The sequence below is a fragment of the Cryptomeria japonica genome, chromosome 1, assembly GCF_030272615.1.
Source record: "Cryptomeria japonica chromosome 1, Sugi_1.0, whole genome shotgun sequence".
Classification (NCBI taxonomy): domain Eukaryota; kingdom Viridiplantae; phylum Streptophyta; class Pinopsida; order Cupressales; family Cupressaceae; genus Cryptomeria; species Cryptomeria japonica.
In genome coordinates, this window is record NC_081405.1 from 112,673,945 (window position 1) to 112,746,033 (window position 72,089).

At 36.6% G+C, this 72,089-nt stretch overlaps 1 protein-coding gene and 1 long non-coding RNA gene across 3 annotated transcripts in view; one reads left to right on the forward strand and one right to left on the reverse strand.

Annotated features, from left to right (window-relative positions):
• The window catches only part of LOC131044757 (uncharacterized), a 2,512-nt gene extending 1,258 nt beyond the window's left edge, over positions 1–1,254 (reverse strand). Inside the window, exon 1 of the long non-coding RNA XR_009372813.1 lies at positions 673–1,254. This is a non-coding gene — a long non-coding RNA (uncharacterized LOC131044757). The remainder of the gene's footprint in view (positions 1–672) is intronic.
• Positions 1,255–21,839: 20,585 nt separating this feature from the next.
• LOC131026841 (RNA pseudouridine synthase 1) lies at positions 21,840–51,066 on the forward strand. 2 transcript variants are annotated; one of them, XM_057956833.2, is made up of 2 exons: positions 21,840–22,563; positions 49,778–51,066. In XM_057956833.2, exons 1-2 carry the CDS (start codon positions 22,008–22,010, stop codon positions 50,584–50,586), a joined length of 1,365 nt encoding a protein of 454 aa, XP_057812816.2. In that variant the 5' UTR covers positions 21,840–22,007; the 3' UTR covers positions 50,587–51,066. The 2 variants fall into 2 exon arrangements, with proteins under 2 accessions (XP_057812816.2, XP_057812817.2); XM_057956834.2 differs by having other exon boundaries at positions 49,787–51,066.
• Positions 51,067–72,089: the final 21,023 nt, after the last annotated feature.

Consider the following 72,089-nt stretch of genomic DNA (forward strand, 5'->3'; position numbering starts at 1 on the left):
TTGAATACCTATAATTTTCCTCCTTAAAAATCTAGACCGTAAAACATGTTTACATTATTTGCTTTCAAAAAGGTTTACATGCATGACACCACTTTGCATGCCTTTCCAAAGGCATTATGCTTGATAACTACCGCAATAGTTTTCTGATTTCTGCCACACCTCAGGAATTGTGCGTTCTCTCTTATTGAAATAAGACATCAAGCCCTGATAACTATTGAAAATGGAGCGAGCCTCTACAAGCCGCTAGAAACTCCAATATGGACATGCCAAAAAATTATCATAAATATTCATAGTAAAAAATATGCAACTTGACAAAAGTGAACACAAGACAATGGAAAAATATTTGAAGAAAGACAATATGAATTGAGCTCATATTTAACAACTCCAAATATTATATTTTTAGAGCATAGCATTATTCCAACCTATTTGCAGCACTATAACAGTAAATTGAAACGAATTGAAATGGGTACTTGCTGAGAATGAGGATACACATTCTAGCCAATCCTGAGGAATTTTCTCGATTGCTCTTCCCCCATCTTGAGGCAAGCTCTTTATACAATCCAAGCACAACTTGACCAATTGTTGTTATGAAATGCAGGACAACTTTCTTTTCATAACATTAAAATTTATAAATCTCAATACTCGAGCCATGTCTTGGGTGGAAAAATTTACCTTTGAAAGAGAAGGATGGGCATTCGCTAAGTGAATTTGATCATTGTTGTTCTTCCACAAAAGATAGCTCTCCAAGATCGATGGGGATTCAAATCTTGGTTTCGGAACAGCTAATTCCAAATGTGTAGTGTGTCTATGAGCAAGGCTCGGAACACCCATACCAAAATCACCACAATGAAGAATCAATGCTTTGCTTCTCAAAGCCTATCTAAAACCTCTGCACAAACCAGCCATGAAAATTCTTTGTATTTGCACTTAAATTTATTTTTTGCCAAATATACCCTAACAAACTAATAGCTCACTTTTGGAAAATACGTGCTCCCTGGTAAAGCATATGAAAGAAATTAAACCCCAACCGCCAAGTGTTTGTCCTAATTATTATTTGTCACTGCACGTACGGTGATCTCCAGAAGTTTTGGAGATTCGAAGGATTTGCAGGCCCAAGCATCCCAAGATCTTTTTGCAGGCCTTGTCCTAGGAAGGAGTGTGTTCTCTCTTCTTGATATATGAGAAAGCAACTGCCAGCCATCTACATTGCGAATTAGAGGCAGCCAAAATACCTTCCATAAAAATTTAGCTTAAAAAAAATGCAACTTCTTATATCATATAGCAGAAAATAAATCTATGCATAAATTTCTCGCAATTTGATTGGCTACGGAAAGAAAGATTAATCACTGTTTAAAAAGCTATGCCTCTGCTATAGTTTCCTGTAGGCAAGAACTAATAAAAGTCATACATTAGTATGAAATAAGGTAATTTAAAATTTTGTTTTATTTAGACTCAACATGCCTTTTAAGAAAAACAAACCATTTTTTTAACTTTTAGAATAAAAGATTTTCTTTTATTTGATTGATTTATTTTAAGTTTTCAGTTTATTTAAAATGAATAAACATGTTCTTTAACTATAAATTCATTCTTTTTATTAAAAAATATATTACAAATATTTTTTTTTAAATATTGTTAATAATTTTAAATATTAATATATTTTTTTAATTTATTATATTTAGGATAAAATCAATACATATATTTATTTAAATATTAAAATTCATGCAATAATAAATCATATTTTACAATTAACTAAACCATAATTAATTTAATTATGAATTAATAATTTTATGAGAATAATGAGGATTGTGACAAAGGGTATTCTTGCAGGAGACTATGGAGATATATGAAGATACCCACCTCCTTGAAAAGGGCCTCATCTACCACTCCACACGATGGGAAACTCAGTAAAAAAGGTTCTCAAAAGAAGCCAAACTACTCAAGAAAATCAAAGGAATGGGTGAAGATGTGATAAGGAAGGAGAACTTGTTAGGCGGAGAAGATCTCAACACTTTGCAGTCATGTGTTGATATTTTGGAGTTAAAAGTGGATGTGTTGGATCAATATAGGGCCAAGGTACTCAAGAGACATCCATCCCTCTTTGGTCTATTGGAGCAATATGAATAATATCTAACAACGTTATTGGACACATATGGCATAAATCTAACATAGTATGGTACACTTCACCGAGAGATAGTCCTTGGGTGATGGGATGCATACATAGCTGAGTACTTCCCACCAACTACCAAGTTTGATGTCTTAACTATGGATAGCTATATGTATCTAGTTCTCTAGTGTCACCAAGCCACACAAATGATGGATGAAACAGTTGATAAAATGGAGGAGATCGGGGAAATCCTAATGGATTCAAAGTTTCAAGTTGAATATGTGTCGGACCCACCATCTTCCTTGATAAATTGCTACATGCATAACTACTGCAGTTATAGGAAGTGAAGACAACAAACAAAAGGTTAACTCCTAGTGCAACCTTTGATAGCTGTAGTTTTTTGAACTATACCTTGATTGCACCTGTTAGGCATGAGCACCACTCCCAGCCAAACACACCCACGTGGAGGTTGCAGACACAACCACACCTGAAGAAGACTCAATGTTTGTATGCATGAGCTATTGGCTGAGTGGAGTTCAAAAGCAGCAACTTGCATGTTGACTGCAACTCCCACCATTTTGTAACTAGGTTATAGGGCATGTTTTATGCCTAGGAAATAGGGGGCATGGTACTATAAATGTAATAAATCAGACCATTTCAAGGGTCCGAAAATTGAAGATTGGAGGTCCTAGTTAGGATTTTATTACCAGTATTTTCATTTTCAACATTTTAATTCTAAACTTTGTTAAACTTACTAAGTATCTACCATTATTCTTTCATAAGTGATCAATGCAAGTTGCTTTGTGGATGACCTGTTCCATGGTCTGTGTTGAATGAAGTTAGTTTTTGTGTGATCTGATATCTTCTCTCATCTTAGATAGCATGAATGTTCTAGATTTTATGGATTTCATTGTTACGGTATGTGAGGTTATTTAATCAACTCCATCTTCATGTAAGATCGTAGACCTCACATGTGGATGGAAATTTAACCTGCTACTATCTATTTTATTATCGATAATATATGATTGTGTGAAAGTACTTATCTTTGATTAATGAACTTGCGTGGCTATTTTTGTCTTTCCTTTATCCCTTCACATATTTTGCATTTTATTTCTAAGCAATTCGTGTAAGTGTCTTATGTGACCAACAATACCACCTTGATTGAACAAGTCATTTGAGCCCTGAGTTACCCAAGCACCATTGTGACTCGACAAACAAAACCTTGGAGAGCAAGGATTTCGTAATCTTAGCTCTTTTAAGGAGAGGTTGTGCTTCTCAAAGCTTGCATGTTAGGTGAGTATAAAAGGGCCATCAACATAACCTTTATGCAAAAGAATTTAATGTAACATGCAACTAAATGAAAATGGATGACATGATGCAAAGGTGTATGTGAATATGGCATGTAACACTAATATGAGTGGGCATGAAAATGCAATGGAATAGGGATGAACATTTTTTTGTAATGAGCCAACCATAATACAATGAATAGGACTAGATAGATGGGAGAAAGGAAAAGAAATGAATAAATTGGAGTCTCCATAATGGATGAATGATGAATGAATGGGGAGAGGGGGGGTTGTTGGATTTATTTTTGTGTAGATGTGGAGAGCATATCTAGTTTTATATTTCTAAGGATCATATACACCACTGATTATAGGAATCGGGATGTTGTGAATGTCCAAGGCATGGACTAGACTCTTAGACAATAGGTATCTCAATGCACACAGGCTCACAAACACCATTAATATGTAAATGGGAGACTACATGTTCATACAAGAGAAACCATCAAACATAACATACCACAAAAGATGCCCCAAGATACACCAACCCAAGACATACCAAGATATAGGGTGATCGTGGTAGCCCTAGATAAGAGTAGTCATATGACACAAAATGAAAACCAAGTGACAAGACCAAACATGCAAATGACATACAAATGGTCAATTGACATCTCTTGCCAAGAGTAGGAATAGGATTGTGATAACATGCCAGTCATGGGAAGGATGCATCCCAATGGGAAAAAAGGTGGCTAATAGGATTGGTGTAGGCAATAGAGCAAATGGAGGTACAAGCGGATGTAGATATGGAATCTCATTGCTGAGATTTGGTTTGCACAGTGTGGATGGGTGCTTGAGTGACACAAAAGTCAAGAAGAATATTAGTTTGACAGAATAAGCTCAGAAAGCGGGTGAAGCTCAATGTGATGGGACAAAAGCTTAGTTATACTAGGACAATTTTTATTCACAACTTGGACAAAAGCTCATCATCTCATGGGGGAGAATCAAATGCAAGGAGTCAAGGAAAATGATGTAGATGATCAAGACAAAAGTACCTACACAAATAAGGGGAGCATATGATGGACTAAGTGGCGAATTAATGGCTTACATTACTAAAAAATTATGGATGTTGGACGGGGGGTAATGCAAGCGGGGGGATAGGTGTCCAAACAGACTGTGGATCTGACCTATTTAACTTGATGCCTGGAATAATATTTTCACCAAGTTACTTGCCCATAGCGCCACAAAGTGGTTTTCACTGATGGACGAAATCTTTTCTTTACTTTTTTTGCTTGTTTCATTTTTTTAATGATTTTTTAAATTTTTTTGATCTTTTTTTTTATGTTTAAAAACTGGAATCTCTGAAGATTAGCCATAAAAATTCTTTAGATGCATGATGTCCATGGGCTCATTCAAAGGACCTCCTCCAGGTGTAGCCAACTAATAGGCTCCTGATCCATATTTTGTGGTGATAACATAAGGTCCAAGCCAATTAGGCTCAAACTTGCCTTTCTTCTCACGATATTGGAGATTTTTCTGATTTTCCATAAGGACAAGATCACCAATGTCAAATTCTTGGGTTATGAATTTCTTGTTGTAGCTGAGTTGTAGGAGATTCTAATATACCCAGAGGTGATTTAAGGCCTTGAGACACCTTTCATCTAGCATTTCCATCTCTTGTAGTCTGGCCACTCTGTATTCTTCATTAAGAAGGATGTTCTGTAGTGATACTCAGAGTGAGGGGATCTTGATCTTGATCTCAAGGGGTAGTATGAATTCAAAACCAAAGGATAAGGATTATGGTGTATCTCCTATGGGGTTGTGAATTCTTGTGCAGTAGGCCCAAAGGGCAGGATGGAGTTGCAAGTGCCAATCATGATCAACTTCATTAACTATTTTCTTAAGGATTTTGATGAGGGTTTTATTTGAAGCCCCGACTTGAACATTACCTTGCGAGTAGTACGGGGTGGAGAAGCAATGTTGGATGACGAACTTCTGGCATAATTCTTTAACATCCTGATTTTTGAAGGTTCTATCGTTATCTGTAATGATAACCTTAGGGATTCCATAGTGACAAATTAAATAATTGAGGATAAACTTGGAAATTTGTTTGCCAGTGGTGAAGGTGAGTGGTATGGCTTCCACCCACTTGGTGAAGTATTTAGTGGCGATTATTATGAACTTATGGCCATCGAATGAGGTGGGATGGATTTTTCTGATGAGATCGAGCCCCCACTATGAAAAGAGCCACAGTGTGATAAAAGGCTACAGATCCTGAGAAGGGACATGAATCTTGTCACCATGCTACTGACAAGGGATACATTTTTTCACATAGTGATAGGCATCCTGCTCCATTATAGGCAAGTAGTATTTTGTGTGTAAGAGCTTCTTAGCCAAAGTGAGGCTTCTTGAGTGTGCTCCATAGATACCTTTGTGTACTTCATGTAGATCTCATTCACCCTCTTCTTTTTCTAAACACCTTAGGAGGGTTCCATCAAAGTGCCTTCAAAATAGAGTATCACCCAAGATAGTGTAGCGAGCAGATCGACGGATGAACGTCTATTGTTGGGTTTTGGTAAGATGGGGAGGAATGGTGTTATCGTGAAGGTAAGCAAAGGTATCTTGGTACCATGGAGAATCAAGACCAACAAGGACACATACCATGTCTGATTCAAGGACATCATATGCCAGTTTTAAAAGATGCTCGACCAAGAACTCACATTTCTGACTATTTTTGGGCATCTGCAAGAGGGAACCAATTGTAGCCATTGCATCGACAACTCTATTGTTTGTCCTAGGAACTTTCTCAAACTGGATGAAGGTGAGGTGTTGTTTGAAGTCTTCAACCATGCGGCGATAAGGGAGCAACTTGTCATCTTTTGTTTGATACTTGTCATTAACTTATTTAATGATGAGTTGGGAGTCTCCATAGACTTGTAGCTCTATGATCTTCCATTGAATAGCTAAACAAAGTCCAGTAATAAGAGCTTCATACTCTATTATGTTATTTGTACATGCAAAGGCTATCTTGTAAGACTTAGGAATGCAATCATCAAAATTCCTGCCCCTGATCCATGTTGCATGTAGGAACTATCAAAGTATAACTACCATTGAGTGGAGTGTGTGACAGTCATGATGATATCATTAGAGAATTATGCTATGAGGGGGTGATCTCCTTGAATGGGCGTGTTAGCCACCTGATTAGCCATGATTTGTCCTTTTATTGATTTTTGTCCACATACTATATGTCAAACTCACTTAGTAACATAACCCACTTAGCTATATGCCCAGTGAGAGTGGCCTTAAACAACAAGTACTTGAGGGGATCAATTTTTGCTATGAGTTTGGTCTTTTTGTTAAGCATGTAGTGGTGAAGCTTCTAAGTACTAAAGACCACCGCAAGGCATGCTTTTTCTATGGGAGTATAATTGAGTTCATATGCCACAAGAGTGCGAGTGATGTAATATATTGTATGTTCATTTCCTTTGTCATCATTTTGTGCAAGTAATGCCCCCATAGCCATCGTAGTTGTTGAAATGTATAGGAGAAGGGGTTGTCCTGATATAGGTGGCATCAATACTAGAGGGGAGGCCAAATATTATTTTAGTTTATCAAAGGTCTTCTAACATAAGAAGAACCACTTAAACTTGGTTTCCTTACATAGGAGATGTGCAAAAGGATGGCACTTGTCTATGAGTTGTGCAATGAACCAGTGGATGGATTGAATCTTACCTTGTAGACTACGAAGTTGCCTAAGTGTCTCAGGTGGAGGCATTTCCATGATTGATTTTACTTTGGTCAAATATACTTCAATTCCTCCACAAGAGACTATTAATCCCAATAGATTTCTAGATGTGACCTTGAATACACACTTCTTAGGCTTAAGGCATAGCTTGTATTTCTCTAGCCTTTTGAAGATTCCTCTCAAGACAAGGATACAGTCTTCATGTGTCTTAGACTTGACAAGGAGGTCATCCACATAGTCTTCCATAATATCATGTAAGAGGTCATCAAAGATGGTTGTCATTGCTCTCTGATAAGTTGCACCTGTGTTCTTTAACCCAAAGGGCATGACTTGATAGCAAAATGTTTCCCAAGGAGTGGTGAAGGTCATCTTGTGTTGGTCTTCCTTACCAATCTTCATTTGATTGTACCGAGAGAAACCATCCATCAAGGAAAGCATCTCATGTCCAGTTGTTAGGTCTATAATCATGTTTGTGTTTGGCAAGGGGAAATCATCTTTTGGGCATGCTTTGTTGAGGTCCCTAAAATTTGTGCAATTCCTTATGCCCCCAGTGGGCTTGCCAACAGGTACAATGTTGAAGACCCACTCAAGATAATCAATGGGCCTAATGAATCCAACATCCAACATCTTCTATAGATCTACTTTGACCAACAAGGAAATATGTGGATGAATCTTGCAGAGCTTCTATTTCACCAATTTAGCATCTGATCTAACAACGAGATTGTGGACTACCTATTCTGGATCAAGGCCTTTCATGTCTGCATAAGACTAGGCAAAGTTGATTTGTGTCTCATTGAGGAAGCTTATGAAATTTTGTTTCTCCTGATCTATGAGGGACTTTGCAATAAGCACATTCTTCGTATTATCATTGGTACCCATGTTGATGGTGTTGGTTTCTTTGACCAACAATGATGATTTCTCCTGATACGGGGGAACCATGGTAGGTCGATCAAGGCCCTCATCTTCTAGCACCTGATCTAGGTTTTCTCTAGAAGATACTTCCTCTATTTTCACTTAGTATGAATCCAAAGGTGTCTCAGAGAGGTTTTCAGTATGAGACTTTTGCTTTTAATTTTTATTTTTGTGACTAAGGGATTTGACTTGACTACCAAAGTATGCCTCCTTGTTGAGATGGATTCCATTCATAGATGTGTGAACCCTGAGGTCTTGCATGTTGAGTAGTGCCAAGAGGGCATTATCATCAGCACAGATGTCCAGGGCAGGTGGTCCTCGTTGGTCCTAATCAATGAGTTCGGGGTGAATGAGTTGGAGTTCGAATGAGGTGGGAGGGGTGACAAGGGTGATAACATTAACGTAGAAATCATCAAAGATATTGTCAAGGTATTTGAAAGGTATTTCAGTGGACTCCTCTTCATTAGAGTCTTTGATTTCAGAGGGAGGATCTGTCGGAGCACCAGTGATAGTAACCTTAGGCACTGGTGAGTAACCCAAGCCCCTATTGTGTTTGTATTATATTGGTGATATAGGTGTCTTCCTTGTTCTTGAGGTCCAAGACCATGTCCTTTATAGCCCATCTTGTCTACAATAGTAGATGCCTTAGGATACATTTTCTTGGGTATATCTGCTAATGCTTCGTCTTCTTCTCGATACAACCAAGAAGGGACATTAGTTTCCAAGTTCTCTTCATCAAGTGGGCCCCATTTCTCAAAGGTGGTCTTTTTGCATTTCATCAGTGGTTTCTTTTGGATCTCAATCTCTTTAGGTTTACCATATGACTTAGGAGAGGGTGGGAGTTGACCCACACAGAGTACATTTTGAAGTGTGTATTCTACATAGCCATTGTCAATAATCTCAACCTTGATCTCAGGTTGGGAAGAGGTGGATGCGAAATTTGATGGATCAAATGGAGGTTGAGGAATGGGTGTATTGAGTGGGAAATGAAAGGGATGCTTTCCCTCAAGGAGTTTGCAATACTGAAAGGGTTGCGGATCAGCCGAGATTGTGATCTCTCTGCCATTGTAAGGGAATTTAAGGCATTGATGGTAAGTGGATGGAACAAATTGAATGAAGTGGATCCATGGATGGCCGAGGAGGATATTATAGGGGAGATCAAGGTCTAAGACTTGACATGTAGTTTCCACCATTGTAGGACACACTTGAAGAGGTAGTGTTATGGTGCCTTTTCTACATCATCATAGGCTTTAATTGTGATATTGCCGGATGTGTCAACCAAGTCTTTAGAGATACCGAGTCATTTGATAAATTTATATGTACAAAGATTTAAGCTAGATCCATCGTCTATAAGGACTCTCTTGACTTTATGCTTTTAGATGATGGCCTCAATGTGAAGAGGTTTATTGTGGGATGGGTCTACAAATGGTGCATATTTGGATGTGAAAACAAGATAATATTGTGTAGCAAGGTTGCTAATGAGGGCTTGGAATTGGGCTTGGAATTGGGCTACATTAATGTTATTTGGGACACAAGATTCCAGAAGGGATTGTTCGAGGATCTCTTTATGGATGGGTGAAGTCTTGAGGAGTTCCAAGATGGAGATTTCTATAGGTATCTTACCGAGGTGATCAAGGAATATCGTAACGACGGGTAGATGACATGGGAGCTTGTGGAGGAGGAAGGGGAGCATCTTGAATGATTACTCTCCCTCTTTGGGTGGTGATGTTACATTCATTTTGGGGATGTGATATGGAATGCGAAGCACCTTGAATGACTATTTTAGCTACTTGACGATTGCAGGGGAGGGGCACCTTGAATAGTTACCCTAGGTCCATGAGGAATGGATTGGGAGTCAGCTCATTGGATTGTAATGGTATTGACATGGGTATTAACACGTTTTATGTGGCCTACCAAGGATTCAAAGCTAGTGATGTGGTTAGTGTAATCATAGTGGAATTCATGAGATAATGAAGATTTATCCTTACCATGTTTGGGGAAGGGGTCTTGGTACATTTTGAGTTTATCTTTTGTATCACCAGGTTTGGCAGTTGTGACCTCAACATCACCCTTGTCAATTAGGTCTTGAATATAATTCTTTAGTTTCATACACTTGCGTGTATCATGACCTTGGACACAATGGAGGTCACAATATTCATTATCATTCTACCATCTGGCTTTTTGTAGATTTGCATCAAAAGGATGGGTCATTGGGAAGACAAGGACTCTGGCCTTGACAAGCTTTTGGAAGATGACCTGTACTAGTTCGATGAGTACGGTGTACTCACGCTGGGATTGATTATTGGAATGGGGAGGTAGGCCTTGGATGGAGACATTAGTATGGGTTTGGGATTGGTTGTGGGGATTAGGTTAAGCATTGAATTGATTATTGGTGGTGGTGAGTTTGGTGGGGATGGTCACAGTTTGAACATGCTTGGCATCAGTGACTCCATCATTAATGACATTTTTATTTTTGGACCAATACTTATGCTTATCATTATAGGAGGAAGAACCTTGATTAGATTTTTGATAAGGTTTCAATGTTCCTTCCTCTAAGAGGACACACTCTAAGGCTAGCCCTTTCTTAGTGATTTTCTCAAATGAGTCCAAGCATTGACAGGTCAAGGGACAAGATATTTCTGGTACCAGATTACGTTGAAACAATTCAATTTGGTATGACTCTGGTATATCCCAAGGGAATTTTTTAGTGAGACGTCACCACCTTTGGATGAAATTAGTAAAGGTTTCTCCGGGCCTCTACTTTTTGTTGCATAGGTCCATCATGGATGCATCATTCTCAATGTTATATGTGTAATGGGACACAAAATTTTCTACTAGGTCCAAGAATAACTTGATGGAGCCATGAGGTAGGATGAAGAACCAAGCGAGGGCATCTCCACTATGAATCTTAAGGAAAAGTCTTCTAAGGTAGAAATCACTATAAGAGATCTCCTGACAAATGATGTAGAATTCGCGAACATGGTCTCTTGGGAAACCTTTGCCTTTGTATTTTTTAAACTTAGGCATTTCAAAACCTAGGGGTATGGAGCAACCAAAATAGAAGGATCATATGGACAAGGAAAATTTTCTTTGAAAGTGTAAGGTCTTTTATGAGTTCCATCCTTGAAATTATTGATAAGGTCCTTCATGTCTTGAATTTCTTTCATGAGGCAAGGCCATTGATTTTGGACGTTAGGGATGTAGTGATCTAAATTAGACCCTGAGATTTGATTGGACATAGATGGTATATGACCACCAATATATTGGTAAGAGGAAACATGGGGTTGAAAAGTTATCAAAGGATGCGCGCAAAAATGGTGTTGATGGGAGGCAATCTAGTGTTAATGTAGTTGATCCAATTATAAAGAGGTGTAGATGACCTAGGAGGTTGGGAGATGTTCAGATTATAAGTGCTTGGAGGTATAGAAATCGGTGGCAAGGAGGTTGGAGGTGCAAATGTCACAGGTGGCAGAGAAAGAATGTTATCGAGAATAGGGTGGTTCACAAGGTCACCTTCCTTAGCGGCGTCAAGAATGGATCTGTCAAAGTTTAGGGGCAAACATGCCCCTTGACTAATAAGCTAGGCTACAAGCCCATTGGGATTAACCTTGAAGAAGTTTTTTATAATTTCTTGATTGTAGGGATCATCCATGAAATTTTTCAAGTGTAGGGAATGCTCAGGTTGGTCAACAAATTGTTCCTCTTGTTGGGGATCATGATCGAAAAGGTGACTAGTCTTAGGCATCTCATTGCCCTCGGCGGCCATCTTCACTTTTTGGGAGTAAGTAAAGACCATGCATGGGTAACCTTAAAGATGAAAGTGATAAGAACGGACTTTGGAATAATTTGGATTTGGTGAGAAAAAGTGATGAGAAGGACTTGACAAATTTTGATTTGATTTAATTTGGATTAGGTTGACTTTGGTTGGATAGTCTTTGAATTGGGATGGGATTGATTGGATTATATATTAGCCCTTGGATTATGACATAGATAAGGTGTAGGGGTCAATGATGTGGGCCACAAAGCAAGGCAACAACCAAGCTAGATTAAACTCGGACCTTGGATTAAGATTTGATCAAACCTTCTTCTACTTAGGATAAACTTTGTTCCTAAGCAAAATAGGGCAAAAGATTTAGGGTTTTGACCAACCCAAATGATTAGGATCGGTTAAACGATATACTTGAGATAGATTTTTTCTCAAGCACAAGGTTAATGTTGACGAATGATAAAAGGTATAAGCCAAACTTTGCAAAGTGCTTACCTTGGATTGGGAGGTTCATTGATTGATTGATTGAAGTGGGATTAAGGTTGTTTATTGATGTGCTAAGTCCTTAAAGGTGAAATATGACAAATGTTATGAAAGGAAAGGTAGATTGGAGAAGAGGGATGGAATGAAGGTTACCTTAGATGGGAATGATTCAATAAGTGATTTCTGGTATGGGTAAGTTGGACAATGAGATGCGATCACTCCTATTGATTCCTTGGGATAATATTGATCTTTGATGGAAGGCACAAGTTCTTAAAGGTTCCTCATCACACTCATTATTGTAACCATGAAGATAATCATGGAAACAATGTAAGGTACAATGTTTCAACAAGATTTTGTGGTTGATGTACAATAATTTTTTACGCTTGAGGATTTGCTTGGAACTTGGCTTCTTCTTCTTGACTTGGAGATAAATTGACTTTTTGGGATGCTTGAGGGACTTGGGTTCATGGTGCATGAGTGAAATCAGTTAAATTTTGATTGGGGTGGAGATGTTGAAATATAATCGCAGACACCAATCCTTAGAAATAGAGACACCAATCTTCAGTGGTAGAGACGTTGAAATAGAGGTGGAGACGTCGTTTCTCAAGTGGAGATGCTGAAACTTAGTTTTGACAGTTAATGGGTAAAATTTGGTCAAATTTGGTCAATTTTGAATGTTTTGGATTTTTATCTACTCTTGGAAAGAAAAATCAAAAAGTGACAAACACATTGGCCAAGGCAACGCTTGTACTAAGTGTGACAAGGGTCTAAATTAGCCCAATGTTACAAAATTCATTGGTATAAGCATTGAATACACGCAAAAGACATACAACCTAGGCTAGAAAGTGAAAACCATTTAATAGAGCCTCTGCAACAATAGAATACCACAAACAAGCAGATAGATAGAGATTTTTGGTAGCACTGGCTCTCCCACCACGACACTCACTTCTTGTGTATACTAAATGTCATGCTCTATGATGTGCGTGATACCTGCAGCTGCAACACAAAACACTCAATAGATCATTACAAGCATGGTTAGAAAATCATAAGCAAACGAAATATAAAACCATGACAAAGTGATCTATCACCTCCTAAGAGATGTGCGTATGGATTTTCTCTCAGATCTGGATAAGCAATCCTAGTGACTTGACTACACCTAGATGGAGGATTTGAAATGATAATGCAAAGATGAGATTGGTTATGCTAGATTGATCCAAGAGACTAATTAAGCTCATGATATGCATGATTAAGCTATGATGATGATGATGTAATTAAGCTATAAAAGAGATTGATTAAGCTACATGATTCAACAATTATGCTAGAAAATGATCAAATTAAACTAGATCTAAGATGCAAATGCCTATAATAACAATGCTCAAGTGATATGCTAGAATGGATATGCCTATAGTAACAATGCCTAAGATGAAAATGAGATGGGATCCTTATTGCTCCAAAATGAGGGGTATTTATAGGATTTCCAAGGCCAGGGGTAAGGTGGCAGGAATCAACAGTCAAGATTGAGTTTGAAGATATCAAGGGTGAAATTGGAGGAGGTTGGAGAAGAGGTTGGAGGAAGAGACACTTGTCATCTATGTGGTGATAGGTGTTAAGGAGATTTGCTCATAAAAGGGCAAGTGCCCAAGAGAGGAGACATGTGGCCAAAGTGCCATGTGTCTCAAGAAGAAAATATCCACACCATAGGAGGTTAGGATAAGGAGGTTAGAATGTGCAAGATAGGACATGACTAGTTAAACCCAAGGTTAGGTGGAATGGGTTAGGTTAGAGGGATGGTTAGGTTAGGTGGTTAGAAGTTAGGAGGCATGTGGGTAATTTGAATTTAAAAATTCAAATAATAGGAAAAGACTAATTAATTATCAACAACTCATAAATTGATTTGTTTTAATTAATTAGAGGATTAGAAGAATTGATTGAAGTGGGAGGAGGATTAATTAATTTGAATTAATTAATCAAAAGGGGACTATGAAAATGAACCTATTAAATAAATCCTTAGATTTATTAATAAGTAGATGAAAGGGAGAATTTAATCAAATTGCCTAATGAATTCAATTAAATTAGGAAAGGGGTTTAATTAAATAATTGCTTATTTAATTAATTATCTTCAGACCATTTTTAGGTGTATACACTAAATTCTCTTACCCCAAAGATCCAAAGATCTTATAACCGAGGGATTCCCGTCTCATCTTGAATGTGTACATGAGAGGTATCTATGGGGTATGATCCACACACCTTAAACCGTCAATTTTAGGGATTTTTGGCTACTACAACAAGGTTTCTAGTAATGTTATGAGAGATCTCGATCTAACGATGGATTCTTGAAGCAAGCCACTTAAGGCTCTAATTGAGCTTATCGGTGCAGAGAAGGCTTCCGCATACGTCAAATTCACTCAACACTCAAGTCGCTTGACCAATATATTTATATAGTGGCTTAGAAAACCTATTTGAGATCACATCAGGAGAGATGATATCCATGACGTGTCCCAATTTTGAACTACTCCCTTGGGGTGATGAGGCCCCCAAGAGGCAATTCTCTACAAAAATAAAAATTAGGCATTGTTAATCGCTTTTCTCTTACACCCAAGATCCACGAAGGCGAGGGGAGAGGATACTAAGCGTAACAGTGGGTCCACCCTACACGCGTGGAAGTGCACAAAACACAAAAAACAATGGTTCTTTTTAACTACAATAAATATGTTTTCTAATCTAAGATACAAAAAGAAAACTAACCAGTGATAAAAAATTAGGGTCTTTGACAAACGTCCTACAAGAAAATGTTAGTAGTCTGATATTATGCCTTGGACATTTGGGAAAAAAGAGGCTACAAAATCCAGACTGAATTAGTAAAACCTAAAAATATCTACCTACAACATAGACGTTGAAGGACAAGCACAAATGTCGACGTCTGTGCAAATGCCGAAAGAGGGTGTTGCACAAAAATAGATCTAAAACTAATAGGAATTCAAAAGTTTGAATTTAAAAATTGGGCAGGAAATATAATTGTGCAAAGATGCTAAAATATGAGGTGTAGACGATAGTGTCTGTGCAGACGACAATGTCTGCGCAGACACTGAAATAGGTTCTTTGTTGCAACAGTTAGCTTAAAAATTTGAAAATTCAAAGTTGTCAAAAGGTGGGAAAGTAGAAAGGTAGAGACATCGATTTGTAGTGTACACACTGACGTTTGTGCAGGCGATGAAGTGCAATTCCCTGAAAATTTTCAATAACATAAAAATGAGCAAATTTCAATGTAATAAATCCTAATGTTATCCAAATATGGTGAAAATAAGCCCAACTAGCTACTATTTTTTGTTGTTATTAAACTTATATATGGATTTTTTTTTAATTTATAATTATTTATCAAACTAATTCTGCAAAAAACAAAAACAAAACCATTGAAAGCAAAGATGTCATTCTATATTTCACGGACGTCAGAATAGGTTTCCTGCAAACAAAAAGTTAGGTGGGAAAAATAATTTGAACGGGGACGTCGTTCTGTGCATGCACATACACTGAAACAATGATGAAGATACTAATGTGCTGACCGAGATGCCGTTTTGCGAACTTGCAAGAAAAATTCTAAAATAAGCCAAAAATCATTAAATGATAGGAACATGGGTCCCACCGGGCGTGCCAAAATGAATACATGAAAATGACGTTAAGGGTCAATTGCATATAATAAACATAAAACACAAATGAAATATACAAAACATGTAATAAACCTTCACACCTTTTCCTTCCTCTTTTGATTGAGCCAAATGATGAAGGGGATGCGCCCTATTGCTCCACTCGATGAGATTTTCTCTTTTGATGGTGGATTTGTCGATTTATCTCCACTACACAACAAGGGATTGAATGAGAATAGGATGGAGGTGAATGGAATGGATTTGGCTAAGTGTGGCATAAATTGGGCATAATATGGGTATGATTGGTGGATTGAGAGCTCAAACTAACAACATTAAGATTACTTGGATGATGGATATGGATATGGAGGGAGGAGACTCCAATTTATAGATTGGAGGAGGTCAAAATGGAGGGCCAAGATTGATTTGGAATGAAGGGTTGCGATTGAAAGAAAGGGAGAGAATTGAGAGGACAAGGTGTGGGATTCAAGAGATTTTCCATAAAGGCATTTCTTGTCTCCACACTCTTCAAGTACACGGGGAAGAGATCCACAAGTACATTGAAAGAATAAAAAAAAATTAAACATTCCTTGGGGCAGGCCAAAGAAATTAAAAATTCCCGAATAATAGATTGTGTGAGAAGAATAGGAGAAAAAGAATTAAAAATTCCCCAGGAAGAGAGGGCATGGGGATGTGCAAAGGATTTGAAATCCTTTGACATGACCAAAGTTGGTGCATTTTAGGTTTGGAGGGTGAGATGGGAAAGCCATTTATGGCAAAGAGTTGACTGATTAGGGATGTACAAATGATTAGGAGTGATTAGGTGGGTTAATGAGGGTTAGAGTGCAAGTGGGAAGGTTAGGAGGATGTGACATGAGGAGAGAGAATTAGTGGAGGAATATAAAATCAAAGAATAATGATAAGCATAATTAAAGAAGAATTAATTAGGTTAGATGAATATTAGAGAAAGTGATTTGTGGGAATCACATAGTTAGGTTAATTAACTAAGTGGGATTAGAAAAAATAAAATGATGAAGGTAACTTAAAAAAAATAAAGAAATAATTAATTTATTGATAAATTAATTATTGGACTATAGTAAGAAGAATGAGATAGACATAATTAAATAAATAAATTATGTAGAAAGACTTAAATTAATTAAATATTAATTTAATTAATTTTAGACGTCTACACTCAAAACTGAGGTTTGCATTCCCTAGATTTATTGCTAAAATATAATATAAAAATGTATAGTTAATTTGTTAGAAAATGTCAAATAATAAATATATAAAATCAAGAACTTGCAAATGTTGAGACACCATCATTTGTAATGACGGAGCATATTTGAGCATTACTATTGATCAATGCTTGCATACTTAACAATACACGTGTATTGCAATTTTGATTATTGTCTCCAATCTTTATTCACAAGCCATTAAATCAATTTTACCTAGGATTTGATCAAGCGAGAATCTCCTTTTCCTATTAAACTAGACAAAACAATGTCTAATAATCAGCTGCTTCTGGATTACATTGTGTGTGAGTTTTTGTATCAACGTTTTGAATCATACTCTATGATCCATCATCATGATGAAAATAGTTAGAGATCAAGCAAAGATGAATAATGAACAAGCAATAGGCCAAGGTTGCTAAAAAGAAAGAGGGAGGAGGCCCAAAGGACAAGGAGAGGAGGGTGACAAGACAAAGAAAAACAAATAAAATAAGAACAAACCAAGGAGAAAATAAGAATCAATAAAACCAAGATAAAAGAAAATATTAAACTAACAAAAGTGAAACAAAAAATATTAGGAAAGAAAAGACACAAAATTACAAAAAAGAAGAAAGAGAATAACAAAAAACCAAACCACAAGGATAAAACAATAAGACTAGAAAAAGGTTAAAAAACATAAAGGAAAAAAGCAGCGAACACACACACACACACATAAAAATAAATAAGTGAATAAATAAATAAATAAATAAATAAAAATTAAAGCAAAAATACGAAAAACAAACAACATAATATAAAAAACAAGGTATATATATGTGTGTGTGTGTACATATATGCACATATGTATGTATGTATGTATGTATGTATGTATGTATGTGTGTATGTATGCATGTATATCTATATCTATATCTATATCTATATCTATATCTATATCTATATCTATATATTGTTTATCAGTAAAATTCACCATGATGAATTAGAATCAAATAGGAAATCACAAATCCTATTCTAGCTAACAAATTCTAATAAATCAATAGAAGTATGCAATTAAAGACAATAGTGCTATAAAATAATCAATCAAAACTCCTTATTCTATGATCACGTGTCATTTCGATTGTTCTTCTCTTCCTTGAGTATGATGTTGACTAACCTGCATAAAGATGGCAAAAAGATTTAAGTTTTGTGATTGTTGAAAATTGGAGAATTGACACTGAATTTATAGATTTTGGGGTGAGATTGGATGAGAGGTGGAACTCAAGTGAGCTCACATGCTAATTGATAGTTGAACTGATTTGATTTGGAGGTGGAACTCAATAGATCGAATTGATAAATGAATAGATTGAATAAATAATTGAGTTAACTGATCGATGATTGATTGAGAAAAAACAGATTGAAAGATAGAAAAAGAATGATTGGAGAGTTAACTGATGGAATGATTTTAAGAAGAAAAAAAATGATTGTAGAAAATTAAAGAGATGATTTGATTAATTAATTAATTGAATTGATCAATTAGTTATAAATTTAGCATGTGTTGTAGGATATTTTATTTGAAATTCAATTTATTGATTTGCATGCAATTGAACTTGATTTAGATTTTCAATTTAATCTTTGCATGCTTTTGAATTAATTATTTTAAATTCACTTTGATCTTTGAATATATTTAGAACTTGATTTAGACATTCAATTTTGATTTTGCATGATATTGATTTTAGATTTTCGAATCATGAAATTGAAATGCACATGTAACCGAAATTAAGTGAATTTGGAATTTGAATTTGAATTAGAAGAATATTGAATTAAGATGAAATTAGCATTTGGGGAAATTGGAATTTGAATTTGAAGAATGAATTAGTTAATTAAATAACTTAATTATTTAATCAGAAATTGAATTTAATTCAATAATAAAGATTATTTAATTAAAGAAATTAAATCATTGTTAATTAAATAATTAATATTTAGAAAAGGGTTAAATGATTAATTGATAATAGAATTGGAAATTGAATAATTAGTGAGATTAAAATGATGATTAGATTAATTCGGAAGATTAAGATTAATTAGCTTAATTAAATAATTTAAAGAATTATTTAATCAATTAGGCGAATAAATAGTACATGATCAATAAGACATTTTTAGGTGTCTACGTGTGTGTGTGTGTGAGAGAGAGAGAGAGAGAGAGAGAGAGAGAGAGAGAGAGAGAGAGAGAGAGAGAGAGAGAGAGAGAGAGAGAGAAGGAAAAATGTAAGAAGAAATCAAGAAAGAAGAACACAAAAACAAAATGAACACAAACAATAAACAAAAGGAACAAAAGGATAAAAAAAATGAAAGAAAAGCAAACAACAAACAAACAAATTCAAGACGAGGAAGAGAATTAAAAAAAAGCAAAAGGAACAACTAACTAAGGAAAGAGGGGGAAGACCTAAATGAAGGAAAATGAGAGGAAGGAATAAGCATGAGACCATGGGGGACATGCAATGGAAGAGAGAAGATCCAGAGGGAGAGAGATGTCAAGAATGAGGAAGAGAGAAAGCACGAAGGTTTGAGAGCAAGGGTTGCCAAGCAAGACTAAGATTCCACCCCTCATCATGATTAAGGTTGGATTTATGGTTATTGATTTCATGTGCACCTTAATAGCTTGGTCCCTAGCATCTCTTTCACTAAGGAGCTTGAGCTAGACAATCAACTCTCATTTTTAGACATTCTCCTTATTAAAAAATAGGATGTCTCTTTAGCTCATCACGTGTTTCGTAAAGCCACCCACACTGATCTCTACCTCCATTCATCCTCCCATCACCATCTGACCCAAAAATATAGCATTCTCAAGATCCTGACCATTAGAGCCTTTCGCATTTGCGACGATGACAATATTGAGCTTGAGTTAGCCCATCTTCACATGTTTTCTTGTTAAATGGGTTCAAATGCAAGCAAATTTTGAGAGCCTTTTCTCAAGCTAGGTCTTGTATTGTTTTGCATTCCAATTCCATCCAGTCTTCTCCCTCCCCCTATGCCTCTCTCCCTTATATTGAAGGTGTTTCCCACAAAATATCCAAGATCCTTTTAAAGAAAGGTCTTCGTTGTGCCTTCATGCCTGTTTCTACCTTGAGAGACTAGATGCCTTCTCTTAAAGACTCTAGAGACATCCTTCTTGATTATGAGGTATACAAGATAGTTTGTTCATGTGGCACTCCTTACATTAGTGAATTAGGCCGCTCTTTTGTCACCAAAATCAAAGAGCACAGTGCCGACACTAGGCATGAGCGTATTTGCAAATCTGCCTTAGATGAGCATGCCTCCTCCACCAAGCACCACATTTATTTAGAAAACACCCAGATCTTGTGCAAGAAGGATAACTTTTTCAAGCGCAAGTTCAAAGAAGCCATTGAAATCAATAACCATGCCTCTAATCTTAATTGCGATGAGGGGTGGAGTCTTAGTCTTGCCTGGCAACCCTTTCTCTCAAACCTTGCAAGCTCAAAGAAGCCATTGAAATCAATAACCATGCCTCCAACCTTAATCGTGATGATGGGTGGAGTCTTAGTCTTGCCTGCTAACCCTTGTTCTCAAACCTTCTCAAACCTTCATGCTTGCTCTCTTCCTCATTCTTGATGTCTCTCTCCCTCTAGGTCTTCTCTCTTCCATTGTATGTTCCCCATGGTCTCATGCTTCTTCCTTCCTCTCGTTTTCCTTCGTTTAGGTCTTCCCCCTCTTTCCTTAGTTAGTTGCTCCTTTTGATTTTTTTTTTAATTCTCTTGCTCGTCTTGAGTTTGTTTGTTTGTTGTTTGCTTTTCTTTCATTTGTTTTTTATCCTTTTGTTTATTCTTTGTGTTCATTTATTTTTGTCTTCTTCTTTCTTGACCTCTTCTTACATTTTTTTTTTCTCTTTTTTACTTCTCCTTTTGTTTTCTTTTCTCTTTCTTACACATGTACATGTATATTACACACACACACACACGTTTTTACCTTGTTTTTATATTATGTTGTTTATTCTTTGATTATTTTTTTACACTTTTCTTTAATTTATTTTTGATTTCTTGGTTTATTTATTATTTTATTTTTATTTTTATTTTTATTTTTATTTATTCATTTATTTAGTTTCGTGTGTGTGTGTGTTTTAATCTTTTTTCTGTCTTATTGTTTTATCCTTGTGGCTTGGTTTTTTGTTATTCTCTTTCTTCATTTTTGTAATTTTGTGTCTTTTCTTTCTTAATATTTTTTGTTTCACTTTTGTTAGTTTAATATTTTCTTTTATCTTGGTTTTATTAATTCTTATTTTATTTGTTTTTTCTCTGCTCGTTCATTTTTCATCTTTGCTTGATCTCTAACTATTTTCATCTTGATGATCATCTTGATGATGGATCACAAAGTGTGATCTGAAACGTTGATGCAAAATACACACACAATCTAATCTGGAAGCAGCTGAAAACTTAATTTCTATTCTTGACACCCTTCACGGAAGGGAACTATGTTTCAAAACAATGTCTATAAAGATCATCTCTTCCAGTTTTTTATATCAAAAAATAAGATAATTTTGATTGTATAAATTGATTCCATATACTTATTAATTGATTAACTTCGATCTATTACACATCATAATTTGATCTTAAATTAAAATCAATTTAATAATATAGTATCACAATGCACAAAGGAATCTTATTCGATAAGTCTTTCACTCTTAACATTTAATTTGTCATGAATTCGTTCATAGCCTTTCAACTTAACTAACAAACAATTTACTGAAGGCCAACGCATTCAACGAAGGGCTCGGTCTGCTAAACGATTTCCCTGTGCAAAACAAAATTACCCTATATCTTCATTTTTCTTTTTTCATTTTTCAACTCTAAACCAGTATTTTTTCCTAGATGTTCAGGCTCTCAATTCCTGTTACCAATTATCCTCTTCTTCAGCATTGCTTTCCGCATAAAACACCCACACTCCTTCCACAATTGTTAGCTTTAAAGCCATTTTCTACCAAGAAATTTGGTGCTTTTGAAGAATGCAACAAAAACCTAACTGCTGCAAATCCCCCAAAACTAGTTTATTTCAAGATAAATAGTATTAGGGAAGAGTCGAACAAAAACCCAACTGCTACAAATCCCTCAAATCAGTTTTCTGCCAATATATATGGTAGTATGGGGGAATCAAGCCAAAATCAAACTGATAGAAATCCTCAATTAAGCACAGAAACGGATTTTCCAAAACCTATAACAGCTCCTCCTCCTAAGCATTCTAAACAAATCGAATTTGATCGAGCAATGTGTGCGGAAGCAGCTGTTAAAGCAGGGCCCGCTCTAACCAAAAATGAAATCATTTACGAGGATGACTGGCTGATTGCTGTCAATAAACCCTCAGGTGTATACTGTGAGCATGTTTTGTCGTCAATTCCAGATTTATTGGTTTCTTCTCCACGCTACACAGGTTGGATTTCATGCCTTTAAATTTATAATGCCCCTTTTGTTAGTTTAAAGATTTTGTAGGACGTTACGTAGTGATCAGAATCCTATCAAATATCAGGGTTTAGGGTTTAGAGGTTCCACAGCTTTGATTTCATGTCTTTGTGATACCCTTTATATTAGCTTTTAACTAGTTCAATATGTTTAGGGTTTGAGGTTTGATTCCTACAATGCACAATTTTAATTTGATATTTTGTTGGTTCTTTATTTGGACGCTATTCTTACTTTGATCAGAGCCCTAGCAGATAGGTTTTGAAGTTTACGGTTTGAGGTTCATTTCAGTTAATGGTAAAAGGTAAATGCAGTTGTTTACATCACCACGAAGCAAGACACCAATTGGTTCAATTTGTTACTTGAGAGAGTTTTATTGTTCAGCATTTCGGTATCAATGGTGTATGAAATGGTTTTAGCATTTAGATATCTAGATACCAATTTAGAAAATGAGAAAGGCTTAGACCTTAGGCTATTTCAAGTTAAAGGTAGCAGATAAAGGTGGTTTCCCGTTCACTATCAAGCAAGAAACCACTTTGGTTTTTGAGACCTCTTTTGATTTTCCGCGAGGGAATTGTTTCCCATTTACCTCATATATATTGTTCAAACTTTGTGATACTGAGTTTTGATCTCTTGACCGAAGCTCTAGTAAACTTGAACTTAAAAGTTAATACCATATGACACATAGTTGAAATCAAGGGCTGAAGGTTATCTCCGTAAGCACTCACTACCCAAATAGAAATTGATGTTTGTGCTATCATTGCATTGGAATCTATGTTACCAGAAACGAGAAATGAGAAACGCAACCGCAATGACAACGTGACGAGAAATGGAAGTTTAAAAGGTTGCGTATAAGAAACGCAGATTACCCGGGGATGTGTCCCCGACCTGAAAACCCCTGTCCCCGTCCCGGGGACGTTTCCCCCCGTCCCCAAATTGCCTTGTTTTTTGAGGGGACGTCCCCGAAATGGGGGGACGCCTGCCCTAGCTCTGGGGGACGTCTGTACGTCCCAGGGACGGCTGGGACGTCCCCAATCCGTCTCGAGGACAGCCAGACGTCCCCCATTCTAAGGCCCTTAAAAAATATTAAAAAAATTTAAAAAGTTGTATTTTTAATTTTTTATTTAAATTTTCTAATAGATGCCCCTTATTAATTCAAATTGTTATTAAAAATAAAAAAAATTAAAAGATAACATTAATTAAATTTTAAATTTATTAATTTAATTCATAATTTTGACAATGAAACTATATGGCAGCAGTGTAGCCTTTGGGCATTTTGACACAGAGATTAGAAAATCTCCAAACTCGGCGAGTCAATAGAAAAATAACACCCAATGCCTTTATTAAAGAATAAGTTTTTTGGCCGCGTGGGGCGCTGCCCCTCGACCCCGCAAGGGGCGATGCCCCTTGACCCCACCTTGGGGGCGCTGCCCCCAAACCCCTGTTGAAAAATATGGGGGGAAACTGCGTCGATAGAAGTAGGGAAAATTTAACCTCCGAGTCTATTGATATGCATATTGACAATGTGAATGAATTGAAATTTTGATTTATGAATGCATAATTGCATATTGTCTATTGAGTATTAACAATGTTGTATGTTCAGAATTTACATTCTAAAATGTTTTCAACTTTTCATAGTATCATACACATGCTATATCCATGTTTTATTGTTTTCATATGAATATAATGTATGTATGCATGTTTTATCCATGTTTTCATATGAACATTTAGAATTTTGAAATTTTCCTATATATTTTAAATTTTTCCTATATTTTATATAGCCGTCCCCTTTGCCGTCCCCTTTGCCATCCCCTGCCGTCCCCGTCCCGGAAACTCGGGGTAACTTTGAAGAAATGGATTTTTTATATATATATATATATAATAATAATAAAATTAATTTTAAAAATAAAAAATATAAAACATATCTCTATAAAAATTTTAAACATTCTTTCATTTTAAAATAATTTGTATAAAACATTTCACACAATAAGTATAGTAAAACCAGAAGGACAAAAATAAATTTGTGTGATACTTAACTCTGGCTTACAAAAATTGCAAATTAATGTAAACTCCAGCTTGAGCTTTATTGGCATTTATAAACTAATATAAACTCCACCTCTAAGTTGGAAAAAAAGATAAAAATATCTAAGTTTTTATTAAAATTTTAACGGCAACAGCTAGAAAAACGAAAATCATGGCTCAAACGGCCGTCCGCAACGGCAAACCCGTTTCTGCTGTGGAAACGCGAAATGGAAGTCTCCCGTTGTGTTTCTGGTAACTAGGATTGGAATCCATTTTTCTACTGTTAGGGAAGTTTGCCAATGGGATTTACATTTTGTTACACATCAAGCCCACTGAATTTATAGCGGTTTGAAAAACTGTAAGCCTGCAGCAGGTTTCAAACAGTCTGATATGCAAGAAGATTGGATCCAGTTGGCCTGGCATGGGGGTAAGCTGGGAGAATTTGACTCCTGTTTTTTGGCTGTTTATCCTGCTGTTTTATGTGGACAGATAACTCCAGGGAACTGAAACCAAGATATGGCAGAACCGCCCAGTTATGGCTCTGAGGAGAAATAGATATCAATGCTGCTACAGATGCTCCCAGTGTTCGAGTACTTTCTCTTTACTTAAAAGAAGCCCAAGCTGGAAAGATTTTGTAAGCTTTCTTCTCCTGATTCACTACTGTAAATTGTATCATACATTTTCCAAATATCATATTCGCTTATTGGAAAACTTTGAGAAACCATTGGGTAAGCTTGTCTATAAAATATACACAAAGTTATGTGATTTGACAAAACTTGTAACTGTTAACAGAAAATAATCAAAATTGACCAGCCATTATCCTTGTACAAAATTTGTCATCCCTTAACATTTTTTTACTATACCTGACATTAGGAATCGAATGGGCATTAGCATGAACTGGCACACATTTTATAATATGGTAATTGCTGCATTAAATAACCCTCATGAAGATTGTGCATGTGATACAGGCAACTGTTGCGCATGCAATACAGGTAACTATTGTGCATGCAATTTATGCTACCAGAATAGAGTTGACAATGAGCTTGTACCACGTAATTGACTTGGATTACACTGGTCTTTAGAGTATTTCTGTGAGATTTTGCCAAGATCAAGAGGCAATGGAAAACACAAATAAGAGAGAACAAAATAGATAATAGAAATAAACTGTATTCTATCAAGATGAAAATACTGATCAACTAGATCATCAAGCATTCGTTTCATACAAAGAATATGAGCCTGCTTATATAGGCAAGGCTATATGGATATGTGGACACACAAACATGACATGTGGCTCAATAAAAAACAAGGGTAGGTAGGAAATAGGTGTGGGTAGGTAGGAGAAACAATAAAATATTCCACATGAGGTGGATCACCCACCGAAGGTGGAATTATCACTCCACAATAAGTGGATATGATAAAGTAGTAATAAGATCAACACCATAAAAGGTGGAATTTCTCCTACACACACTATCCCAATGTGGCACAAACACCCAAGTGTGTCATACCCAAACTACTATGAAATGCATTTCCTAAGTAAACTTAAGTATAGTGTAATAATATCCAAGATGAATAATTATTTACACCAAAAATTTCAATACATAGGAAATAGATGGTTATTTTACCTTATAAAATAATAAAAGTGACTAGGACAGAATGAATACAGGAAATATTACATTTACAACAAATATTCTAGATTACTATGCCCAAATTTTTTTAAGTAGTCTAAACTACTAATTTACATTTACAACAAATATTCTAGATTACAATGCCTAAAATTTTTTAACTAGTCTAAAATTTTGCCCACATTTTTTACACAGTTTTTTAATTTCTTGCTAATTTCTTTGTTCAAAATTTCAAAATAGTGAAAAATGGCTTGGGTTGGTCTTTTAAATTTTAAGGCTTTGAAGCTAGCATGTCTTTGAAGAACTATTACCAAAGTCACCTACCAGATTGCACCTGGGAATGGGGTTCTTGTCCAGAGCTTGAATTAGTTTTGTTAATTGGACTTTCCTGGGCCTTTGATAACCAGTGTCTAGTCAAGAGACCCTTTTCATCTTGCACTGTAAAATCCCTTAATTATCTATTTGACAAATATCTAATTCATCAGGAATTTTGTTGTTTTAAGACATAGGTAATGAGTTATTGATTGAAAAAAATGAACAGTATTCAAACAGTGATATTCTTCTTTCCCATTGGATATATTCATTTACTGACAGAACAACATTTATTATTCAAGGAGTATACAAGTATATCAATTGGTGCACCTGATATTCGTGCTAAACTGTAGATGCTTTGTCACTTCCACCACGGTATGATACTTCTGCTATTCCAGTTTAATACACAACACTAATCTGGAGTTTATCCTTCCGTTGTATATACCCCGTACCATGTGCAGCCAACATATATCATGTCCCACGCACAGTCACTTTGTTCTTTCCAGTTTATCACGCACCGTTAACCAAACTGCACGTTCCACACACAACTCTTGTATCCTTCGTGAATGTAGAATACGCAATTATAGACCTGATATCGGGTTTCCTTGGGTTATGTTATTCCGATAGTTTCACTTCCGTGTTACACACTACGGCAAGGGAAACTCCCGCGACATTTCACTTCCATCTTCCGTTATTCCACGGAGGCATTCGTGACTGCAGGATCTCATGCGAAGATGGCTATTCTTGGTTCTCTTTGGCACGAAGGGAAATGGTGTTAATGTGCACTTCCGCTATTGCTACAGAGTGACTTCTGCATCCCTACGCGAACTGCAAATGTCGACCAGTCTCCGCAACCAGTCCGAAAGGATAATGCCGTCGGGACTCTATATCCAGAAACACTTCCCACACAAGCAATATAAATATGGAAGTGTGCTTGAAACTTCGATCAATGTTGGACTTCCGCGATCATACACCTGCTCGATGATCCTTCTAATGCACGTTGCCACCCACTGTTTACGCTTCCCTATTCCACCAATAGGCCAGTTTCTCATTGACGAAAGGAGGATGAATTCAGATAATTCTTTGTCACACCGGACTGTAAATTCTCTTCTCCACCATCCTTCAATGCTCCCGCTATGCCTTTTATTCTTCTGTGAAGTAGTTTCATCAACTACCTTTATTGCATTAACAATAAAACATTAATGTGGCATTAACAATAGAAATTAATAATATTAATTATTTATATTAATCCTAGATTAAAGTATTAATATAAAAATAATTAATATCATGGGCCTTATTTTCACGGTTTATTTCTTTATTTGGGGGACATTACAGTCGCCCCTGCCCAATGTTGCTTGCCCACAAGCAACTGTAATCCAGGATACTGAAGAACCTGCTCATTTTCCCAAGTAGCATCATCCAATGGTAAATTTTGCCATTTATTGAGGTATTCTCTGATTGTCCTATTCCTCAATTGCTGATCTTGAGTTTCCACAATCACTTCGGGTATCATTTCTAGTTTCCCTTCTTCATTTAGTGGTGGTAAGTTCTCTGATATTGTCACCTGCTGACCCAAAGCTTTTTTGAGACAAGATACATGGAATACATTATGTATTCTGCTTTCTTCAGGTAATTCCAATTCATATGCCACTGCGCCAACTTTTCGGATCATCGGGTATGGCCCATAAAATTGAGGCTTCAATTTCTCTGCCCCGCTCCGTTTGAGAGTTGACTGCCTATAGGGTTGTAGTCTGAGGTATACCAATTCACCAACTTCAAAGTGACGTTCAACACGCTTCTTGTCTACATAAATTTTCTGTTGATTCTGAGCAAATTGCAAGTTTTGTTTAAGTGCTTTCAGTATATCTTGGCATTCTTGAAGCATGTCCTGGGACTTGGGAACATTACTCTGATCGAGAGCCAGATCAATAAAAGAAAGTGCATCATACCCATATAGTGCTTTGAAAGGAGTCATACCAATAGATACATGATGGGTAGTGTTATAGCAATATTCACCCAAATATAGCCAATGAACCCATGCTTTCTGATGACCTAACACATAATTACGAAGGTAACCCTCAATCCACTTGTTCACTATTTCCGTCTGTCCATCGGTTTGTGGATGGTAACTCGTGCTGTGATTTAACTCAGTACCTGTCAATCTGAAAAGTTCCCCCCAAAATATACTCAAAAATCTGCTATCTTGGTCACTGATGATATTTTTTGGTAAACCATGTAAACGGAACACCTCTCGGAAGAATAGTTCTGCGAGCTGAACAACTGTGAATTATGTAGTGATAGATAAGAACTGTGCAAATTTAGTTAATCTATCAACCACAACAAAAATGCAATCTTTACCTTGAGATCGTGGTAAGCCTGTAATGAAATCCGTAGATATACTTTCCCATTTCTGTTCCGATATAGGCAAAGGTTGTAATAGACCTGCTGGATACGTATGCTCTGCTTTGTTTTGTTGACGAGTGATGCATTCTTTAACATAACGAAGAACATCATTCTTAAGTCCTTTCCAGGTGAATCTTTCTCTTATCTACCGGTAAGTTTTGAAGTAGCCGGGGTGCCCTGCTAAAGGAACATCATATACAGACTGGAGGATTTTCTCTTTCAACTTCGATCCTGGAGACAAATAAATTCTGTTTTTGTAATAGATAATATCATTTACAACCTTATATTTGTCATCTTGTACATTACCATCTAGCAAATCACAAGCAAAAGAATCCTTTGAGTATTCTACTAGCAATAAAGATTTCCAATCTGCTGTTACTACAGAGAGTGCGTTGAGTTCAGGCCTTGTAGATAAAGCATCTGCAACAATATTATTTTTACCCTTTACATATTCAATCTCGAAATCATAAGCTTGGATCTTGCTAATCCATTTCTGTTGCCTGTCATTTAAATCTTTTTGTCCCAAGAAATATTTTAGATTGTTATGGTCAGTTTTCACCACAAATCTGCTACCAACCAAATATTGTCTAAATTTGTCAATGCATGCATGATTGCCAACATTTCTTTATTATAGATAGAATACAATTTCTCAAGTTTATTAAGTTTCTTGCTTTCATAAACTATAGGATGCTTGTTTTGCATTAAAACTGCCCCTATTCCATCACCCGAAGCATCACATTCCAACACAAAAGGCTAATTAAAATCAGGAAGAGCAAGTACCGGACAAGAACTCATTACCTCTTTAAGTTTCTCAAATACTTGCTAGGCTTCCTCAGTCCACCAGAATGCTCCCCTTTTGGTAAGATCTGTTAAGGGTGCCCCAAGCTGTGAAAAACCTTTGACAAATCTTCTGTAATAACTGCATAAACCAAAAAATCCCCTTAATTCTGTAAGGTTCCGAGGTGGTGGCCAATAAAAAATGGCTCTTATCTTTTCTTGATGAACCTGTACCCCTATTGCACTGATCATATGACCTAAATACAAAATTTCAGTCATTCTGAATTCACATTTAGACGCCTTTGCATACAAGGATTGTGATTCCATAATGCCAAGGACTGAAATGTTGCCGGAGCATTTGTTAGACCAACCGGCATAACCAGGAATTCATAATGACCATAATGACAACGGAAAGTAGTTTTATGAATGTCTCGTTCTCTTAACTTAATTTGATGATACCCCGATCTCAAATCAATTTTAGAAAAATAAATGGCACCATGCAATTCATCTAACAATTCATCAATTCGAGGAATTGGATACCTGTTTTTGATTGTTTTCTTGTTAAGAGCTCTGTAATCAATACACATTCGAAGAGTTCCATCCTTCTTTTTGACCAATACTACAGATGAAGCAAAAGGACTAGAACTAGGTCTGATATGTCCCATATCCAATAACTCCTTAATTGCCTTTTCTATTTCATCCCTAAATGTTTTAGGGTGTCTATAAGGAGTAGTAATCACTGGTTTAGCACCTTCTTCTAATTCAATAGTATGTTCAAAACCTCTATCAGGTGGGACTCATGGGGGAATATCATTAAAAACCAAATGATGTGAATCTAATACTGTTAACAAATCAGCTTGATAAGATTTAGATTTAAAACCTGATACCTTGTTGGAGATTAAACATTGTGCTGACCATGCCACATTTCCATGTCTGAAAATAGCTTCCATTCTTTTCACATTGACGATCCTGGGGCCACTGTTAGACATACCACGAAGGACTACCTTCTTATCGTCAATTTTAAAAGAGAATTCCATTCTTTTAAAACTCTGTGTATATTCATCTAATATTTCCATCCACTGTATGCCTAAGACAACATTAGTGTCAGCCATATCAATCACATAGAAATCATCAGTAACAGTGTAATTGCCAAGAGTAATATTCAATTTAGGAACTTTATGAGTGCTAGACAAATTAGTTCCACCTGCTACTCTAACATCAAATCCCTCATGTTTTTCAGTCTGCAAACCACGTTTTTCCACAAGTGTTGCATCTATAAAATTATGAGTAGAACCACTATCAAGCATAACAATTACACGCTGTCCATTCAAAACTCCTCTAACTCTGAAAATATTATAATGTGGGGTTCCTGTCATGGATGCTATTACTCCTTCTCCTTGTTTGGTACCTGTTTCTGACTCAGTATTCTGAGGTGTTCATTCTATGTTAGGATCAATATTCTCTTCATCCTCACTGTCAGACATAACCTCAATATAATGAATTTTCCCCTTCCCTAAACATCTGTGTCCAGGCTGCCATGCTTCCCTACAACTGAAACATAGTTTTTTCCTTTTGAGCTCTTCTCTTTCCTCTTTATCTAGCCTGTTTTTAGGAAAATTATCTTTGTTGAAAGGTTGTTTGTCCTTTTCCGGTTTAGGAGGTGGTCCTTTGTTAACAAATTTTCCTTTTGAAGATGGTTCTAGTTCTCTTGCTCTTTTGACAGCTGTTTGTAAAGTAAGGGGGTTTAAGGACTTAACCCAACCTTTGAGGGAATCAGACAACCCATCTATAATTTCAGTAACTAAGACAGCCAATTTTTCAAATTCAGAAATATATTGTTCAACAGTTCCAGTTTGCTTAAGCTAAGTCAAATCCTTAAGATGTAATTCAGGATCTTTAGAATCAAACCTATCAATAAGTTTCTCAGTGAACTCAACATAAGTGCCTATCAAATTATGACCCAAGGTTATTTGTCCGTGATGCCACCCTTCATGTGCTACACCGTCAAGATGTAATGCAGTATATTTAATTGCCTCTTCTTTCAACATAGGATTTAATTGGAAATGTGTATCTAATTTTTGCACCCAAGCCCGAGCAGTTGTCTTACCTGAACCATCAAAATAAGGAATGGACATTTTCTCAATTTTTCTTTGTAGTTCACTGTTATTTCCTCGCTGTCCTCTTGGCCTATGTTTCATTTTGACATCTAAATATTCTCTAAATGTCATTGATGATCTGAATTCTTCACTGGAACCTAACCAGTCCTGATGTATTTCTTCCTGTATTTCTCTTATTGTAGGTTCATTTTCAGGCGGCTGGTTTCTAGCGGTAAATGTAGGCATAAATGGTCTAGCTGTTCCTGTTCTTTCTGGCTGATTATTAAATGACTGTTCATCTCTACCCCCATTGTTTCCCCCATTATTTTGATGTTGATTATTCTGTCTTCCATTATTTTGGTGCTGATTTATATTATTGGCCATAAACTGGGTCATCAAGTTGGTCATTCTATTAATGTTATTTTGCATATCTTGCTGACTTCTGATTAATGCAGCCAATAGATCCCTATTGTTATCTGGGTCTCCCATTTTGGTTTCAAAGATAAATTCCTTGTCAGTTTCTGTGTGGCTATCCTCAATTTCAAATGGAATAGATGAACTACTCTGTGCTAAAAGAGAGTTTGGAAATTTGTTCTGACGAGCCCTAGTACTTCGGAAATTATAATTTCCCTGGTGCATACTCAACTGTGCATTAAGTTTTCATAAGATTTCACTACCCTATAGGTTGGCAGGATTCAAAGCTCTGATACCACTGTAAAATCCTTTAATTATCTATTCGACAAATATCGAATTCATCAGGAATTTTGTTGTTTTAAGACATAGGTAATGAGTTATTGACTGAAAAAAATGAATAGTATTCAAATAGTGATATTCTTTTTTCCCATTGGATATATTCATTTACTGACAGAACAACATTTATTATTCAAGGAGTATACAAGTATATCTATTGATGCACCTGATATTCGTGCTAAACTGTAGATTCTTTGTCACTTCCACCATGGTATGATACTTTTGCTATTCCGGTTTAATACACAACACTAATCTGGAGTTTATCCTTCCATTGTATATACCCCGTACCATGTGCAGCCAACATATATCACGTCCCACGCACAATCACTTTGTTCTTTCCAGTTTATCACGCACCATTAACCAAACTGTACGTTCCACACACAACTCTTGTATCCTTCGTGAATGTAGAATACGCAATTATAGACCCGATATCAGGTTTCCCTGGGTTATGTTATTCCGATAGTTTCACTTCCGTGTTACACACTACGGCAAGGGAAACTCCCGTGACATTTCATTTCCATCTTCTGTTATCTGTAAAATCCCTTTATTATCTATTCGACAAATATCTAATTCATCAGGAATTTTGTTGTTTTAAGACATAGGTAATGAGTTATTGACTGAAAAAAATGAACAGTATTCTATGGATTTCATTATAGGCTTACCATGATATCAAGGTAAAGATTGCATTTTTGTTGTGGTTGATAGATTAACTAAATTTGCACACTTCTTATCTATCACTACATAATTCACAGCTGTTCAGCTCGCAAAACTGTTCCTCCGAGAGGTGTTCCGTTTACATGGTTTACCAAAAAATATCATCAGTGACCGAGATAGCAGATTTTTGAGTATATTTTGGGGGAAACTTTTCAGATTGACAGGTACTGAGTTAAATCACAGCACGAGTTACCATCCACAAATCGATGGATAGACGGAAATAGTGAACAAGTGGATTGAGGGTTACCTTCGTAATTATGTGTCAGGTCATCAGAAAGCATGGGTCCGTTGGTTATATTTGGGTGAATATTGCTATAACACTACCCATCATGTATCTATCGATATGACTCCTTTCAAAGCACTATATGGGTATGATGCACTTTCTTTTATTGATCTGGCTCTCGATTAGAGTAATGTTCCCAAGTCCCAGGACATGCTTCAAGAATGCCAAGATATACTGAAAGCACTTAAAGAAAACTTGCAATGTGCTCAGAATCAACAGAAAATTTATGCAGACAAGAAGTGTGTTGAACGTCACTTTGAAGTTGGTGAATTGGTATACCTCAAACTGCAACCCTATACCGGAACAGAAATGGGAAAGTATATCTATGGATTTCATTAAAGGCTTACCACGATCTCAAGGTAAAGATTGCAGCCGAATGATCCCACATCTTAGTTACCCAATTGGAATTGAATAATGCAGGGAGCTTCTCAAGGTAAAAGAAAAAGATGTTAATGAACAAATGAAAAATCCTTCAGCTTTTTGAAAATTCGCTGCCTAGTCTGTTACACTTTATCATATGGATGAAATCTCACCTTTTCCTAACAACATGGAATATGGAAACAATAAAATGGGGTGAAAATGTGGTGCTAGACGACAGTTCAACTTTTCCTGCAACATAGATTAGGGACATCCTTGAAGGAAGAACAAGAAACTGTAGAGCTTTGCCAATGAGTTATCTGTTGGACTGTATCAGAACTGTGCCACAGAAAGTTGTAGATACAATTTTTAAGCTTCTATAAAAATAACCTCTATATTTTTAAGCAAATAGTTCTATGTTAAATTTCCACGGACCAGCTAGGATTGAAACTCAAGACTTGCGAGGTTTGGAATGTTGATTGTCTGCAACAGTTTCCCTCAAGCCACAGTTTTGTGCTTAGGGCTCTTAGCTTGGATTTAACACCATTTTAAATTTCCATGGACCAGCAGCTAGCTAGGAGTTGAATCTAGGACCTCCCATAGGCTGCCATGGTCTGTACTATTAAAGTATTTATTATATTATAAATGGTCATTAGTTAGTCTTTAATTAGTTTTTGTTTGTTTTTGATTTTGTCGTCTGGTCATGATTGTTTCATTTAGAAACATCGTTTTGCAACTGCCTATATTTATTTCATCTTCTTTAATTTAATTATGTTTTTGATGCGCGACAAGTCTGGGTTTGGTGGATTTTTGTGGGCTTCTTTAGAATCGTGGCACCCTTCAAATACTCATGGGTTTCTAAAAAAATCACGGGTTTCTAAGTTCTAAATCAACAAAAAAAAAAACGTGACCTAGTTTCTGAACGTGGGTTTTCTCTCTAGCTTCTGTGCCCTAAGCGAAGGATTTTTACACGATTTTTTTCAAAATCGTAAAAAATCGTGGGTCTTCAGCATCTGACCTAGGGTTTCCATTAGACTTTGGAGTCTGTGTGAAGGGTTTTAAATTTTTTTCCCACAAAAATTTATGCAAGGGTTTCCATATTTTTTGACTTGTTTTTTAATAAAATCAGGGTTTGCTCTTTGATCGCCTTGGGATTTGTTCCTCAAAATTTGTGAAAGTATGCTGCTGTAGTTTGTTTTACCTTGTTTTTTGTGCATCAAAAAGCGGGAGGGATTTCGTCGTTGACTAACATCATGTTGGAAAATAATCAGTGTTTCAATGGTAAAAATTACAACACATGGAAACAACGAATGCTCACAATCTTTGAATACTGGTGACTATACCAGATCGTTCTGGGTAAGGTTGCTCGTCCCTCGGCGGCAAGAAAAGACTAGTACAAGTTCAATGAGCACAATTAGGAAGCGGTGGTGCTCATCAAGTTGTTAGTCATGGACGACATGCTTCCACAACTGTCATCCGGCAAGACAACTCCAGAGATTTGGACACATTTGAAGAATCTCCATGAAATGTCAGACGAGCCAAGCATGCTTTTTGAAGAATATGCTGTTTTCAATCATGATGGACAATAAGATGTCTCTGCAAGAGCATCTTACGAAGACCAAGGATATTCGTGATCAATTGGAAGCTATTGGTCGCAAGATGGAGGAAGAAGACATGGTGGTGATCACTCTCAAAAGTTTACCAGGCTTGTTAGTTTTACTTTCAGATTAACAGTAAACTCAGAAAATAGATTTAGTAACTAGAATTAGATTATTTTTTATTAGGGTTTTCAACTTAGTAAATGACAAAAAGCAAACAAAATAAGACAAGACAACATTACCTTGGGAAAACCTCCTAGGAGGAAAAACCCAGCAAGAAGAGATCCTCAGCTCTGATTATGAATTATACACAATATTCTAATTACAACACTTATCTCTTTAAGAGGTTTGATATGGCCACACTTAGGGCTGATGTAGATGGCTAATCAGTATCGGGTCTGCACCTCGGATCTGCACTTTTGTCTTCATCAACCAGTAATCGGGTCTGCACTTTTGATGCCTTATTCTTGACAGCAGTTCACACCTTTCACTAGAGATATTCACACCTAAAGTTTACACCTTGGCAGCAGATGTAGTTCCCATTCATGCACAGCAGATTCGCTTCAACTTTAAAGCTAACTCACATTTTTTGTGAGGAAAAGAAAATAGGTTAATGAGGTCAAGTTGTTCTTCATCTATATGTGGCAAGGGACCTATTTGAGGTCGGTTTGGTGCCAATTCCTTTTATTTATTTTATCTCTTTTGTGCGATATGACTTTTGGGTTATAGGGTCGGCCCTATTAGAGGGAACACGTTTCCCTTAGAGTGGCGTGAGAGAGAGGAGAGAAGGGCCCAGCCCTTGGCGGATTCCAATGTTGCCTTAAGGCAATTGGAATCCGCATCCTACGTAGTTACAATCAACAATGCTCGTATGAACACTTTATAGAAATTCTCAACATTACATCCACGAATGTTGACCTGAAGTTTCTTGAACTATGCAACAAGCTTTTGCAACAAGAAAGGTGGAAATAACAATTTGGGAGTAGCAACGAATCATCCATTACAAAACAAACTTGCATGGCCAAAGCCAAGGATAAAGGCAAAGGCAAAGGTAAAGGCAAGTCCTTTCAACCAAAAGGATAGAGCAAACCTGAGAGTAGCTCCAAGAAGGTTATCACACGTCACCATCGTGGTAAGCTTGGCTACATGAAGAAGCAATACAAAAAACAGTTGGTTGATGAGCAATCCAACTAGGGAGGGTCTCAGTAGAAGGTGCATGTTGCAGAGCACATTGAACAAAAGGAGTATGCTTTTTATGCTTTTATGGCCAAAAAACCAACAAAGTAGGTTAAATCACCTACCTAGTACATTGATTTTAGAGATTCTCGGCATTTCACGCATAGAAGAGATTGGTTCACGGAGTACATGGCTTGCTTTGATTCAGTGATCTTTGGAGGAGGTGAAGAGTATACAGTTGTCGGTAAGGACAACATTCAAATAACATTTGGTGGGAGAAATCTCATATTTCTCAATGTATACTATGTTTTGGGCATGGAACTCAATCTGCTTTCTGTTAGTCAGATGATGCGACATTGCCCGAAGTTGGATGTCATCTTCAGTGCACACAAGTGCCACATTGTTGATAAGGAGTCCAAGAAGACAATTGTTGTTGGTCTCGAAGATCATGGATCGTATAGGCTGATTGATACTGGAGAGTCTCAGGAGATTGCAATGGCTGCGAAGAGTTCTTCCATAAGCACTCATTGGCATCAACGGTATGGGCATCTCAACCTATCATATCTCTCATCGTTGGCTCGAGAGAATTTTGGTAGAAGGCTTACCTGAGATTCAGCAGCAAATACATGGTGTGTGCGGAGTTTGCCAAGCAAGGAAGCAACATTGAATTCCATTCTTAGATGGACAAGCTTGGAGAGCATCCAAGGTATTGTAGCTAGTTCATGCAGATGTTTCTGGACCAATGAATACAACATTGGTCACTGGTGCCAGGTATTTTCTTCTATTTGTTGATGATTTTATTAGAAAAATGTGGGTGTTTAATGAATTTAAAACATTAGTTGAAAAAGAGTCAGGTCGTCAGATCATAACTCTTAGGTTAGATAATGGGGATGAATTTTGTTCCATTGAATTCACAAGCTTCTATGCTAAACATGGCATCAAGCATCAACTTACCACACCCTACACTCCTTAGCAGAATGGTGTTGTTGAGCGGAGGAACCAAACCATAACAAAGATGGCTTGGTGTATGCTAGAAAACAAGAATGTGCCTCAAAAGTTTTGGGCTGAAGTAGTGTATACGACAATATACCTTCTGAGTCGGTCTCTCACACATGCTGTTAAGAAGATGACTCTTGAGGAAGCTTGGTCTAGGAGGAAACCAAAAATCAGCCACCTTAGGGTTTTTGGTTCAATAACATATGCTTGGATTCCAGATGCAAAGAGAACAAAACTGGATTCCAAACGTCAGAAATTGATGCTTATAGGTTATAGTGACAATCATAAAGCCTGTTGGCTGATTGATGTGGACATTGATTGTCTCACATTTAGTAGAGATGTTGTTTATGATGAGGAAGCTGGGCCCTTTCTGTTGAGTGTCATTGATGTCAATTTGTATGCTTAGTTGTTACGTTGTTTGAGAATGTTTCTTATTGGTGGTTGTGTTCAGTTTGATCACTGCATCTTCCCTACTTCAGCTTGCGCCATTTGTGTCTTGTATAGATTGTAGTTTACAAGGTGTGCAAAGGTTGTTTGCAGCAGAGGTGTTTTTTTTTTTCCCAGAGGTGTTTTTTTAATTTTTTTGTTTTGGACACGTCAAGTCTTGCAGAAGAGTTGTGTCCAGTGGTGCATTTTTCTTCAGAAGAGTTTCTTGTTTCTCCTCAGTTAGAATGATTAGCATGACACATATTTTAACGTGTGTTGGGCATTTTTTTTTTATTGTGCGCGATTTTACACTTAGGTGGTGTTTTACTTGGATTACTTCTACTTGTTGATGAAATAGCTTCGGTTGATATCCTTCTTAACTAAACGACATAACTAATTTGCCTAATTGGCCTATCGGCCTTAGACAAATTAAATAGTTGAATATAAAATGATTAAAGTAAAACATGATTTGCATATTCATTAAATATATCGAGTCACATAAATCCCGTCATCCTTCAGGAGTCGTGATTAATAAACTGATGTGTAATTAAACTTAACCAATGCAAAACGTGTGATTGGAAATTGACATTTGAAGAGTTGCGACAGTTGAAGGCTCTCTCAATTGGGTATATTTATGAAGGTTCATATTCTTATCCAACGATAGAAAGCAGATAGTCGGTGATTATCAAATTATTCACAGCAGAGAGTTCGTGGAAATTGTATATCACTCAGCATACATCTCGTGGAGATTGCATAGCAGATTGAAGACATATATAATAGTTCGTTGGTAGTGTATGATTGAAGAAGACAATCTACAGTAGGTTGAGGATCAACAAAAGAGTACCTATTCCTTATTGCAGATCAGATATTTCCCATATTGTATTATTAATATATATAGCTTCAAGAGTGAAGCCAAATCTTTTGTAAAATCTCTTGACACATTTGAAATATTAAAGTCATATTTAATTGCTGGGTTTTTCACCTTTAAGAGGAAGGTTTTCCCAGGGTAATATCTGTGCATTATTGTGTTACCTAATCTGATCATAAAACTTAACATGGTATCAGAGCCACGGTGAAAGAAGATCGTGATCAGATTCTCTACAACTTCTAAGTATTCTCTCCTCTCTCTTTGTCGAGCAGTACCTCTAAGTCTTGAAAATGGTGAACAGTCTTAAAGTCGAAGATAGGCTTGAAGGTGCATCTAACTTCACCTCATGGAAGTTTAGAGTGCTTATTGCACTTGAAGAAAATGATCTTCTTCAATTCATAGAGGAGAAGGATTTATCCGAACCTAAAGAGCATGAGGAGAAACTGCAATTCAAGAAGAATGCAATCAAGGCAAAGAAGATATTAATCGACTCCGTAAGGGATCACTTGGTGCCTCTCATCTCCAAGATGACAACTACAAGAGATATGTTCAAGACCTTGGAGGGTTTATACGAGATTAACAACGTAAGTAGGACTCTTGCCTTGAGACATCAACTCCACCAAATGAAGATGGCAAAAGGAAATTCAGTCATCACCTACTTCATGGAAATTTCAGAATTGAGAGATCAACTATGCACAATTGGGGATAAAGTGATAGATAAAGACCTTGTTATGCTAGCCTTGAATGGTCTGCCTCATTCATGGGAGCCATTTATTCAAAGCATAAGTGGAAGGTCAAAATTACCTAAGTTTGATCAACTTCGTGCAGATTGTATTCAAGAAGAATCAAGACTGACTGCTAGAGGAATCGTCAAGAGTTCTCAAAATGAAGATACACATGTTCTTGCCACTCAATCCACCAAGAAACGAAAGTATTGGAAGAAGGGCAACTTCAAAAGGAATAGATATTTCAAATCAGATTTTGCACCTGATTCTAGGAAGAGGAAGAAAGATCTCTCTTGCATCGAGTGTTTTAGATGTGACAAGTTTGGTCACTTTGCAAAGGATTGTTTAACACGACCTAATCATCAAGGAGCAAACATCAATGAAGTCTCATCTCAGAAGGAGGTTGAAGATAATGAAGAGCACACGGTTATACTGAGAGGGGGGGGGGGGTGAATCAGTATAACAACAAATTTCACCAACTTAAACTTTTTCAGCTTCTATTACATGTATATAAGTTATCTTATAAACATATTCATTGATGATCAACATTCACATGTAATACAACAAAATAGAACACAAGATATATACGTGGAAACCCTTACGGGAGAAAACCACGGCAGAATAATGCTTTTATATAATTATTCTATTACAATGTTTGTAGGCACCAACCTATTAGAGGCACCAACCCCTAACTCTGTTTGTGAGCACCAACTCCCAAATCTGATTTTGTGAGCACCTACCCACTGGAAACACCAACTCCCAAATCTGATTTTGTGAGCACCAACCCACTCGAAGCACCAACCCCCCAATCCAGAATTAGTGAGCTGGTACCAACCCACTTCATATAAATCTGAATTTCCATCTTGACAATGTTGCTATCTCAACTGATGATGGACAGTTTAATCTTTTGCATATATTCCTTCCTCACAAGCATATATTCTTCTTCATAAAACTGTTATATTATCTTCCACAAATCTGTTATGATCTTTTCATAATTCTGCTTCAAAATCTGCATTAAAATCTTTCTTAAGAATCACTTTTGTCTGATTTATTTCTGTTATTATGCAGATATACCAATACACAGTATATCCTCTATCTTCTTTAATAAATCTGCTTCAAAGATTACTTTACAGTTTACTGTATAGTGTTCTTCAATCAGTCTTCTTTCTTCACGTGATCTTCTTATATTTTCTGTCCCTTGAACCCTCTTTCAAATTTGCACATTCATGTCAATATATCTGCTGGTATATATGATATGTCTTTAGCACACAACACACCTACAAATCTGAAATGATTTTCTTTGATAAAATCTGCAGTGAACTCTCTTCTATGCCTTCATTTTCAGATCTGTGTATGTCTGACTGATATTTTCTTTTTCTACACACTGTAAATGTATTTCACGTATCTCCACTCCATAATATATATATTTTATTTTATTTTTCACACTGCACACATCTGAGAACTACTTTATTTTCTGAGTTGTAATCTCAGAATTATTCTCTCACACACTCAATCAATCACACTACAAAAATACTTCATATATTATATCTTCTTTCCTTCTACAAAAGGTGATATCCTTTTGAATAGAGACGTCCTTTTAAATAGGCATGTCTTTATTCACACAAATTAAATCGCACCTCTTTACTAATGAATTAATTTGCTTTTAAACAAATCGCACATCCTTCTTATTCCACAATCTCTCCACATTTTAATTTCAACCTTTTATCATGGATCGCTGCCTTTAACTTGTCTATTAAATAGTCAAAGTAAACTTTAACTAATCGTCTTTAATCGCTGCATATATCTTTTGATTACTTGACAGATGGCAAATGTAATCTTTCAAAAATATACTTCATACCTCTACACAGATCACCACTTTTTACAAGTTCAATACATATAAAGAAGATTTATTATTACTGCCGTCTTTCACATGATTGCTGATATAAACAGATCGTATCTTTATTATAGTGAGTTTCTTCTAATAATCCGAAACTCCTATCATCCAATAACAAGTCATCATTATCATCCAAATTAATCCACCTTTATTTTAGTCGCCGTCTTCCATTTATAATGTAGTCGCTGTCCTATATCAAAGTTTTATACTTTGATCACTGGTCAAAGACTCCTGTATTTCTTCATGAAATTGTCGATAATAAAGAGATGGATGAAGATCGCTGTAAATTTAATTTCTGATTATTGCTTTAATATGTACATAGACTATACACATATCATTGCTGCTCATCACATATCTGTAACTTGATGAATTGCTACATACAAATATGTAGTCATTGCTATGTCAACACTGCCTTCAAACATATACTTATCGCTGCTCCATTTTTTATAATATTACTGCCTTATACATAATCTTTGTTTATTAAATCATAAATAAACCATCATTGCCTTTGTTCATCATGGAATCGCTGCTCTTAAACAAGCCGACGGTATTATTTGGAGAGTCACTGTTGTATATCTATAAACCCGATATGAATATATCTTATTGCAGTTTATAATCATTATGACTGTTTGTTCTTTCTGATCGCTCTGTGTCTTGATTCATTATAACAGCTGCCGTATTAATTCATCTTCAATTATCGCTACACTCTTAATCATTTGGTGCCTTGAGTTAACTTCAGTGAGTCGACCAGATTAATGAAGTCTCCAGAATAATTGTTATCGCTGTACTGCTTTCAATGTATCATCATTACATATTATACATAGTCGCTACCAGACCAAGTCGACGTTCTTCATGTTTTGTTACGACTGTTATGATATATAAGTCACCATAGTATTGGGCTACGTTGGACATACCCGTAGCTGCCAGTATGATTGCTACACAGTGCCGTTCTTTACTTTTCTCAGTCATGTGATTACTGGAGAATACGATTAGAGCATCTGAAGTTTTGTATCAACACTATACTTTGTGTGAATGAATTCATGTCGTCACAATGATTGTTCAGTTGTCTACATAACTTCCTCTTTCAGACAGATCGTTTGCCTTATCAAACATATCTCTGAAGATCTTGTCTTCTTTCAAGTTATGTCAGTTCCTTTTGCCTGTAGTTATGTCTTGCCGTGTATGTACAATACTATATATCAGAATATACAGTATATATATTAGAATATGCAGTATATATTCTCAGTCACTGTACTCTGTAGTTGAGACAATATAAATCAATTTGTTGCTTAGTGGTTCATTGTTAAACAGATCTCTGCATTGATCACCGTATACCCTCATCTTGTATATGAAGTTCATCTTCAATACTATCACTAATTTGATCATGGAGATGCCTTCAATTCTGATTATTAATGGTTTCATGTAGATGTCTTCTTCATATAAGTCACAACTATCCAATTCCTTAACCATTACCTTTGACATTGATGATAGGCTTTTTGCATCTTTGACATCAATGACAATATTTCCATCAGATAACTCCAATGGTTTTCTTTTCATATCAGCATTATCAAGCAATGTTCCTACGGACAGTGATACATGGTTAATTGATAGTGGAGCCTCTCGACATATCACCGGTCATCGAGAGCACCTTTCTGATTTAGTAGAGAAAGAGTCACATCTCCAAGTCATCATTGGGGATGATGCACGCTATGCTGTAAGAGGAGTTGGTGCTACATTTCTAAAACTTCAATCAGGAGTTTCTCTACACCTAAGTGATGTATTGTTCGTACCAGGGATCAAAAGGAACCTAGTATCCATTTCAGCCTTAGAGGATAAGGGATATTAAATTGCATTTTCTGAAGGAAGAGTTCTTGCTTGGTCTAAGAACTCCAGCATCAAGATTGCTCGTGTGATCGGAAATCGACATGAGAGTTTATACAAACTCTCCACTCTCCTAGTTCAAGCACTTATTCATGATTCTGCAAGTTCCAGCGAACTCTGGCACAAAAGACTTGGACATCTTCACTTTAGGGCTCTTCCATCTTTGGAGAAGATGGTAAAAGGTATTCCTAAACTCATTCATGTAAATGATGGTACTTGTTAAGGTTGTGCTATGGGTAAAAATATTAAAAGTCCTTTCCATAGCAGTGAAAGTAGGTCTAAAGAAATACTAGATCTTGTACATTCAGATTTATGTGGTTCAATGTCAATTCCATCCTGTTGTGACGTATTCACACATCGCCCCATTGCAAATGGGGGCCCCTTCTTTTTGCTTTCTAGGGTTTGTTTTCTGGGTCTTTTAGAGTTTTGTCGGTTAGCCTTTGCTTTTCGAGTGTCGCCAGGGGATCACCTGGATAGCAGGCTTTGCTTGAGCTAGGTTGAGTCTTTGGGGCCCCAGAATTAGAGTTTCTTTGGGAGTCTTCCTTAGCGCCTGGTTTTGCTCTTGTTGCTAATTGTGTCTTGCTTGGTGAGTGAGTATCATCCTTGAAGGTTTGAGTTAGGTCGAGTTGGTGAGTGATGAAGTCTGGAATGTCATCCTGATCTTCAAATGCCCTGAAATTAGGCTAAGTCTGAAATGTCCTGATCCTGAAATTTGACTTAGTCTGGAAAACTGAAGAATCCTCCAAAAACTAGATTTTGCAATATAACTCCTGGAGGTCCGAAACCACTCTCAAACATCCTGACAGTAAATATGGAATATAACTTAAAGTATAAGAAAGAAACTTAAATGTTATATTCCATAAAATGATCCTGACGGAGAGACCAAAATGTCAAATTTCGCTCCTGACCCTTCCAAAGGGTCCAAAGTGAATTTTGCTCCTGACCCTTCCAAAGGGTCCAGAGAGAAATTCTTGAAAACACTCATTTTTCTTTTAGCAAGAGTCAGGACCAAGATGGAGATGCATGAGGAAGGATCTATGTTTGCCTCCCAAAGAGGATGAGAGTTGGAAAAGTCAAGGATCAAACCCAAAAGGTGAATTTCGCTCTTGACCCTTCCAAAGGGTCCAAAGCGAAAATCTTTGTAGCTCTCATTTCCTTTCTAATTTTGACTAAGTGTTGGTCTCTAAGGCACGTTGGAAGATAAATTAGTATGTTTTTGCCTTGAGATGGAGTTGGATGGTTTTGAAGATCAAGATTTTAGCCTAAAATAGAATTTTGCTCTTGACCCTTCCAAAGGGTCCAGAGTGAAATTCATTATATACTTCATTTGCTCCCTTGTTTTAGCTTGAAACCTTGCTCCTTTGATGAAGAATGATCTATATTTGCCTCCAGGAGAAAATTGAAGTTTGAAAAATGAACAATCAAGCCCAAATTGTGATTTTCGCTCTTGACCCTTGCAAAGGGTCCAGAGCGAAAATCCTCCTAAGGCTCATTTCCTCCCTAGTTTGACCAAATTTTGACTTGCAAGATAAATTGAAAGTGAAGAAGATGGAGGAATAAGCCTAAAACAGGAATTTCGCTCCTGACCCTTCTAGAGGGTCCAGAGCGAAATTCCCAATTTCACTCAAATTGCTCATGATAGAGGTCAAGGCGTGGATCCCTGGGCTCTGGAGGAAGGAAAACTAGTGTGTGCTTGCCTTGGAAGGTATTTTGGAGTGGAAACATGATAGATTTTGTCCTAAAAGGTGAATTTCGCTCCTGACCCTTCCAAAGGGTCCAGAGCGAAATTCTTAAAAACCTCTCTTTTGCCCCCAAATTTGCATCAAGATTGGTGTTGGTTGAGAATGAGGGCGTCCTTGGGCATGTATCTAAGCAATTACGGTTGCAAAGTGAGAACAATTTGAGCCAGGAATGCTAATTTCGCTCCTGACCCTTCTAGAGGGTCCAGGGCAAAATTCTTATAGAGCTTGTCCCTGGAATGAATCTTGAACAAACTTCATTTTGATGTCTTCTTGTTGATTATTTAAGGTGTAAAATACTATGTTGTAATGAATTTATTATGTGTCCTTAATCATCTTTTGGTTTGTCTTGCAGTTGAAAGAAGACCAGGCCAAGACAAGGACGACCTTCTGCAGTCCAGCATCAACAAGGACGACCTTCTCCAGTCCAACATCATCAGGGACGACCTTCAGTCTAGCATCATCAAGGATGACATCTTCCAGTCCAACGTTCCAAGGAAAGGTACACCATCCATCCTGCACATTGAAGACAAAGGAGGTTAAAGCAAGGGTTCGTTGAAGAGGCAGACAGTTTCAGAAGAGTTGATTAAAGTTAGTTTCTCAGCATCATCAAATTGAATATCTACCAAGTTGCAAGTGTCGGACAAGGTGGCATCCCAGTCATCACTCCTCCAGTCGGATTGGTCCACCTCAGCGTGTCCAAATTCAATGTACCTGACTCATCAAAGATGGCACAAACTTCGATGTACCTACCTCGGTTATCCATTGGTCGAATATTCCAGAGAAGACATGTGTCCAAATAATGCAATTATTTCATTGGTCAGAACTGAGTTGGTTGTAACAAACCCTAATTAGGATTTTCATTGTAAAATCTCAGCCATTGATCTAAAATTGATCTGAGCCATTGAATTGTATTGAGAGCGCTATATAAGCCCTGGCTCCTCATTTGTAAAGGCTAATAGTTAGTCAATAGTCAGTAGTGGGGTGAATAGTTAGAAATAGTGAATAGTCAACTAATAGAATAGCAATTAGAGTAAATTAGGAGGACAAGGCAAGAAATTGTTGCCAGTGATTGTAAACAAACTCCATTTTCATTGAAGTTATGGTGAAGTGTGTTGTTTCGTTGCAATATGCATGGTCTCTTGTTGAATCTTCATTTTAGATGATAGATAATTAAATTGAATGAAAGAAGTTGTTGAATTCACCTGTGTGGAATCCGTCTAGTCCATACCACTAGCCTCTTACTGATTGTAAGTGCGCCCTGCGTGGTCAACTGACATAAAATGAGCTTAATCTTAAGTCGTACACATCTATTGTTCATGCATTATCTTGAATGGTGATTAGTGTCTGATGGCGTACGATTTGAACGTATTGGAAGCATCCCTTAGAAGATCGCACTGAGTTGGTGTCAGATTGTTCAAGCTTGATGGTGAGACCCAGCCCAGTAGGACTCCACCTAGTCGTTCATCCATCTTCTCGCATTCTAGGTAGTAGAGTAGACTTCCTGAACCTTGCATCTTTTGCCATTTGTTTGTCTTCCAGTTAGTAAATAGGACTTGTGATTCCAGCAAATTAGACGTTCAAGTCATCAAGTGTAAGTCCCCTTGTGATTCCAGCAAAATCACATCATACCACAGGGAGCTTATCCACACGTAGAGATCCTACATAACAGAACCTTGGAGTTACTCTAACTGATCCTTCGGCGAGATCTTTAGCAGTCGGGAACTTTGTTTAAGAGAGGATAAGGTACCTTTAGGTATTTTATTCTGTGTTTGGTCGTGTACAGAAGACACATCAACACCCTGCGACACTCAAAATGCAAAGGCTAACAGACAAAACCCTAAAAACCTAGAAAGCAAACCCCAGAAAGCAAAAAAAGTAGGGGTCCCCATTTGCAATGGGGCGATGTGTGAATACGTCACAACAGGTATCCAACAGCAAAGTGGCTCCAAGGCGGACTGGCAGCTATAGGTGATGTAGCGTTGACCTGTTTCACTTCACATATATTGTGTTGTACACTTGCTGTAACAATGTTGTGCATTTGCCAAGAGTACTTAGTGAAAAACAAATGTACTATTTCCACATAACTCTTAAGAGAGAAACAAATGCAAAACAAGTATTCAAAACCTACAATGCAAAAGAATAACAGAGCATACCCACAAGATAACACCATATATACTGTGAGCAAACGCTTTCAAGAAAAACTCAACCTCCAAAAACATTCACACAGCTCAATGTATTATCTTTAGTGATTAAAATACACTTGTGGAGTCTTCATGGAAGGCTTTTGAAGTATTGAGCAACATAATTGCACCCCTCCATGTGAACAAGCAAATGAGAAACATATGGCCACACATCCCAATCCATGCTTTTTGTAATCACATATGCATCCTACAAGAGATGATCAATTCAACCTCTAACCAACAAGCGAAAGGTTACACCAGCCAATCTCAACAACTATTTATGTGCTTGTTTCTATAGAACAAGCTTGCACTAAACACTAATTTGTATTACATAAATCACGTGCCTCAAAACAATGAGCTCCTTAGACGACCACCCCAAAATTAGATGAGGTTGGCCAACAATTATAGGTGCCAAAAAATGGAATTAAACCACCATGGAGGCCGGCCAACATTTGCACATAAAATAACTTATAATCAAGGCAATAATCTTATGGGCCGGCTAGCCCATTAATGCTCTTTTGTCTTCAATAAAATATCTCGTTTGATATCAATGACAACAATGTTTCCAACAATCAAACGAATGGGGCTTGATCTTGGAGGAAACTCAATTGTTAAGCACGCTTGAGTCAGATTAGTACAAGGATGGCTGACCTCTTAGGAAAGTTTGATGTTTAACCCCTGTGAGCATCACCTAGATGCAATAAGTGCTAAGTGGACCATTCATGCTCATGAGAGATGGGTTCCTGTGGACCACTACTAGGGAAATATGGGTCAGTGAGTTTGACTCAAAAACTATGTAGTTGAATCTTGATAAGACATTTGAATTTGGCGCATTGTGAAAAATACCTCCTACTTGTCTATGGATAAGCTAAAGGGGCTCTATAATAAACGGTTCACAAGGCAAAACACTTGCTGGAGGTTTTACAAATGGGGCTGGAAGCTAAGTGGGCTTGATCTTGGGGGAAACTCCATGGTTAAGCGCACTTGAGTTGGAGTAGTATTGGGATGGGTGATCTCCTAGGAAGTCCTAATGCTTCACATTATGAAAGTTGCCTAGATGCATCGAGTGCTAAGTGGACCGTTCATGCTCATGAGAAATGGTTTATGTGGACCACTATTCATGAGATATGGGTCAATGAGTTTGACTCGAAAACTATGCAATTAAATCTTGATAAAACACTCAAATTTGACACACTGCAAAAAATGCCTCTTACATGTCAATTAAAATATAATTTAAATTTTAAAGTCATTTAAATTAAGCCGGATGATAGATGCCACAATGTCTTTAAAAGAGTGGTGATGTGATAGTGGCCCCTATGGTAATCAATTGGATGATAGTTGCCACAGATAAATAGAGATAAAGAAAATCTTGAGCCTAGGGTAATTGTAGATTGTCTAGATTGCTTTCATATATTTGATTTCAACCTATTTAGAATTTGCCATGGTCGTTGAGGTCCACACAGAATCATTTGTAGTTTCAGAAATGTTGAATCAACATAATTTCAGATACAGAAATATCATGTTATCCTATATAATATACATAGTGAAAATCGTACTACAATGTCAAAATATAAAAATCATAAATGGTGATGTGTTCATTTTACATCCTGCAATCTTTGCGAGTGAACTGAGTACATTTCACTAATGCCAAAAGTCAATTAAACCTTATTCAGAAAAAAAATAGGATGCAGAATAACACAACTAATGATTTGATTCAGGGGACCTTATTGGATTCTGCAGTAGATTACTCCATGGCAAGGGAATTAGTGATCACTCTTGCCAAGTATCAGACACTTATTTTAAAAAAGAAGACATAATAAAGTTATCTGGGGATGGGTTCACATCTTAGTTCTGAAGCTGCTTTTGACACCATGATATGTTCATGATGGAATTTTACTAATTACAGTAATTAGTTCTTACTGTGACTGGGTTCTGGAAATGCTGAGAATGATAAACTTTTGAAAAAATAATCATATCAAGGTTTTTCGATGATAGGTCACATATGTATTTCATGCCACATTTCTTTTAGCTCTTAGTTGCATCGGTTCTAAGTGTAACCATGATCAGATACTTACAGAAATATTAGTCTCAGCCCTCAAGTTGATACCTTTGTCTCATAGCTCTAATTTTGTGTAATTTTTTCAGATATTCAAATTTTTCAGTAAGGTCCTTTATAATAATTATTTTCAGAAACTTATATATCACTAATGTCATAGTTTACTATGGTTGAAAAGTTGAAACCTAGAACTACATGATTTACAGGTCTTGATCACAGTTAGTGTTTGTTTGAGTTTTTCCCCTATTGCCCTTTTAAGTTGTATTTTGTTTTTGCTACTTAAAAGTGGATGCTGTTTGATTAATTCTAGATACTTCAGGTGCTAAGAATGATGCTATTTCTCTGGAATTGCATCTTGCCAACCGGCTTGATCGGGATACAAGTGGAGTAATGGTTATCACTAAGCGGCACAGAATAGCAGGGAAGCTTGTGCAGGCGTTCACTGATCGGAAAGTTAGGAAAACTTATCTTGCCCTGTGCATTGGACCTGCTCCAAAATGGAGTGAAGTCTACATTGAATCTGGTCATGGAAGATCAAAGTTTGGTGCATGGCGTGTGTATTCTAGGAAAGATGTTGGAAGGGTACTTCCAGAAGGTTGCGTTGTTCGAGAAATGGCCACTCGCCTAAGAGTCTTATCTGTAAATGGAAACCATAAATTGCAACATATCGGTCATGAAGAGTCACAAAATTGTTTCAATCAATTTGCTTTTGACTCGACAGAAGGCCAGTTTATTACATTTGAAGGTGATGAGTCAGCAGATAGTGTGGAAAATTTGGTTGTCTCAGAACAAAATTCTGAGAACGTTGGACAGGTCTGTGATTTTGTAAACTCACCAGATATTCTGAAAAGTGATGAAGTGCTTGTACGGGCTTATCCTCAAAGTGGAAGGACACATCAGATCCGACTGCATTGCCAGTACTTGGGATTGCCTATTAGAGGGGATGTAAAATATGAAGGACCCCATGTCTGGAAGGGTATAACTTATGCCAGTCATGCCTTGCATGCAGAGTCTCTTTGTTTTGAGCATCCAGTCACTCAGACAATGGTTAAATTGTATGCTCCTCTTCCTCAATGGGCGGTTGAAGCATATGGATGCTCTTCTCTTAAGGGTATTTGATACTAAACCTAGCATACGCAAGGTACCCCCCCTTTTCAATATATTAGTTGTTTTCCTTGATGTTTTTCTCCTTTCTTCTTTGGTTGAAAGAAAGGAGAAAATTGTGGAAAATTACTATGATTTGTTTCTTTTCTCGCTGTCTGATTCTAGATACACAACAACAGTGAAGATGATACGATAAGCAAATATACGGTGCTTCTTATTGCCTGATGCATCATAAATGCCTAGTTTAGAAACTAAAGAAGTAGACTTTTTGGTTGAGAACAAAATTCTGGTAACATTGAACAGGTCTGTGATGATATAAATACACCAGATATTATGAAGAACAATTATGTGCTAGTATAGGCTTATCCTCATAGTTGGGTTTGCCTAATAGAAGGGATGTGAAATGTGAAATGTGAAATGTGAAGGACTCCATGTCTAGAAGGGTATAGCTTATGTCAATCACGCCTTGTATGCAATATATATTTGTTTTGAGCATCCAGGCATTCAGAGAATGGTTAAATTGCATGCTTCAAGCTGAAGCATATGGATGTTCTTTTTAGGAATATTTGATATTAACCTTTGCATATACAAGCCATCACCTTTAGAATGGGTTTTCCCTAGTTATTCCCCTCATTTCACCTGTGTTTGAAATAAAGGAGAAAATTGTAGAAAGCTATCATGATTTATTCCTTTTTCTCTGTTTGCTTTTGTAACATGCTTCATGTATTTCGGTCTGTTCCTAGGTTCACAACAGCAGCAATGATGATATAGTGAGTGTGTATAATGTGCTTCTTATTGTCTTTTGCATCATTAATCTTAGCTTAGAGAAGAAATGGAATTTTAAAACATTGTACTGATACTTTGAAACAATGAACAAATGGTAAAAATCAAAATGTACTCAATCTTGCCCATTGTTGATTAGTTTTAAGTCAAGACAGTCTATTGTATGTCCCTTGAAATGGTGCCATGTCGTTTGTCAAGCTACAAAGGTTCCAGCTGAGATCCAGCTACGGAAAACTGAAAAAGCATCAAATGTTGAGTAAAAGCTTCTAGAAGTGAACTCTTAGGTCAAGAGCTACAGTGCTAGCTACATTTACTCTATTTCAATGCTGTAATCATGTGATCTATGCAAATCTTGAAGTTTTGAAGAGGATCAGGAAGAAAACAACTGTTTAATAGAGGAAATCTGGGGGTCTAACCTTCAAATTCTGTAACTATTTGTTTTTTGAAAATGAAATTTGAAGTTAAATAAAACTGTCATGTAATCATTTATTGCATATGAATTTTAAGAGACAAACTTTTAAGGAAAAAAGCTAGATATGTACCATTTAACAAAATGAGAAATGTGATAACATTATGGTGTTCTTCCCAAAATTAATCAATCTTGATTTTTCATTGTATGATTAATCAACATGAATCCTTTTCCATACATAAATATGCTACCATAAATATGTGAAAGCTTGACAAATCAACTTTACCATAGCATGTTGAGAAGTACACAAACTAGTGTAAGTAAATGAACTTGTATATAGTCAATTCACATATACTTGTGCTATGAGATATTAGAATCCGCAAGAAAAGATTGTAAGCAAGTCTTAGAAAGCAACATCAGAGGAAAATCAATAGTATTCGAAAGAAAAATCTTCCCAAATTTGGTGACACTGAAGGATGGCTATTGATATAAAGTGTAAAAATTAATTTGAAAAAATAATACAAAAAAGGGTAAAGGAAGCTACAATTTATTTTCTATGTAGCCTTGGAAAACTTCTTTCAATCCTCTCACTAAACCACTCAATGTGCATCCAGTTTGGGTTTGCCTTCTAATTTTCCCGCTTCATTTTTGGGAGCATTCTTGCTACGAGGCTATCGGTAATTCTATTGGTCGTTTCTTAAAGGTCGATGATGCTACATCTTCAATGGACCACACTACCTTTGCTTGCATCTTAGTTGATATTGACATTTCCTCGCCTCTCCTGGGAGATGTGGTTCTCATGGTTGGGGATTGACCTTGGACACAACTGTTGGATTTTGAGGGCCTCCCTTTTCGTTGTCGGAAATGTTTCTCTACGACTCACCTTGCTTCAGACTGCTCTATTTCACACCACAAAGGTGCTGCTGCTTGGTGGAAGGATGCTACTGTTGATCATTTGACTATCCATGTTACTGATCCTAATTCAGATGGCTCCTCTCGAGAGGTTGAGGTGCCTCTTTTTGTTGTGGTTGTTTCACCTGTTTTGGCTCCTATCGCCCTCGTGGATTCAACCCTTGTCGTCTTTGACTTGCAGCTCCGCTCTACACCTACTGGCTCTGCACCTGATGTTGCTCCTCTGTAGCAACCTGTTGTTGTTCAACAACACCCCCTAATGCTGTTGGATTATTGGGGAGATTGTTGGATTTGGTTGTTCATTGCAGCTGCTAGGATATGTTGTCATTGATGTCAACATATTCTTGTGAGTTATTCTGGTGAGTTTGGGAAGAGTTTTCGATCCGGTGTTTTGTAGTTTGGTTTTGCGGATCACTGTTTTGTAGAATCCGGTATTTCTTCCGATATATTCCAGTGTGATCATATTTTGTGCTGAAATTTTGGATTATTGTTTGGGATGATCTTGTGTATCTTCCTTTCAGATGGTTTGTGATTTGGTGCTCCGCAAGTTATCTTTTTTCGTAACAGTTGTTGACTGGTTGTGTTCTTGAGCTTTGAGGCGTTTACCGATGAAGATTTGGAAAGATGCAACTGTTCTGGTTGATTCTAATGTGCTTGCTGGTGTTTCCTAGTCGTGTCCTATTTGTTTTGGTGATCCGCATTGATCTTTGTGCAAGTTTTTGGTGATTTCTATGAACCGGTGATGATTTGCGTGTTATGCGGTATTTCTAGTGGTGTAGCACGTTGCAGTTGATATGTGGGATTTCCGATGGATGTAATCGTTTGGGAATTCGAATTAGGTCCATGCTATGTAATGTAAATCATAATATTGGTCCGGTGGTTGATCTTTATATCGTGCAATGTAATTTTAGTAATTGTGAGTTGAGGGTTTAACCGACCTTGTTATCAAGGTTGATGATTTGTATATATAGGTGAGATGCTTATGTAATTTAGGTGTCTGTATTTTATTTGCATTATCAGAGAGGTGATTGTGCGAACAAGAGAGTTATCATTCAGTGAAGTGTTGTGGTAAGATTGGTGTTGCAGAGTAGATAATTGTGCTTAACCGGAACTGTCATTAGGGATTTGTAGATACTATCATTACAGTTCATTCCTTCTGGATTGTAGTCCGAATCATATTGTAAGTTAGTGAGACTTCCCTGAGGGTTGTAGCCTTCCGAGCATATATCTTTTGAGCAGTGAGCTCTAGGCAGTGTGCTTGAATGCATGTGCATTCACCATTGTAATATTTTCACATACTACTACAAAGTATCCTCTTACCGTGGGTAGGTTCCCACCGTGGTTTTTCCCTTAACTGGGTTTCCCACGTCAAAAATATTGGTGTTGTGTGGTGCTGTTAATTTGCTTATCGATTTGTTGCTATGGTCTATCAATTTATGTTTTGGAGTTTAATTTGCTAAGATGTGGTGAAGACTGATTCACACCCCCCCGCCCACGCCCTCCCCCCCCCTCCCCACTCTCTGTCTTCCCTCTTGATTGCTGCTAACAGTTGTTCTGCAGTAGCCGGTTGTTGTTCTGCAACAACACTCTATAGGCTCTACTGATGGTTTCCAAGCGTAATCCTTGCCGCTTGATCATTCTCTTGATGGTCCCAATGACAATATCATTTGGACTGTCCCCCTCGTCAAGGCTCGGGTGTCCATACCCTTACTTGAGTTGGGTTTGGATTGTTGAAGGTTAGACATGTTGTTTGTTTGTTTGGGGCTTGCTCCCATATGTTGTTGTTTTCTTACTGCCTATGGGCTTTTGTTTTTGATAGCATCTGACTATGTTAAAGGGTCAACGCCCTAGTCAACGTTGTTTTTTTAATAAAAAACAATATCAATAAAAGAAGCTGAAATCTATATAAATGAATAATGTAATTGATGTGCGACATTTTACATCAGAGACAAATAATCTTAATATGTTTTCACCTGCATTTTGAGTTAAAATTGTGCTAGTGATGAAGACTTCATTGCTAAACTTTGTGGGTAATATTGTGCACTACTCGATATCTTAATGTTAGTAATGTTATGAACAATCTTGAGCAAATTTTGGCATTGTTTATGTAGTTTTCAAATATGACAAAACCTGATGCTATTCATCATTTGTAAAAAAATTTATCAGGGGTTAGAAAAAGTACCAATTTGTAGACATATCTACATTTAACCTTTATTAGCATTTTGATATGTAAACAACACTTACAAAAGAATGAATGAAAGAGATAGAAGAGAAATTAACTTGCCAAAATAATTAAGACAACCATAAGCAGTCAAATTAAAGTGAAATGATTCCAAGAAATACACTTTATATTGAAGGATGGCATAAGGAAAGTATAGAATATGTCTGATTTTTAGTTTACAATGAGTTGTTCAAAAAGGCCCTTTGGGAGGAGAATTACATGTCTAAAATCAACTAATAAAAAAGTTTGTGTTAGAAAGAGAGGCATTTGAAGATTTAAATAATTTGCTTTAAATGTTTCCATTTTGATCACCACTCATAATGTTAATTGACCAATATGAGAGTGTGGGATGAAGAAAATGTTATTAGAAATAGAATGGAATGTAAGTCAAATTAAATAGATTTTGATTTAAAATATTTTGATTGAAATTTAAATTCCATGGAGAGAAGAATGATGTTTTATTTTAATTGGATATTCTAAAGTCATGGAGGTATTCAAGTGATCATGTGAATTTCTCATAGGATGAAAATAATAAAATGTCAAAAGACAACAAATATATAAGGAGATGTGAAATTGGAGGTAAAAAAAACATAAAAACATTATATTGACATCAAATTATAAAAATAGGCTAGACAAGAAGGTTATGTGGACCTTCTAGTCTTCTAGCTATACCATAGAGATAGCCAACAAATTGAGTGTAGTTTGTAAAGTTAAAATTGTAGTGTGTATTTTTTAACATTACATTTTGGTCTAAATTCTATGAAATGATGTTACTACATTTTGAAGCCTAGCTAACATAGCTAAAGTAAATGTGGAAAAGAAAATGCTAAAAATATCAAATATAATGTAAAAATGATATGCAATAGTATTTGAGTGAATCATTCATGTCCCTAGATTAAGATATGCAAAACTACACATTAAAAAATACAAGAGCTTACAACACGATATGATAAAAAACAAAAAAATTGCATTATGTATTTTTTAATATATAATCCAACATACACACAATACATATAAAAGAAAAACATGTTAGTAGTATGAGGGATATATGGATATATGCCTCTCCCTAATATAATACCATATGAAAAGTGTATGTGATTGATTGTAAGATAGATTTGAAGGGCATAGAAAAATTAAAAAATTATTGGAAGAACATATTTAGGATATATGCCCCATATGTCAATAAGATTTTGTCCTTAGTAGTAGGCAGGTACAACAAAAATAAAGATAGTTGTGTTGTTACAAATGAAAATGGTTGCACAAAATATTGTGAAACCATTAAATGGTAAGATTCGCTCGAAGAAAATTAAGTGCCACTTGATAATTAACAACACAATAGACAAAGGTAAATATAAACAAGAGTGGATAACAAAAAGATATACAAGTGAGTACAAAAAAATAAGAAATGCAACACAAAGGTGGTCTCCATGTGATAAAAAAGGTAATCTCAATGACATAATATAAGTAGTTTGAATGTTATGCACTAGTATTCGTAGGAAATGAAACTTTGGGTGAACAAGACATAGGTACTATCGATACTTTGTTGAATGCAATTGATGTCATAACAAAGGTAGTCTTAAGAACAGAGCATAACTATTCCAAACATAAGTTTTGTCTTCAGTAGAGATGGCTCCCGCTTATGATAGCTTGAATGCTCCCGCCTGTCCTCGTTTGAATGCCCAAACTCCTGCTTGCTTTGGTTTGGATGTTGCTATGTCTTTGCAAGCCTCGTTTGCTGCTCCTTCAGTGGTCTCGCCCTCTGTGTCGATGGTTTGGGTCCCCCTCCCCCTCGCGTGGGTGCCACTGTGGTGGCTGTTGTTGCTCCAGTTGTAGGTGGTTTGCACCCTCCCCCCCTGTGGATGCCCATCTTGGGGATGTTGTTGCTATGAATGCTTCATATGATGGTGTTGCTCCTTTGTCTAGTGAAGCTGCTACTGATGGTGATCCTACTGGGGGTGCAAAGGTTCCGGCTAGACCTTGTTTTTTTGGTAGTAAGCGCAACTTTGTTCGTGCAGCCAGATCTACTACCCACCCTCCCAAGGGGGTTCATCCTCTTCTCCGCGCCAAGTCCTCCCTTGTGGTGGTTTGTGGATAAGATGTTGTGGATGACATTGGTTTTGTCAATGTTGTGCAGATTCTCTGGGGTTTGGCCTTTGTTACCATACCTTCATCGCTAGGTGAGTGATTCCTAGAAGCCTTTGGTTGCTCATAGTTTTGAGCTTTTCCCTTGTGCTAAAGGCTCTTCCATTGCTTCCTTTATTGCTTCATTTGACCGTGACTTGATTTTGGGCAAGTTGTGAGCTTGGGTTAAGCCCTGGACAACTTCTTTTAACCCTCTTACTAAACCACTTAATGTGCGTCCGGTTTGGGTTCGTCTCCCGAACCTTCTCCTTCATTTTTGGGAGCATTCTTGCTATGAGGCCATCGATAACTCTATTGGCCGTTTTTTGAAGGTTGATGATGCCATGTCTTCTATGGGCCATTCCACCTTTGCTCACATCTTAGTTGATATTGACATCTTTTTGCCTTTCCCGGGGGGTGTGGTTCATATGGTTGGGGATAGGCCTTGGACTCAACTGTTGGATTTCGAAGGCCTCCCCTTTTGCTGTCAGAAATGCTTCTCTATGGTTCACTTAACTTCGAATTGCTCTATTTTGTGTCGCAGAGGTGCTGCTACTTGGTGGAAAGATGCTACAACTGATCATTTGACTATCTATGCTTTTGATGTTGATTTGGTTGGCTCCTCCCAGGATGATGAGATCTCCTCCCGAGATGATGTGCCTCTTACTGTTGTTGTTGATGCCACTATTGTGGCCTCGTCCATCCCTATGGATTCAACTCATGTTGCTCCTGTTTTGTAGCTCCTTTCAACTCTTACTAATTTTGCTCTTGATGTTCCTTTGCAGCAGCCTGCTGCTATTTTGTAGAAACACTCTGTTGGCGCTACTGATTGGAACTCTACGGGGGAGGTTGACCTCTCTCTTGACGGTCCTAATGAAAGTATCACTTGGACTGTGGTTTGTCATAGGCGAAAGGGGAAGTCCTCACTGCCCCCTAAACCCCTCCTTGTCAATGCTTGGGTGTCTCTCCCCTTCCTTGAGTTGGGTTTGGGTTGTTGTTGGTTTGACACATTCCTTTTTGTCTGTCCGAACTTTTTTTTTTTGGTATTGTCCCCCTATTTTGTTGTCTCTCTTACTTCCCAAAGAGTTGTTGTACTAAGGGTCGACACCTTTGTTTTTTTGTTGCTTTCTTAATAAAAAACAAAGGTAGTCTTAATGTTATGCATGACAGCCAAAGTAAGATTTAGAGGGATACGAACATAAATTGATGTTTACAAAAAATATGTAATAATTAATAACTCACAAACACACATGGCACAAATATGAGAAAGTAAGAAAGATACATGAAAGACAATGAGAAACAATCAATAAGAAAATTAAAATAACCAAATAACACTTGACCAAATGCACCTAGCCAATAGAAAAATGAATAAGATTCTCCAAAGGTAATAATGTGCCTTGAGAGTGAATATTAAAGATGAAGGAGGAAAATCAACAATAGATGGAAACATCACATCATTAGAATAGGTGGGAAATGGTTTAGCTATCAAAGGAACATGGATATAATATTTTTCAGGATCTACAATGGGCTCCATAGCAACAAAGGGTTAATATACAAGAGAAGTGAACATGGTAGAAGGAATGGTCAATATTATATCCATTAGAAGTGGATAGTGTTTTAGGTGGTTTCTTAGTTTCAAGTATCAAATCAATGTCATCATTACACAAAAAGGGAAAAGTACATTTTCAAACAAGACAACAGTGACACATATCAATAAGGTCATGTATTCTATCTTTTAGTGCTTGAGATTGTTTGGTGGAATGACTTGGCACCTTATGATATGTACAAAAGAGGAGAGTTGAGTGACTAGGAATAAGACTTTTTGTACATATGAGAGGAGGAAGAATGATCAATTGAGTTTCCAAGAGAAAGGGTAGGATATATTTAAGAGGGTCAACAACTTATGTAGGATCTCTCTTCATGTTTGGATGAAATGGAAGAAAGTTGATTAAATTTGGTCAAGTATTGATTGGTTTGTTCTTTTACGTTTAGAATTTCCTACTGGCAATTGGTGACATTAAATGGTCAAAGGACCTACTGGTAACTGCTCAAATCAAGAACAACATTAAGGCTATAAAGAACACATTCTCTGCTGCAATGAATAGATATTTCAATGAATTCCAAAAGAAGATGAGTATGAGGGTGAGGTTACCCGAAGATGTGGTGAAAAACATTGCAAAAGACATCCGTTTCATAGTCACCACATACTTTTGTCTCGTGGAAGCCATTGAACCCAGGGAGGATGAAATGGAAGATATGAGTTATGAAGTCAATTATGACTTGTTAATCGGTTATGCTAATAATCTGTTGGCATTTCTAGTGGATAAGAAGAAGAAAAGACTGGGAACATTCGAGGATCAAACTGCACTGGATCAAACCAGTAGTGCTCAATCCAGTAGTGCTAAAGGAAAGAAGGAGGAGGTTGAGCAAGAACCTTTAGTACCAACTAATACAAGGGTGACAAGAAGTGTCCATGTCAAAAAGGAACAAGCACTGAAAGTGAATGCTACGAAGTAGACTACAACAAAGAAGAGAGGTAGGCAACTTATTCTTCAAGCTGAATTTGATGATACTGATACTGAAGAGGAGCCCAAGAAAATGAAAGCAACTGGTAAGAAAGCTAAACTAGTAGAAGAAGTGTCAAAGGCAAGTGTTCCTATTAATGTTTTATCTTACAAGCCTATGACTGATTTTGAGAAGACATTGAAAACATTAGGGAGGAATAGGTTTGATAATGTGAAAAAATGTTTTGATTCATTAGATGAAGACCAGAAGGAACAAATTGTTCAACAGGTAATCAACTACTTATGTCAATACAATCGATTACCTCAAGATATTGAAAAGGATATTTCTGTTTCTTTGTATTCTATTCTTGCAAATAAGTGGCAAAAGGCTGTTGACCAAGACCAAGAAATTATTGATAGTGTTTTCATTTAACATTTTCCTGAATTATCTAAAGATGAATTAGTTGCATTGTTTGATAATTTCAAAGGACAATTTATTTCTAAGGCAAGAAGATTGAAGTTATTGAATGAGAAAGATCAATCTGTTGAAGTTGAAACTCATCAGATAGCTCAAAATGTTAAAAGGATGCATGAGCAGATGGAGTCTCATAATGATGATCAAACAAAGATTGGAGAACGACCGGAGCTAGATGAAGAAGAGATTATTCCATCGGATATTGTCTATCCTATTAAGTATAAGGATGACACTACATCTCTACCGGTTATCTTTGTTGATGATATTCAGGACACCATTGATTTATTTGGCAATATCATTGAACCTATTACACAACCATTACAACCATCGGTTATTACTATTACACATGTAAAAGCATCTGAAGTACTGGTAATTCAACCTAGTGTGGATATTCCACCTCCACCGGAAAAAGATCCTCAAGTGGAAACTCAATTGCCACCGGTTACTACGGTCACTCAGGAGAAACAAACAGAGGCAGAGAAAGAGAAAGGGAAACCTAAGAAAGAGGTTGAAGTAAAGGCATTTGAACAAAAAAAGGAGGAAGAGAAAAGGAAAACAGAGGAAAAGATACCAGTTGAAAAGGAAAAAGCAATAGTTAAGCAACAAATTGATGATGAAGATGACTCATTAGGCATCAAAGCGCCTATAGATGTAGCAAATATGAGTGCATATGAACTTATGGAGATTGCAACAGTACTGCAATCTAGGGCTCAGAAGAAAAGGTTGAAAGAGCATAGGAAGGAAGCATAAACAATACAAACTGTCGTTGAAATTATGTCTAGTCTTCTACCAGAGACTGACATTGGAAACTTGTCAACTCCTATTGGCAAGCTTGGCTAGTTGGTTGCTGATGCTTCTGACCAACTGAAGTCCCGTGAAGAAGTTGCTCAGACCTTAGCTGAGAGGAATTACAGAAAGAAAAGAGGAGAGCAAATAATGAAAGATATTGATACATGGAAGATTGCTTTATCCCTAAATAAAGATCTTTTGAGAACTGCTATTGAAACACGAGGAAGGGTATCATCCTATACATCTAATGTTTCATTTTTTTATACTGATTTAATTAAGAGGCGAGAAGAGACAAAACATGAATTGGAAAGGATATGTTCTGCCTACATACCTCTACAGGATTCAACCTTAGCTTTTGTAAAATCAGTTGATGATTTGCAAAATCGGTTAGATATGTATGATTTTGAACATGCTAAGAGACTTCGATCCCTGAAGGAACTAAAGAACCAGTTGAGACCCAAAGTGGACATCTTACAATGGGCATATAGGGATGCAAAAGTGGTTTTGGCTACTCCAGAGATGAGCACAATAGATGTGATGGAAGAATTCACTGCATAGGTTATGACAACCACAAAGATCACTGAAACCTTATTGGACACATGGGAAAATGATTTTTCTCAAATGAAGATCACTTTCAATGACATTTTCTTGAAAATTGTAGTGAACATTCCTTGATAAAGACTCTTACATTTTTGTATATGTAAAACTTTTGATGCAAATTTTTCTATATATATATATGTATTTTACTTTTCAATTTGGCATTGTTGTCAAAGGGGGAGTAGAGATATGTATGTGTTGTGAAAATTTTGTATGTATTATTAAGGGGGAGCAGAAATATGTTTGTAAAATTTTTGTAAGCACACTTAGTTGTAAAGTTGTAAATTTTTCTAAGTGTTTCCATCAATGCCAAAGGAGGAGATTGTTGGCTTGATGATGATTGTAATAGACGACTTCATGTGTTGTCATTGATGGCACATGTATACACACATATGATCACATTATCTTAGTCATCTTAGTTAAGACAAACTGGTATTACTCCTAAAATTCTTTGTATTGCAATCGTTATTGGATGTTTAAGTTTTAGATGGTTTAGAGGGTGTCTAGCCGGTATATGTAGACAACCGGTATATGCAGGAATGACTTGACACCGACTTGGAGATTCAGCGAAGACCATCAAAGAAGCAAATGAAGGACAATCGGTTTTTGTGTTGAATGTGGTTAACTCTTAACCGGTATCAGTGTTCGGACCGATATTTCATTGATTGTGTGATGAGTTATCACCGATCGTGATGGGTTATCCCTAACCAACAGATTTGGCGGCAAACTATGATGAGTTATGTTAGATTGTCTAGATACACTGCACCTAGGAAATTGTGATATGATTCCTAAGCCGACATAAAATATAATGTTTATATAATGACATTATGATGAACTATTTTTATGTATGCAAAAATAGAAGTGTTGAGTTGTTGAAGGCGTTGTGGAATATGTTGGTGATGCAGTTTTGAGTGAGCAGAAGAGGATCTATTCAAGCAAGTTGTGCTACTTCTAGATCACACCACCTGTTGTTTTCTAAACATTACAACAGTCAAATCTCCTAATCGGGTAAGCTCTAACAAACTTGAATGTACAAATACTTTAACAAGGTGATCCATTAGTTTGGATTCTAAAATCGTCTATCGAGGTTACTCCTAACAGGGTACTACCTTTAATAGGGTATAGCTCCTAACAGGGCTTTGAGATCTTTAACAGGATTCACTCCTAGCAGAGCACTTTTGTAGACCTTAATCAGTGAGTTACCTATTACTGTAGATAGTTAACTTGTGAGTCCCATCTCACCGTGGTTTTTCCCATTTGGGTTTTCGACGTATAAACACTTGTGTTATGGTGGATGTTTTACTTGTTGTGGATGCTTTAATATCATTTTGGATTGTATGTATAGTATTAAGTAAACTTGTTAAGTATCTCCACCGGTCTGTGTTTCAAGTGGTATTATTTTTGCTGTCACTGATTCACCCCCCCCTCTCAGTGCTTCATAAGTCTATCAAGTTGTATCTTCAAATGATTTCATTTGCTCTTCGACATAAAAAATAAGTTGTCCAAGCTTGTCAATAGGAGTGGCAAAGTTATCAGTATCAACCATAAAGCAAATTGTGTTTTCATACCGGTTGACAACCTTTGCTGATATCCTTTCCTTTGCATGCATTTTCTTCTGAAAATCTTCAAAATATCCCCATGCAATCTTGTCAAAACCATTATGCAACATTCTAATGTTGTTCTTCATATGTAGCAGTGATGGTGTGTCCTTAGACCACTAAACATCACCGATACCGGGATATCAATTCTGAAAGTAGAAAAATAACCCAATGATCAACTGTCCAAATTAAAACTTCAATCTTTTATCCTTCTTGATGGATTCAAGATTCAGTATCAGTTGACTTCGTAGTGCTTCAGACAAATCATAATCAATATCTTTCTTTATCATTTAGTAAGTTGTATGAATAGTTGCAACAATGATGTTGTTCATCCTACTAGAATGATATATCCGGTAACCAATAACCATTGAAACATATTTAACTGTCATATCATTAATATCATTCACTGTCATTGCTCTTCCATCCCATCTTGAATTAGTCAACCTTTCAACATCATTCTTAGGAATGGATCTCAATACTGGAACGTCACTGGTGGCACAAAGTCTGGTGGCTGCATGAATAGCTTCTTTTGTAATCTTATGTGGTCTATCGAGCCACATAAATTGGTTGTGAATCTTGTTAAGAACATATCTGAAATGTTCACCATCAAAATCATCAATGAAATTTAGTGCATGGTGAAAACCTTTCTCAGCAACCTTCTTAAATTGTTCCTTTATCACTCTGGTCTTATCACACAACAATCTATATTGGTCAAAGATCGCAATAACACCAAGATCCTCCAATTTGCAATGATAAAAATATCTAACATCTTCTACATGCAACACTCCATAGGGAACTCCAGATAGGGCTCCGACGGGATCAGTTCCAACAGACTTAAATGGGTGCCTTTTAAATTCAAGACGAGGTCTATCTATAACTTCTACTAGATGCAAGGTATCCATTCTCAAAGATTTAGACTTTAGATATAGAAAATAGGATTTGTTGGATAAATACCTTTTTCCGCTTTCACAACTAGGGTTTCGACACCGACAAAGTTCTCTCGCCGATTGTCGATCGTGGATCACCTTAAATCTCCTCAAATATCTGTCAATGGTGCAAACACAAACTTTTCTCTACTCTTCTCACTCTCCAAGTGCTCTCAGGAATCCAAAGTGACAAATGATATTCAAAAAGTTCTTTTTATTTCCCCATTATCTACCGCATTAAATGTCATTACTGGTAAAACCCTAAAATATCTTTTAACACACTACGGGTTCTCGTAACACATCAAACCTACCGGCTTGATCATAAAATCACTTTTTAATATCATAATACATCAAAGTATGAAGATTTAACATACCTTATGGTCCTTCAAGGGGTTCTGAAATAGATCTAACATTAAGCTCCCCCTAAGCTTTTTAACAACTTAGTTTGCCAGTGAAGGGTTCTCCACACTAGGTGAAGAATTAGGATCTTCTGATGGTTTGTCTTCAGTTTTCTCATCATCCTTCTTTTCCATATTATGTTCATTTCAGCTCCGGTATCCTCCACATCAACTTTCATATTCCTTTTTCGGTCAACATGTTGGTTCACCTTAGCTCTACAAAACTTTGCAATATGTCTAGGTTTATGACAATGACAACAAGCCATACCAGATGCTCTCCAAGGTCCAACATTGCCTCTACTAGTTCTTCTTCTGTAGTTTATAGCTACATGACCGTAGTTATGACAAATTGTGCAAACCACATTCATACTCTTTTCCATCTCATAGGGGCTCGACCGGTTGGAATAGGTTCTCTGCCAGTTGTGTCATTGTTCATCCTTTGTGATTGAATCTGTTCATCAAGCATGGTAGAATTTTTGTTAAACTTGGAAAGCTTCTCATTAGCATCAACAAGTTCCTTTGTAGTATCTTCATTAGAGAGATTGCCATGTCAAGATCTACCTTTATTTCTTCTTTCTCTTCTTTCTCCTCATGCCAATGTGCATATAGAGGACCATTTTCCTGATTTAACTTAAATATCTCACATTCTTTCTCTTTGATCTTGTCTTCTGCTGCCCTCCTTGCTTCAAGTTCCCGACTCATCTAGATGGTTAGGGCTTCTAGCTCTCTCCTCAAGTTAGCCTTCTCATCATTCATTTTTTCCACTTCATCAACCAATGCACCTATGTTTGCTTCATCAGAAGAAATGCTTTCAGAAACCTCTAACAGTTGTTCGGTTAGCTCTCTTCTCTTAGGAAGTGAAGCTTTATACTTGCCTCTCAATGTTTCTAGGGCTCTGTTTGCTTCATTAGAAGAAATGCTTTCAGAAACCTCTAATAGTTGTTCGGTTAGCTCTCTTCTCTTAGGAAGTGAAGCTTTATACTTGCCTCTTAATGTTTCTAGGGCTTCCTTAGTTTCTACAAGTTTATTGGACATCTTTCTATAACTCAATTCTTTCCCCATGTCTGCCTTAGGGATCCTTCCCAAGTGGTTAAGCCTCAAGGAAGTTAGGCTCTGATATCAATTGATAAACTTAAACTTATAAGGCACAAAGAGAGGCGCGGGGGGGGGGCTGGGGAAGGGGGTGAATCAATGCAAGCAAAAACAATATGAATCTGATCACCAACTTAAACAACTTAAAAGTTAACAAGCATAAGAGGAATATCACCACATAAGCTAATGCCCAATAAAACAAATTCCACATAACACGAGATTTATACGTGGAAACCCAAAAGGAAAAAACCATGGTGGGAGTTAATACCCACAAGATTCACTATATACAGAATAGAAATCTTGACCGGTTAAGGTCTTACAAATATGCCTTGTTAGGAGCAGACCCGGTTAGGACTCACCCAGTTAAGGAATTTAATATGATGAGCCTTGTTAGGAGCTTTGACTTGTTAGGATCAACCTCGCAAGAGGATTTAAGACTCTAATAAAGATATATCCTGTTAGGGGATTTACAAATTAAGGCCTGTCAGGACCTACCTGGTTAGGGGATTTTACTGCTGCAAACTGCTAGGAAAACAACAGTCAAACGATCTTCATGTAACACCTCTGTGTCTAATAAGATCCACTCTGAATCCTCAAAACTTCAACAACACATCAATACAGAGCTTCACTAATCAACGCACGATCAAATTCACATCCTTCGCTATTGATCTCACACTCTTCATATACACACCGACTTGATACCACATCACACTTCTTATAAACATCTCTTAGTCAGCTACAACCTTGGAACAATTTCCTAGGTTCAATGAATCTAGACATTCTTACATTACACACCCTACTTATGTCAGCCACCAACATAAGAAATAAAAAACAAGACAAAACCTATGCCGATTTACCGATCATAGTGACTCAATCACTACCGGTTAAGTGTTCTTCCAGATAGCCTACTTTGTACATCAAATCTCAATCATCCTATTGAATCTGCTAATGCAGTCATGAATATAACACCAAATACCTGTCTCCATCACTCATGTAAAACCGCATCATCCAACTTTGATAGTTCTGATACTTAATATAAGTACAGATCCAATAGCCAACAAGATGAGAGGAGGGGGGGGGGGGGTGAATCATACAAACTTAATCTTCCATTAAAACAACAAATTCAACCTCGGTAACATATATATCAGTAATATAACCAAAACTATCAAACATGCAAACTCAAAAGCATATAAACATCATAAACCTCATAACACCATATTTAACGTGGAAACCCAAATAGGGAAAAACCATTATGGGATTTCAGACCCACTAAGAAATATACTTTTCTAAAGTATGCTCGGTTAAAAGCAAATCTTGTTAAAGATTACAAACACATTGCTAGATGTGACCCGGTTAAGGGATTTCCCTCAGATTTGTTAGGATCTTCACCTTGTTAGAAGTGACCTTGTTAAAGGATTTCAAACACTCAATCAGAATGTCACCTTGCTAGAGGGTTTTACAAATAAAACTGTTAAGTCCACTCGGTTAAGAGATTTTCTGTCACTTTCTCAAAATAACAGTAATAAAAATCTATCTGCAACTTCACATCTAAAATGCTAAAGCATATTCCTATTTGTTCAATACAATCTAGACATAGAACTAATCTTGTCTATCTGCTGGGCTTCTATACTCTGTTATTCAAACAGGTCTTCAAGCTTCTATGTTCGGTATTCACTATGTAGCATCCCTGTGCATACTCTTGCCCACATATATTGTTTATCAACAGTTTCCTATTTATAAACAATTAGGTAACTGCTAAAACTCATTGATCACATTTCCCATGATCAATCGTAGCCATCAGATCTTTGATCTTGTCCAGGTTCAATGCATCTTTCGATCTGAAAACGTTTTACCCCGCCTTGGAACTTGCATATTAGTCTTGGAGCTTGTGCCAGGGTATAGCGGTTCAATCTGCATTGTAGATCTTCATGCCGACTTTCCATTGTCTTAGATTCATTAACAAACTTCATCCACGGCTTACCAATCATTTAATCTTCCAGCTCATCAGCTTTCTTCATTAAATAACACATGCAAACATTTAATGCATTTTGTTATAGGTCGGTTACAACTCGGTAACAACTCGGTTATAACTCGGTGAATACTAAACTTCACTCGGTAGACATTCTGCCTTCATTAACCGATAGCGATAACCTTAGGGTTTACCGACTAGGTTCTTTGCTTGGTAACATAGTATAGTATTAACCTTACAATTTACAACATATGTATGATTTTAAAACAATCTAAACATCATGATCTCATCATTGTTTGACTCGGTAGTAGTTGCCCATTGAATACCTTAATCATCCCCTTATTCATCATATTCTTTCCTGTGTCTTTTACCGACATCTTTATATTCTTTAAATTATACTTCTCAAGATATGGCAACATCATATTGAATTAGAAAATCAATTTCTTGACATCAATGACAAAATAATAATATCAAGACAGTAAACATCCTTAATCAGTTATATCCATAATCATCGACAACCTTCTCAATATCCTTATGAAATGCTAACAATCTTTCATTGTCTGTTATAATGCAATATTGCCAACAATCTCCCCTTTTGGCATTGATGACAAAACCAATTGATTTGATCTTAAAAGATTCGGATGCTGTGATTCTGAAATGCTGAAATGCTCTCTCCCGTACATTAGACTTCTCCTCTTTTCTCAGTCTTCTTTCCAATCTGTAGTCTTTTCAGTTTTTTTTTAGTCTTCTCCCCCTTTGACAACAATGCCAAAAGTAAAGAACTAAAACATAATTTCTTTCTGTATGAAGTGATTTCCTGTTGTTGTGTATCAACTCAGTCTCGGTCAGAGCATTTTGTTTTCAATTCATGTTCCCTGTATTGTTTCCTGTAATATTTCTTGTACACCTTTAGAAAACATCCTAAAGTGTGTAATGCAGCATCAACTCCTAAAAGATATTCAATAGAGTCATCAGATTGATGCTTTCACCGAACTTGGTTAGTGAGTAGAAGATAGGGGTAGGACCCCTAACTGACTTCTGAGATATTCAAAAGTGTCCCTTGGTAGTGGTTTGGTGAAGATATTTGCTATTTGTTCCTTTGTGCTAACATACTCCAACACCACTTTCTTCTCTAAGATAATGATAATTGATTATGATGTGCTTTGTCTTAGAGTGCATAACATGATTTTTTGAAATATTAATGGCACTAATATTGTCACAGAATATAGTTACTGGCTCGGTAACTTTCTCATTTATACCTTTCAACAGTTGTTTGATCCATGCAATGTTGGTACAATTCAGTGCTCCAGCTACGTATTCAGCTTCTGCTGTTGACTGTGAAACACATCCTTGTTTCTTGCTAAGCCAACTCACTAGTCTTTCTCCTAAAAAGAAAGCTCCTCCACTTGTGCTTTTTTTGTCATCAATGTTGCCTGCCCAATCAGCATCAGTATAAACTTTTAAATCAAAATAATTTCCTTTCTGATATACTAAGCCATAATCCTCTATGCCTTTCAAGTATCTAAAAATTCTTTTGATTGCTGTCATATGCATTTCCTTAGGATCTGCAGAGAATCTTGCAACTATACCTACTGCATGTGCTATGTCTGGTCTACTATGAACAACATATTGTAGTTTTCCAATCATGGATCGGTAAAGTGTCTCATCAACAGATGCAGATTCATCATTCTTTGATAATTTACAGTTGGTAGTCATAGGAGTACTTACTGGTTTTGAATCCTCCATTCCAAATTTCTTCAAGATTTCTTTTATGTACTTGGATTGAGTAATGAAAATCTCATTTTTCATTTGCAGTATCTGTAAACTTATAAAATACTTTATCTCACCGATTAATGACGTCTCAAATTCTTTGCTCATTTCATTTCCAAAGTTCTTGCATAAAGAGTCATTTCCACAAAATATAATATCATCAACAAATATGGCTGAGATCAGTATTCCATTTTCATCATTCTTCATGTACATATTGTTGTTCTCACTTGTCGTTATAAAACCAATCTTAATCAAATAAGAGTGCAATCTTTCATACCATGCTCTAGGTGCTTGTTTCAAATAATATAAAGCTTTGTTCAATTTACATACCTGATCTTTATTATTGTCTTCAACAAATCTTTCAGGTTGTTCAATAAAAACTTCTTCTTCTAATATTCCATTCAAAAATGCAGATTTGACATCCATTTGATATACCTTGAAGTTTTTGAAAGCAGCATAGGCCAACAATGTTCTTACTCCTTAAAGTCTAGCAACAGGTGCAAAAGTTTCACCATAATCAATTCCTTCTTCTTGAGCATAATCTTTGCAAACTGGTCTTGCTTTGTTTCGAATGACCTCTCCTTTTTCATTCAGCTTGTTTCTGAAAATCCACTTTGTACCGATTACATTTTTGTCCTTTGGTCTTGGGATTAGTGTCCATATGTCATTCTTCTTGATTTGATCAATCTCTTCTGTCATAACATTTATCCAATCTTCACTGTTAAATGTCTCTTTCACTATTCTCGGTTCAAATTTAGATATCAAACATGTGTTCTGTCTCAGTTTGTTCCTTGTCATCACTGGATCATCCTTATCTCCTATAATCTGACTTGGTGCATGATGTCTTATGACATACTTGGCTAATACAGGCTCGGTAGGCTCTGTATGATCTTCTTCATCACTCGGTAACTGGATATTTTCTTCATTTTCTTCAACAGTCTTCTCGGTAAGACTTCTCGGTTGAACATAGACAAATTCATCATAGTCTTCTGGTTCCTTGGAATTTCTTTTTGCAAATTCATCAATTTTCACATTTGCACTTTCTACTATTTTGTTAGATGGTTTGATCAGACATTTAAATGCTTTGCTTCTAGAAGAATAACCTAGAAATGTTCCTTCTTCACTCTTCTAATCAAACTTGCCATTTCTATTATCTTTGTGAACATAGCATTTACTTCCAAAGATTTTAAAATAACTAACATTAGGTTTCTTATCATACCAGATTTCATATGGTGTCTTCAAAGTACCTTTCTTCAATTGTACTCGGTTCATGGTGTAAACTGCTGTGCTTATTGCTTCTCTCCAAAATGTTTGTGGCACCTTCTTTTCAATCATCAGTGTTGTAGCACAATCCACAATAGATTTGTTTCTTCTCTCAGCTATTCCATTCCGTTGTGGAGTTCTCGGTGCAGAGACTTGTCTTTTAATACCATGATCATTGCAAAATAAGTTGAACTCATCAGATGTGAACTCTCCTCTATCTGATCTAAGACATTTCAGTTGTCTTCCTGTTTCATTTTCAACTCTTGCCTTGTACCATTTAAACATTTGAAAAGCTTACATTATTGACATCATCCTTGAATAGTCATCCACAAATAATATGAAATATTTATCACCATAATAACTTTGAACTTTCATAGGACCACAAAGGTCAGTGTGCACTAGATCTAAAATAGCCTTAGAAGTGTAAGACTTACTTGTAAAACTTGATCTTGTCATCTTACCCATCTGGCATCCTCGGTACATAGCATTCTCAGGTTTTTCAAGACTCGGTAGACCTCTTACTCGGTGCTTCTTGCTTATTTTGATCAAATTATCAAAATTTACATGACAAAACCTTTTATGTCATAACCAGGTATCATCTATCTTTGCATACAAACACTTGTTACGAGTTGAGTCAAGGTGAAATGTGTTAGCTTTTGTTTGTGTCCCAGTAGCAGCTAACTTTCCATTCTTGTCGTGAACTTTGACAATTCCTTTCTGAAATTCTATTTGGTAACCTGTGTTGTTTAGCTGTGCTACACTCAACAAATTGTATTTCAAACCTTTAACCCAATAAACATCATTGCATCTTGCATTGTCAAGAAGTGTTATAGATCCTTTACCTTTCACCGGACATGGTGCATCATTATCAAATCTAACATAGCCTCCATCATAATCTTCTAACATAACTAACTTGTGTTTATCTCCTGTCATATGATGTGAGCGTCCACTATCTATAATCCAAGAATCATTAGTGTTTATGTGAGATATTAGGGCTTTTTCTTCATACCTTTCTTCATCTGATCCATCTTTGATAGCCACATAAACTACTTCCTCTGTATCTGTATCATTTGATTTATCATCATTGGATTCCTCATCAGCTATTAAACATGTCCTTCTATCTCTTCTTCTGAAGTCTTGGTGTCCTCTGTAATGATTATCTTTCTGTCTGTCATCTTGGTAATCTCTCTTTTTAGTAAAATCTTTGTCAGGACAGTTAGAAGCCATATGTCCTATTTTATCACAATCGAAACATTTCAAAGGTAGTTTTCCTTTATACTTACTTTTGCCTCTCGGTAACCTTTTGGCTAATAGTGCTTTAAACTCTTTTTGCTTTCTGATTTCCTCATATAGTTTGTGTACTTCCTCCATATTCTTACGAAATCTTTCACTTGCTCCACTGTGATCTCCTTCAGAGTACTTATACTTTCTTTCATTGAAATCATTAGATTCATCAAGATGAAAAGAACTGAATGCAGATTCAACTTTATTTACCGAAGATCCATTGTTATCAAAGTTACTTAACTCAAATGCGTGTAGCTTACCAATAGTAGCATCTAAGGAAACTGGCATATTAGGTACATACCTCAATTCATTGATTGCAGAGACTTGGATTGCATAAGCTGGTAGAAGGGTTCTCAACAACTTACTTGTTATATCCTTTTCTTCAATAGTTCCACCTGCTCCTTTGA

What these genes read in the sequence shown, in the direction of transcription:
- LOC131026841 (XM_057956833.2), top strand. Translation starts at nt 22,008, where the DNA reads ATGTTCAGGCTCTCAATTCCTGTTACCAATTATCCTCTTCTTCAGCAT. An exon ending in TTCTTCTCCACGCTACACAG is followed by an intron (nt 22,564 to 49,777) that starts GTTGGATTTCAT and finishes GATTAATTCTAG; the next exon opens with ATACTTCAGGTGCTAAGAAT.